The 72,089-nt window shown below is 39.5% G+C and overlaps 2 protein-coding genes across 2 annotated transcripts in view; one reads left to right on the plus strand and one right to left on the minus strand.

The window, feature by feature from the left end:
- Nucleotides 1-592: 592 nt before the first annotated feature.
- On the minus strand, nucleotides 593-23,648 carry cntnap1 (contactin associated protein 1). Its single transcript, XM_072442997.1, has 24 exons — nucleotides 23,205-23,648; nucleotides 17,017-17,118; nucleotides 16,155-16,348; nucleotides 14,853-15,006; nucleotides 13,694-13,897; nucleotides 12,729-12,913; nucleotides 12,013-12,162; nucleotides 11,039-11,300; nucleotides 10,821-10,970; nucleotides 10,577-10,751; nucleotides 9,550-9,656; nucleotides 9,339-9,461; nucleotides 8,887-9,090; nucleotides 7,479-7,635; nucleotides 6,540-6,667; nucleotides 5,763-5,936; nucleotides 5,456-5,674; nucleotides 4,682-4,921; nucleotides 3,797-4,036; nucleotides 3,603-3,730; nucleotides 3,307-3,400; nucleotides 2,983-3,213; nucleotides 2,851-2,895; nucleotides 593-1,593 (listed from the first exon to the last, which is right to left on the minus strand). The coding sequence occupies exons 1-24, from the start codon at nucleotides 23,263-23,265 to the stop codon at nucleotides 1,391-1,393; spliced, it is 3,930 nt and encodes a 1,309-aa protein (XP_072299098.1). The 5' UTR covers nucleotides 23,266-23,648; the 3' UTR covers nucleotides 593-1,390.
- Nucleotides 23,649-48,601: 24,953 nt separating this feature from the next.
- Nucleotides 48,602-72,089, plus strand: part of plekhh3 (pleckstrin homology, MyTH4 and FERM domain containing H3) — a 47,523-nt gene continuing 24,035 nt past the window's right edge. Inside the window, exons 1-2 of the mRNA XM_072442980.1 lie at nucleotides 48,602-48,840; nucleotides 59,210-59,265. Of these exons, the coding sequence (XP_072299081.1) occupies nucleotides 48,706-48,840; nucleotides 59,210-59,265 (191 nt within the window). The 5' untranslated portion in view covers nucleotides 48,602-48,705. The remainder of the gene's footprint in view (nucleotides 48,841-59,209; nucleotides 59,266-72,089) is intronic.

Here is a 72,089-nt window from a genome sequence, read left to right on the forward strand (position 1 = left end):
AATCTTAAACCTCCATTTCGGTTTAAAGAAGGATTCTCTTTTTTAACAAAGATTGCCTCCTTAACTCCTCTTTCAAACCATCTTTTCTCCTGCTTAGAATCTTAAAAGAAAAGTGAAGTGGCTGTTTAGTCTCACCTATGCACCGCCCTTTACAACTCTCTTCATTGCGTTGGATGAAAAATAAAACAGAGTCCAGACGATACGACTAGAATATCTTCTACCACGGAGCACTCCTGGACGAATGAGGGATTACAACGGCTTGTTAGTTAAGGGGCAAAGCTGCGTTCTACTGCAATCTATGGAGCCGCCCTGACAAGACACTGCACTGTTGTAAGCGGCAATGCAACTAGGAGAAGCGTAAATCTTTATCAGTCTCAAAGCTGAACACATATGAGCTCCACGTGGGTTTTCAAACTATCAGGCATAACATTATGACCACCAGACTATTATTGGCTATGCTTTAGTTGCAACAAGTTAATTAATGAATCGCAACTGATCAACTAATTAGTACTCGAATAGTGCTTATCGTGTCTATACATACAAAACATGTCAGTAGAAAATAAGTGACATGAATATGATGAAAACACATTTTTATCCATATATATTTGTAGGACTGTTTTTCGTAATTTTGTTTGTGCAATTGACCAAAACAATAATAAATACATTGATTTGGGGACATTTTAGATTGCGTACTTTCCTGTCAGACCAGAAACATTTTGATAACACAAGTACATGCACAGCCTTTGTTTTTTTAATTCAGATTTAATTTATTTGTGACGTGGTCAATGTTTCTTTATATTTCTTCAAGTTTGAGTAACTAATATTACCTTGCTGCCCATAAATCCCATCCTATAACTTGTTTCACATTGAAGAGAGTATGTATATTACTGTCAGTGGTCATAATGCTATGGCTGATATATATTTCCACTGACTTAGTAGAAAAGCTTCACACATTTTTTTTGAATCTGTGGTTTTAAATGGCTCCAAGAAAGATTGTCTGCAATACACATCCTTCAAATTATAGTCAATCTTTTTTTCTTTTGAGAGACAAAAACAAAAAAATCTTACCAATCAAAATTTAAATAATACTAAAATAAACCAGACAACCCATGAAGTCATATGCCCACAGTTTTACCTCAATCTGATAACCATTTATGTATTTATTTCAGATCAAGTTGACTCCTAACAGGCACTTTATTATTTCACCCTGCTAAACTGTACAGTGTGAGAATCACGCAACATGGGGCTCCAACGCAAAACACCGGGTGTCAAATCCCACTTCAAATCAATAGAAACAGAACAAAAATACAAAAACAAAACAAATTCAGTGTTTACCTTGAGTGCTATTTCCCTGCCCCGCCCCACCCACTGTACCATAGTCCGCTCGTTGCTAGCCCGTTCTGAACTCCTCTTCAATCTCGGGCAGGGACTTCTTGAGGTCTCGGCGCAGCGTTTCGGTCAGTGGTCTGGAGCTGCTCGGAGACTCTAGGTTTTTGGGTTCGTTGGTGTGGTAGCTGCCCTTTTGCTGATAGGCGTACACGTAGATGCTGTAGAAACCAGCTAAGAGCAGCAGGAACGCCAGAACGGCAATGACTGTGAGAAAATGAAAGGTCTGTCAGCAATGATGGAAATGAATCACCTTAAAGGGTAAATATTATACTTTTTTTCATCTCTACTGTTTCCCATGGCACTAACTGAGTTTTCACACCATCTACTGATTACAGAGGGAATTGCACAGATTCAAAAACAACCGGCAAGTTTTCTCTGAGTTGCTAGGTAGTCACGCAATTGTACTGATCGCAATTCGACGGAGAAATACACAGAGCGATTATTTATGGGCTTAAAAACAACAGAGAAGATTCTCAGAGCCGCGTCACAGATCAAGAAAACGTCACACATCGGAGTGTTTCTGACTGTCGGAGACAACGAGGGAACAATGTCAAAACATGGTTAAAATCTTCCAAAATCTTCTTATAATCTTAAAAGTCAATTCAGCATAATATGTGTCCTTTAACTGGAACGTGCATTGGCAAAATTAGGCTCATACTGTAAGAAGTACTATAGTGTTTGAAATGTTGTTTAATGATCAAATATGGTTGGCTGTATTTCTCAAAAATCTATGTATTATTTGCACACAAGCAAAAACGGGACATATAAAGGCTGAAACGTTACAGTACTTATGTCTGATTCTCAAATCCATGCAAAATACAGGGAATAAAACAGAAGCTTTGCAATAATGTCTATGTATCAGTAAAGGATTACCAAAGCTATACATGCAATAAGTATTAAAGAAAAGACGAGCAACAGGGCTTTTACAAACAATCTGATTAAAAAACCAAAAGAATAAGCGGTATTTCAATTTGTGTTTTAAAAAATGCATTATTTGTTGGCAATTTACATTACAAAAGGTGACGAGTGCCTTCCTGCCTTCTGTACTGAGCAGTTTGGTGTGACGGCGGATAAGCGCGAGGGTCATTGTTGGGACGCCTGAACGCTTCACTGATCTCTAATGACACGCTGATGTTCTGCATTTGCATAATACCTCACAATCTCCCCAGTCGGTAAAGCCAAATCATCCATCACCGCGAGAAGGGCCCTGGCTGAACAACACAGGCGCTAAATACCCACTTTGTATTTTATAATCCTGCCATATTTTGTTGTAGCCGTGTGTTTAAACAATCTATTTTCTACCCAGGGCTGCAACGTCTAAAAGGTTCACAAGTTCAGCATATTTAAAAAAAACAGTCTAAACAACTGCCTAAAATTACAAAATAGACTTGACACATACTGTATCTCAAAATGTTCAGTTCTAAATTCCTTATTTAGGAACAACCATTAGTGTGTGCTCACCCAGTATCCAGAACAATCCTAGGTCATCATGGATATAGATGTATTCTAAGAGACAGAAGTAAAATGTCAATAAAAAACATTTCAATAACGTTTGAGTGTATTCAGTGTGATAGGTAAAAACCTTGATGTTACCTATAGTGGTGAACCAGGGGTCCACCTCCCACGGCACGTAGCCCAGGACGGGAGGGAACGCGCCGCATATGGACTCTGTGACAATGCCCTGCGTCGTCACCGGAGGCTCGGTCACGTTTGGTCTGAAATACGCCTTCAGAGGAGCGTGAACGTTGTACCTCACTCCAGATATACAGCCAATAAACCCAGGAGCGTTGTGTTTCTGGATTTCATAGTCGATGTCTCCAACCTCTGCGAGTAAAAAAGTAAAAACATCCATGTAGTATTTGAGACGCTTACATTTTTCTGTACATATTTCTGATGATCTGAACAAGTTTTTTTTACCCATAACTCTGCCCAGGAACATCGATTTGGGAGAGTCAAATCGGGCATCTTCAACTAAAGTGATCTTTTCCACAATGGGCTCCATGTAGTCCACCTGAGGATAGAGCAACATCCAATAAAATACTACAGAAAATGTCTTCAAACTAATGAATTTAAGTGTATAATGCTGTGTTGTAGACATTTTGGCTTAGAATGCATTAAGTATCGATAATAAAACTCCTAAAACAGTCACATTTTCCTGTTCAAATGCATGTGTGGCAAACTTAGGTACAAAGTTAGTAACTGGGATCACTCACCTGTGTTTTAATAGTCCTGTTGTGTCTGGTTAAGTTGATATAGTGAGGGAATCCGTCCGCAAGGTTCCTCCGCGTGAGTTCATATTTGTGAGTAATAAGACCCAACTTGTACCTCAAGTCAACGCTGCCTGTAAAACAAAATGAACAGTACGGATCAGACCACTTCGACGTCATGACTCAGGCGCATAACTTACCGTCCATTTTGAGGATAATAGCTATGTAGTCCTGCACAAAGGAGCTGATGTAGAGCAACACGGCCGGAGTGTGCACGGTGCTGAAGCTGAACTCGATGTCGTCTGCCGTGTCGTTGTAGCCCAGGCTGAAGTTGTCGTAGTGCGGGTCGATCCAGTTGGCCCACGCCGCTTCGTCGGTTATCGGCTTTTTCAGAATGTTGTACTTCAGCCAGGAGCCCACCTCGAAATATGCGCCAATGTCTGAAATTGAGAACAAAAATGTATATTACGGGTGCGTTCTGTCGTTGTTTGTTCGTCTAATTCTGTTTGGTCCCCATTCTAGTCCTTGTTTTGTTTTAATTTCAGGTTTAGTCTAAGTTTAGTCCAAATTTTGATGTGGTTATTGTGTAAATGTGAACGCACCCAAACACCTTGACATTAAAATGTTGGGAAACTATCAAATTGCGTGTATTATTACAGAAAATTAAGGATTTCACTACTGTTTTGGCCATCAATAATCGTGACTGATCATTGTTTTTGTCAAGTTTCTTCTCACACAAATGGCAAAACAAAATTTTGATATTGTGACGTTCCTATTTACAGTTGTATTTCTGTATATTTCAGATTACTTGCCGTATTATTTCCTGCATATTGACATCGAAAGAGTAGAAAAACATCAAGAAATGTGCCTATTTTTTGTCAAAATCGCCAACCTCTAGTTGCAAATATATTTAGTTTCTTTTGTTTACACTGTGGATCAATGTGCATTCATAAATTAAGTTTGCAGTTTAGTTTATTTGTTTATTTATCAGGGTTAATCCACATAAAAAACATTAATCTACACAAAAGAGGATATATGTTTGTTCCGGGTTATAGCAAAATGCAAAAACAAGTATCTGAAGGCACCTTTGTGACAGTAGAAACCGTCGTATGCCGTGTTGTTGCAGTCACACCAATAGGAAGCATAGCCCTCGATGCACTGGCCGGCGTTTCGGCACGGTATGGTGGCATTGACACACTGTCCGCTGCAGTTTCTCCGGATCCCTTGTTCTTCATTGACTTTTCCCTCCAAATCATACGGAACTCCATTCAGCCGTAGCCCTCGGAGACAGCCCAAGAACGGCCTGTGCGTTTTATTGGCTGCACCTGAAATGGACGCAGATGGTTTAATCCATAGTTATCGACAAAGCAGTTGATCAGACAAATCCAATGTATGACGGTAAATTGACGAGCACTTCTATATTTAAACTAAACTGTTTTCAAGCTAAAGCGTACACATGGTTGCTCCAGTGATAGTGATGGGCGGATTGATACCAAAATATCTACATATCGATACTCACTGAGGTTGCAAGGGCTTCTGAAAGTTGTGAAAGCGCTTAGAAACGTGAGAAAGGGAGGAAAAGTTCTGTTTTAGATAGTGAAAATCAGGTTCAGCTCCTTTAAGATTTAAAGCTGAGGGGGACTGGAGGTCATGATAACCTCTTTACGCCAAGTTAAAGGTCTAGTAAAATAGTTTCAAGGCATTTTAAAAACAAATCACAACCCAATATCACTGAAACATGGGTCAAAAGCTGAGGAAAAACTAACCTAAAATCCAACAATGAATCTTTTTACCTTTATTCTACCTGTCAGAGGCCCGAACGATTTGCTGGTACAGAAAATAAAGCGACCCAGACGTACCAACAAGAAGAGGCTGCGTGAACTGCATGGTGACGAAGGTTTGACCCGGAAGTCGTCGGACGGTCCAGGGCTGCCAGTCCACTTTGATCCGAGCGACTTTCACATTGAGCTCGGCCTGAACAAAGTGCCACTCGTTGTCGTCGAGGGGAACCGGGGACCTGTGAGTAACATTGAGGATGCCGTCGCCGACCATGAACATGAAGAGCAGGTTACGGGTGGCTATAAAGAAACAAAATAACAACAGACACATTATAAAACACATGTTGTGGCCTCATCGTGTAAGATGGAGTAGATCGCAAAGACTTACTGTTGAGCTCAACCCGTATGAAGTTGCGGAGGTGATCGTCGGAGCTCTCGAGAAAGGCGCAGTTCGCTCGGTAGGTTTTGAAGTGGAAAGAGACGTCCACGCTCGAGCCAGGTTTGAAAGGGGGGAAGGTTATGTACGTGGGCTTGGTGAACGAGACGGTGTTCCAGATGTTTCCTGTAAACAAAGTATGTGTTATTGCATTATCCCAAAAATGTTGAACCTTTCTTCGATTGATGAAAAAATAATACCTCATTGCATATTGGCTTTTGCCCAGTCGCTGTCTATAAATAGGTTACAAAAAATAACCACACCAATAGCTATTGTTATTCTGGTAACAATTTATTTTAGGATCCACTTATAAACATTAAACTGCCTGTTAATTTGCATATACAAAAGTAGTTAATTCTATGTTAATTTGTATGTATTCGGCTTTCTAACATCAGACATTTACTACCACTCTCATATTGCCTTATTAGTAAGATATTTATATAGATATAGACATTTTTGTATAGGCCAGCTGAAAGACATAGTCCCTCCAGTGTGTCCAGGGTCGTCCCCAGGGCCTCTACCCGGGGACATGCCCGAAACACCTCCATGACATCTTGTGTTATTGTTATTTTTAAGCACTATTTTGAGACGTACATATACTGTATTGCATTCTTTTTCATATATAACATTGACTTTCAAATGTTGGTGCGTGCCCGTGTTTGTACCCAACAACGTAACTGGGGACAAGACAAGCATTTGGGAGGCACAGATTTAGCCCAAAGTACTCACTGTCTCCATGGCAACGGAGCGGTCCGACTCTGAACTGCGCCTCTGAGTTGGTGCGGTTTGTGTCCCCCACCACGACCCTCCTCACGGGCAGGTGGTCTCTGAAGTCCAAGTAGCCTTTGTCGGAATACCTGGAAAATACATGTGTTTTCTGATTCATAACTCTTGAAGATCAATACATTATTCTGATTTTCACAAGTTGGAATGGTACAACAGGGGGACGTCTTTGCTTATTTTGTGATGCCGAATGTAATCAAAGCAGCCTATAATGTTCACTGTTAACTTTTTAAACATTATATGCGGACTATAAAAATCGATCAACGAAAATTATTTATTAAAGGATTTTTCCATGCAACCATAGTCGATAGCTTTATTTACATGCACGCTAAAAATCTGATCATTTCTGGAGTTATCAGATCATTCAAACATCATGTAACCTGTTAAATCTGATTTATTTATGATGGTTCACACCGGTGCATGTGAGAATAAGGAAAAGCATGTAAAAAAAGATGAAAACTAATGTGGAAAAGACAAAAAATGAAAGAGAAAATGTTCAAATTCATCATTCTTTGTCATCCAAATACATAAGTCACTCTAAAAACCCACTTATTGACTGATGTGGTTTGATGATTGGTCTTGGGCATGTAAACACCACAACTAAAATCAGATCTAATGATTGGGTAACTGAATAACTGATTCTCGATTTATTTTACAACACAGTACAGTCCACTAAACCCCAAACCTTGTGTGTTAAATCCTAATAAATAATAAAATGCAGGTCATCAATCTGCTGGAGAGACATTTTCTGTGGTTTAGAATCTCAACAAATAAGCAAACTGAAAAATAAACTACTTTAATTCAACGATGTGAAACAGTAGGCCTTTTGCTTTCTCACTATTAAAAAATACCTTTCGAATAAAGCGCGGTTAAACAGTCTCTTACCACTGTCTGTAGTCGGCGTCACAGTTGCATTGGAACCTGGGATCCACGCAGGTTTGGTTGATGGCACATCCACATTTCTGTATTTCTCTGAATGTGCCTCCCCAGTAATAATGGCTCTCATTGTTGCGGCCGATCCAGTAGCCAAAGGGTCGTCCACCTGTTACAGCATTCAAATATTAGGGTTGACACAATGTGATTTGGAGGTTTGTGTACATTTTACCATATTTATAAAATGCCTTGATGGAAACATTTTGTGGAATTATTGTCAAAATGTTATAACCAAATAACAACTGAATCGAAACAAAATGTCGAGCTCTAGATACACTCATTTCTTATCATCAAAGAAAAAGATCAGCTTTGTCACTGAGAGGTTAAAAGAGCAAACCCTCTGTCAGTAAAAGTAGTTTGGAGCAGAGTTAAGACATTTTTTTGTTAAATGGCACTCATTTTAAAACAAAAATATTGTGTTTATGTTATGTTTATATTATGTTGTGAAATTAAGGCAAAGCAAGTTTATTTGTAGAGCACAATGTGTACACAAAGTACTTCAAAGTGATTTACATAACAGGGGAAATCACCATACAAACAGATAAAACAAAAATAATTGTTTTGAAATATACTATAAAAGATGAAGAGAGTGCAGATAAAACATTTTCAGTCAAATGCACAGCTAAAAAGAGTTTTGAGCCAGGATTTGAACAGTGTCAGTGTAGAGGCCTGTCTCACATCTCAAGTAATTTTGCAAACAAAAAAAATTATGCAAAATCCAATCAAATATCAAGCTCGATCAAAATTAGAAAAAAAAAAGAAAAGAAAAAAAAACGTATTGATTATATTGTGTCTAAATCAATAAATAATGCATTAATTTAACTTTTGACATCACTATAATAGGGTTAGGGTCGATTAATCGGTCTTAGTTGAGCATTTTTGCTAATCGATGAATTATTCTAATTAGATTAAAAGGACGTCTATGGGACAACAGCAAAAAGGAAAAGATATGGAGTGAGTTAGCTGAAGATTTTTGAAGTGAATCATGAGTTTAATCTAACATGTATAATATCTTCCACATAAAAAATACACTCTTTACTAGTACTTTTCTTTATAAATTGTTGTTCTTGCATGAACACCTGAGCAGCTGTATTCTTTTGAGTGCAGTTTGGATCAGATAAGATAAGATAAGATATTCCTTTATTGTCCCACATGGGGAAATTTCATTGGTGCAACGCAGGTAGATCCAGAGGTAGATACAGAAGAACAGATCACTTATAGGAAGTCTGAAAAACACTTTCATGGACAGATGCATGGACCGTATAGTTTAGATCGCCCCCTTTTAGTCCATAGAGCATGTCTTTAGTTGTCTTCAGTCGACCACAGGCCCACACTACACCTCAATATCGCGAGCACATACCGGCGGTGTTGAGAAGGCGGGACTTGTAGCAGGAGTAATCGATCCATTGTTCACAGTAAATAGACGCGTTGGCCAGAGCGGACACTTCATCCCAGGACGCGTTCCAGTAGTTCACATTTCCTATGTAAGGTCGCTCCACTGTGCTCCCGGTCACTTTTGTACCATCCACGCGGTCATGCAGGATGACTGTCCACGCTTTGTAGGCTGTGAGAATGCAGAAGACACATTTAGTTCAGTGTCAGGAGTTCACACACATCAATGTTGCTTAAAACACTTAATTCAGAGTGATGAAAAGCCTCAGTAGTGGATATTACTTTATAAGCCAGCAGCTGCCGTGGGGCAGAGCTGTCTTTATTTCCCAGGAAATGTAACTCACATCTCTATCGTTATTAAAAAAAACATGGGAGGGCACATTCCTCCTAAAATAATCCGGTCTTTTCCACATTACTCACACTTCATTTTGCAGTACACCTCAAAAGGCTTCAAGGGCCCGCTCAGGTCTGGATCAATCGTGTAGTTTCCGGACCAAAACTTGCCGCTGAGTCGATAGGCCTCGCAAGATTCTTTATAAACAGCTGAAAAGAAGGAGTTGATCAGTGATTACGAGGAACTATAACATGTTCTAGGCTGAATCATTGAAATGTTGTGAAGCGCTGCACTTACACATATGGCAGACTTCTCCTTTGTAACCGGTGTTTTCGCACAAACAGATGAAGTCGTCCCATGATTGGATGCATCTGCCCTCGTGTTCGCAGGGATTCGGAGAGCATCTGTCACCAAAGTAAGGGTTAATGGAAATTGGGGAAAAAAACATTGTAAAAAGCGATCCATTGTTGCATGTTTGAGTCCTGTAACAAAAGGTAATAACTGTAAAATCTTAACAGTACTTAACTTAACTTAAATGGGGTTCTATTGGTTTAACAATGGCAATACAATCAGAACTGAACCTTGGATGCTTTTTGCTGTGAAATAATAAATACACAATATTATCATAGAGTGCATTTTGGGGTTTAATACAACTGCTTTTAGTCTTTTAGTCTTTTAGTCTTTTAATCTGACAAGCTGAAATGAGGAGCTACCTGTAATTTTACTTTCTGATCAGATAAGCAGATTGAGCTAAAAAAAACAATGAGAGGACATTTTAAAGAAACAACTGCAAAATAAATAATTGTGAATAATTCAGTACAATTGTTGTCCCATATATGATTTGAACATGTTTTTCTTTGAATCTGAGGACACAGGTCTATAAAATATTCTACTTTTACAAACTTTGAACTGGAATATGTCCCGGTATTGGCCATGAGGAAAAAATAGATTAAATTGTGGATGTGTTTTATTGATAATTACCAAATTGGCAAATAAATGAATGCATAACAATCGTCTGGCACAGTTCTGGTCACTCAATCCACTTTGTCTGTGGCATCAGTGTATGAATGTGGAGGGAATGAATAATGGACTAATGCAAAGTGCTTTGAGTGCCTATAAAAGCACTGTATAAATCCAATCCTTTATTGGCTTTGTGAGGAAAGTGGGGCTGGAACCATTTTCTCCTGATGACGACGCCCTTGCTTGCAAATGCAGCTAATGCAATAATATCCAAATGTGTCAGCACAAAAATACTCTTATTTTTCATCATTATTCTTCATTATTTTTCAATGTTATTACTGGAAAGGATGTGAGTCTTCTTTACCTGTCCGTGATCCCGCAGGTGCCCAACAGCAGCTCCGCATAGCGCCCCCACTGTCTCTGCAGGACAATGTCAATATCCAGCTGCTCGTTGTCTATAAAAATGTGCTGCATGCAACCGTGGAAACGATTCAACTTGGTTTCGCATTTTCGTATTGTGTTGTTGGTCTGCGGACAACCTGCACATAAGACCGATGTTTATAACGATTCTTACAATAAAACTGAAAGGATTTTTTTTAAGTTCTGACCTCCAAAAAAGTAGCGGTCGCCGGTTCGAATTGTAAAAGGGTTTGTTATTCTCAGCGGCGATGCTTCTTCTTCATCGATGGTCAGTGTTAAAAGGTTATCTCTGGCTGCCAAATCCACCGTGTGCCAGTAGCCGTCGTTCAGCCTGTATCCTGTAGATCAGTAAAGTTAATTTTTCATCAACGTTAAACACAAATGCGCAATACAGTCTTAAACGCACCTGCGGCAAACTGTATTTTTTTCTTGTCCGGCTGAAATATGGTGACGTTTATTTGTCCTTCGCTGAGGCCCAACTCCAGAGCTCCGAGGTCGTCGGCGAATCGAGTGAACATGAGCAGCCCGGTGTAGTCCCAAGATCGAAACTTGAATTTGACAAACATCTTGGGCCTCCTGAAAAAACCCGGCACTTGGAGGTAGTTGTTGGGCCCGGCAAAGGTCATCGGTTTGAGCAGAATGTCGCGGCAGGTAAAGTGCATCTTTTTCTGGTGAGATGAAGAGAAAGGGTTAGATCTTATGCATTAGAGTGTATTAAAGTGCGTAGGTTTTGACAATGTTCTCATTTTGACTTCAAAAACTTTGAAAAATCTGTAGAAAATGACAGGAAGTGACATCACACTACTCATTCCAGTCAAAGTTTATGCATAAATTGTATAAAGAAACAACTTTTTGACCCTCCAAACAATTAGTTCAACAAAATAAAGTTACTCTCACATATTTGTTTTGTCAAATTAAAAAAATTGTGACATTAGAGGAGTTTTTGCCCAGTGTTTGCAGGGGTAATTTCCTAGTGTGATATCATAAATTACAAACAGTCAAAATATCTTTATCTTAATTGCATTTTAGTTCAGTGAGTTGTCCAACCTGTCAGAGATACTTTAAAACACTCCACTCAAAAGTAATGTGTAAATGAGAGATGTATTGTATATAATAACTATCTGCAAAAGAACTTCCCTTATTATGCAATTGGTTTTCTCAAAATGGAGAAGACAAAACAACCAAAACTAATTATGGACTAAATGAAACACTAGTTACTACCTAAATGTGGATAGATTTGCAGGTTGAACACTTTCACAAGCCACTTTCAATAATTAAATGTCTTATTTATTTGTCCTGGTGCCACGATTCCATTTTCTATGAAGTGATTCAGCAAGATTTGAACTTAATTAGTGCTATTCCACATGAAAAGAGACTTGCCCTTCTTGGTATGCGGATATCGGTCTCTTCACGTTTGGCTTTGTCGATGATATTGACATCGTTAATGAAGACGTTTTCAAGGCATCCTCTGAAGTTCGGAGTCGAGGGAAGATGAGGCATGTTTGGCTCGATGACTCCGCCAACATACAACTGCAAGAAACAGGATATTACTACTTTTATCTGACATTATTTGTACTTAATTCGTACTTCCCCATTAGCCAACCTCTGTTTATTGTAGTTTAATACATTTACTAACAATCTCCTTGTATTATACTTATGCAAATGATGTATTTTTGTACGTATTTACTATTACTTTAATTCTTTAACCGTTATTTATCCATGTAGGTCAATTGGGAACTCATTTTCATTTACAACTAAGACCTGGTTATTGTATTTATATTGTATCACTACTACTGCTAATTATTACTATTTCAAATATGTATTTTGTCCCAGATTCTAACATCATATTTGAAAATGCATTTATAAATACATTTCACATTCACTTCAATACATGCAAATGATAAATCAAGAGTGTGGTTTATAGCTGCGAGTCACAAAAAATGCATAATTTTGCTTACATTTGGTGAAAGAAGACTAAGAGGAAAACCAAAGTAAAAGAGGAAATGGTGTTGATTGATGTGACAGAAGGGAAAAGGTGGGGGAATATGTTCTGTTTAGTGGAGGCATCTTAAAACACAAACTGATGCTGCTTGTACCTGTTTGTCCAGATCCAGGTGAGTGAAGTCTCCGCCGCAGTAGCCAGTGACAGTGTGAGCGTCCACGGTGAAGTTCACCTGTCGACCCTGTCTCTTTACCGTGACGTAATGCCAGTGCAGATTATCTAAAAGGCTGCCGACAGTCAACGTGGTCCTCCCGTTAAGATTGTGGACAATACTGCTGCCTAAAATACAAGTTATAACGTTAAAAACAGACATATAACGCACAATGCATATAATATAATGTATCTCAGGGTGTTTTTAATTTCAATATGACGCTTCCAAATTCAAGCTATTTTGTAATGATTAACAGGGAAAGAAAATTTACCCTGGCAGATTTATTTCTTAATACAAATTTAATTATCTTGAAATCGCATCGTGAAAATGATACAGATTTTATGAATTCCAGTAATTTGAACACAATACATCTTACAAATTACGATAGTTGAGACACTGCATAAAATATAACATGTCTCAGGATGTTTTCAAATCATTATCATGACCCTAATTATTATCATTATTATGTAAGAAAACATAAGATTAATTTCTTAATCTTAAACTAAATTGTCTTAAATCCACTATGTAACTTTTCTGCTCGTGTTTGCTTGCCTCTATGGAGATTTCATTGCTTTGCCTGGAATGTTCCACAGCATGGCATTAAACTTATAGATCTCCATGGAGACTAGCAGGTGACTTCACAAGTTACAGGTCAGATCTGCGGAGAGGTGATCTGCTCGCAGTGAGAATGCTTGTTTTTCAAGGTACTTTTGAGCAATAACAACACCAGAACACCACAAATGCGAGACAGATACATTTAATGCCATAATGTGGAATGTTTCAGGGAAAGCAATTATATTTCTTTGGAGGCAAGTATTTTAAACTATTTTAAGGTCGTATAGACATGGTCGTATAGGTTTGCCTTTAAATTCCAGTCATTCAAAGGCAAACCCTGCAGCGTCATTTACCAAGGCTGATGTGAAGATAGAGTCGCCCCTTCTTGAGTTCCAGAGTGACCACGTCTCCCTGGACGCCCTCGCTGTGCAGCAGCAGCCCGTCCTGCTCCAGCGTCTTGAAGTTGAGAGCGTAATGATCAGACAGAGTACGCGACTTCCTCCCCGGATACATGTACACCACCGAGTCATCCCCATTGTACTGCAGAACGTAGGAATCTGAACGCATGGAAAAGCAACAGGACAACGGGTATTGTTACGAGATATTGTACGAGAGATTATTGTTGTATCAACTAATTTCAACCATGGCTTTCAATTTCCTGTACAATTCGGAGCAATTTTCACCATCAAGATACACTATTTAGCTTTAACAATGTTTAAATCTAAGCTAAAAACATCTCTTTCATAAGATATAAGACTGTGAGAATTTTATCTGTATATTAATAGTTTTAATATATTTGAATGTGACTATTTTTGTTTTTATTTTCTTATTTTGTACTTAGTTTTGTTTTTGTTTTTTTATTAAAGCACTCTGGGTTACGTTTTGTATGAATAGTGCTGTACAAATAAGTCTTAATTGATTGATTTTAAATTCTGAATGGCAGCAGTGCCATTCTATCACTCTGAAACCCATGGCTTGTGTGAACTGTATAAATGATCATTACAATTATTGGGTTTTAGTTTAAAAGAATATTTCTGTAGCGTCAAGAAACACAGACATATATCTCTTATTGCTAATCTTCTGTGATATTTTCTTTAGTAATAGGAGCTCCCATTAAATTCATATATATTCTAATTACACAATTTCTGTAATTGAATGTAACAATGCTATTTATATTTTTTAGGCCTGTATGGCTTTAAGTCATAAAACAGTTTACTATTTCTACAAATCTCCTGCTTGAATGTGGGTTCTGTCATTTTTATATATGTTTTCTTCTGAAAGTCTCTAATCACAGCCAGTACTAAGCCTCTCTACCAAGCAAAACAGGCCAACTATATTAGGAAGCACAGTCCTTGTATAAATCAGGTTGAAATAGGGTCTTACAGGTATTATAAATGGCTGAATATTTATAGCCTTTCGTGGCATAAATCAGATATGATTTAGCACAGCGTTTGGTAAGACTCTCTATCATCCAAAGACAGTTAATCCTGCTTATCACAGCTATTCTATTACCATAAGGGCAGCCAAACAGCTCCAGCCTCACGCCAATTTTGCCTCCATTCTCTGTGTTCCAGGCCAAAGGAAGCAGACGGACGTGTTTGGCGGTGAAGGCGTAATGAAAGACGTTCCTCTTGACTTGATAATAATTCCAGTTCCCCGGCATCGTCTGCAAACAAGACACGAGCGACGGCGAAGATGAGGGTTATTAAGTCAGAGCAACAGCGTTAGTGCCTTATTAACAAGCCGGAGATGAACGGATGATGGGATTAGATTTGTCACAGCGTCACAGGGAGATAAAAGGCACGGCGGTCACTGTTTTGAAGTGTTTTCCAATATAACGGTACATGAAATAGCACAAAAATTGACAGTAGAATATAAATGAATAGAATATGCATGAAGGATGTGGGTGTTCTGGTACAAATTATGCAAGGTGGAAGTGAAAGTGAAGTCTGTAAAATGTGCTTATTTTATATCAAATGAAATAAGCTTGCTTTAGTATGCTGATAGACTTTGATAGAAATATAAAGATAAATGGAAAACATAAATATACTTTGCATTTTTAGACAAAAGATCAAACAAAAACAAGTAGAAGTGTGTCTGTCTGTCTATCTGTCAATCCATCTATCTTCAAAGGCATTGTATTCCCATTAAAAGAACGGTGTGGCCTGTATTCTTGCTCATTTAAAAAAGTTTTACAATTACAACGAAACCTGTGATGCCAGTAGGGATGTCATAATTTCATATTTTTGTGTAGCGACCAAAACACTACGATACATTAAATGACCAAAACAACAATAAAATCCTACATTTTCTTTCCTTCTTGTTTTCTTAACACGTTACCGCTCCTCAATATGTGACCTACTTTGTGAAATCAAACTTTCTGAATTAAAAAAATTGACATTTAGATTTACACTTTACATTTATAGTAACTTTTTTGAGGAAAATGTGAACAGAAAGGACTTAATTTTGCTTCTAAAATTGTCACATTTCTTTTAATTGAACAAAAAAATAACTTAATTTGGTTCAAAAAGTTTACTTTCCTATAAATTGAATTAAAAAAACTCTAAAAATGGTCTTCTAAAAATGTAGTGATTATAATATTTTAGTCTTTACGATTATATATATATATTTTGGTATGTCAAACTATTGGCCAAAATGAGATTAGGGATTAGCTTTGTCAATGCTCAGTCCACGTTTTGATGCCAGCAATAACAAATATGATGGACCAGAATTGAAGTAGATAAACCCATTACAAATCTCTAATCCAAACCTAAATCTCGTTACACAAAACGCATCTTCACAAATGGTACCTACCGAGTTCCCTCCGTTCATGATGTAGGGCGTCCACGAGTCGGGCCGGTCCCCGTACAGGAGGGTGTACTTGGTGACCCAGTCGTAGGAGTTGAACGTCCCCTGTGTAGCGATGGCCACCAGTCTGTATTTCCTGAGCAGATCGAGCTGAAGCCAGGGCTGTCTGTCCCGGGGCGACGGCGACCAGCCACTGCTGCCTGAGAGACGAAAGACAACTCCATTACTACAAAAAAAACATTTGACAAACATCTATACAGCCTATATAGCCTTTTTTGACACTAATCTGTTGATTTCTTTTGCTACTTTAATTATTTTTCATACTTATTTTGTATACTTGAATACAATTATTGTTATTATTATATTGTAATGTATGAGCGGCTGTGTCTTTTTTTTTCTTTGACCTCTGTAAGTTTTCAATTATTATTCCCTATATTTACTGTTTTGTTCGTTGCACCAATGAAATTTCCCCATGTGGGACAATAAAGGAATATCTTATCTTATCTTATCTTATCAGGGCCATGGCTAATTAGGCTGTTTTATGCATTTGTCATTTCAACTCAAACGTATTGGAAAAAAAGCTTGAGAAAAGCTAATTTACAGAAGATTGCTATAATATTTACAACAAAACAAAAGGCAGAAATGAAGGATGTTCTTGTGCATGTGAATTGTTATTGTATGGATTGTAGACAAAACAACTATAGCATCATTCTAACAAATTTCCTTCACATGCGTTTGTCATTGTTGTCATGTGTCAGCCATCTTGGATATATGTATTATTGTGATTTTCCAAGCAGTGGTAATGTAAGGGCTAAATTATGATGTCACTACTGCATTACTGTGTGTTTTACTCATGCGTGATACTTACCATATAATTTTGCAAAGTTGGCAGAGTACAGGAAGTTGTATCTGGACGAGGCCAAAAAAGATGAGGCGTAGAGGTTGGAGATAAGTGGATCAACACAATCATCTGCAACAACACAGAAAAGAGTAACTACTTTTAGCTTTCTCCTTCTTTTTTTACACACGCGTATGCAGCAGAAAACATGATTAAATATCGTAATAGCTGGCCTTGAATATTGTTTCTGTGTGTGTTTGCCACAATAAAGCGATGCAAAACACTCAAACTAGACTCGGTTCCTATAGTTTTGACTCACACAATTGCCATTCCATTCATATTGCAATCAACTTCAGAGCAAAGATAATCCCGTTTGAACGACAATGTTTGCCCACACTCTTTTTAAAGTGCTGCGCAATTATGTAGCCTATTGATTAAATGTTCTTAAATCTCCTTGCAAGCTCATTTGTATGCTCCGTACATCGTGTATGTGGAGGAATGCAGAGTCATGCTCGTACATAATGGGCTTTAGTGCTCTATGGCCAAAGATGATATCACTGTCCGTCTGCTCTGACTCACCGGTTTTAAAACTGGTCGTAATTCTGCCTAATCTAAACGGTTCCAGCGCCGCAATCAAACCCCAGCGGAGGCATAGAACAATAACCTGCATGCTCTGATATGACCCTTTAATGTCTACCTTTTACAGCCTCGAGGTATGATAAAACGGTACGGTAAAAAACATCGATGTTGTATGTAACATGTGACCAGATGCCACACAATTCTGATCTGATTGATGATGTTTGAATTTATAATAAGGAGTTTGAGTTTAATAATCCACTATGTGATTGCTATGTCTGCTAACGGAATAAGAGCTACTTTGAATGAGAAAAAGTTGTTCTTCTCTGTCATATTTCTCAATAGGTTATTTAAAGGTTGTGTGGTCATTTATGTAAGGTCACAACCAAAAGTATTAACAAAATGAATCCTAATACATCTTCTTTCAGGTCTTCTGCTTCTTACAGTGTTTGATATTACACCAACACACAAATACGGCAATTTGATACTTGTTTACAGGCTTCTGTTGAACAAATACTCATTACAATGTCTCCCTTGTACGTCCAGTGACACAACTAAAAGGGCAATTAACCAAATATGACATCATGCAAGTCAGAGGAACAAAATGTGCTAAAACTGATTGATTAAGATTGCCTCGTTCACATTAACTGCTGCCTCCTTTCTTCACAGGGAACATGCAGCGGCCAAGATGAATCTGGTGTGCATCTCCGGCCGTATCGGGTGAGATTGTGTTGGTCATATGATCCCGTGCTCTGTCACCCACTGGACAAGGACACGCCGTACGATTCTGTGCAGGAACATGCTGAGGCAGGGAAATGTGACCTTGACTCTGTCTCCTTCAATGCTCTGACATGCTTTCCTCTCTCGGCTCTCATTAATGAATAACATGCCACATCCACATGGCTTCACAGTCCGGCAAAATTCATCAATATTTGAGGAAAATACAGAAAGGCAGATGTGCTACTTCATATCGACTTCAAATCTGTATTCACATAAACAAGTATTACAATAGTGCACTGTGTTAATAGAAATAACTCCCATACTACTAGGATAATTCTGTAAAAAGTACAACTACTACTAGAAAAAATACTATTATTACTACTGCTACACAAGGTCAGAAATTTGACTTTCACTTTGTCTCACTCAATTCACAGAGATTACTCATCTCGCATCTCTAAATAATGAATGACATGCCACATCCACATTGTTTCACAGTTATAGTTATATATATAATATTTATATATGAGATATTTGATGAAATACCGTACTCAAAGATAGGCAACTTCAAATCCCAAATTTGTACTCACAAAACAAGCCTTTTAATAGTGTCTAGGCTGCCACAACTAATACTAATGCTGGCTTTGAGGATAATTCAGGAAAAAGGTACACTACTATCATTACTTACAATAAAGATTACTACAACTACTACTACTATACAAGGTCAATTTTGGACATATTGATAGAAATGGATACTGAGACAGACATTTGTGTTATAATGACCCAGAAACAGCAAAAAGCACATGGAATAGCTGATGAAAAACTGCAGATGCGCTACTTCAAATATGTCTACAATCTGTTTACAGTATTACTATAGTGTCAAGTGTGTCACTAGAAATCACTCCCATACTGCCACAACTATTATTATTCCTACTTTTAGGATAATTCTGCAAAAAGTGCTCCTATGCTACTGTTTTTCAACAATACTACACAAAGTCACATTTGTATATTGCTGGAATTAGATAGATAGAAATGTAACTTTAACTTTGTCTCACTTTATTCATTGAGATATGTTACTCTCTCATCTCTTAATTATAAATAACAACCCTGCAAAGTCACTGTTGAGCATACAAACAGGAATATACATGGAATATTTAAAGAAATACTCAAAGGCAGATGTGCAACTTCAAATCCCAAATTGTACTGTATTTAAACAGTGTCAAGTCTGTTACTAGAAATCACACCCACACTGCTCCCACAATCACTACTATCACAGCTTTGAGCATAATTCTTGTAAAAGTATACTACTATTAATACTAGAAAGACGGCTGATGATGATGCTGCTGCTGCTGCTGCTGCTAGTACTACTGCTACTACTACTACTACTACTACTACTACTACTACTACTACTACTACTACTACTACTACTACTACTACTACTACTGCTACTACAATACAAGGGCAGGTTTTTAATTAATTACCTAGAAACAGCTTAAAGCACATAAAAGATTTGATGAAAAACTCAATGCAGATGTGCTACTTCAAATCTACTCCAAATATGTACTCCTACGCTACTAATACTTCAACAAAAACTACTATTCAAGGTCAGGTTTACATATATTGCTGGAAATAGTTGCTGAGACACAGAACAATGACTTTCACTTTTCCTCTCTCATCCCTTAATTATAAATAGCGCGTCACAACCACATTGCGTAACAGTCCTCAGTACACAGTAAAGAAGCAGTCGTAATTATAAATAAATCACAAAAAAGTATGTGCTCCACCTGATCTCCTTTCAAGATACTCAAAGTGGTGTGCATTGCATACATGTAATTCAATGACTTCTGAAGCCACAGCTGCCCTGATGTAGAAGCAAAACTGCGCCATCGGCTTGGGGAAGGTGGGTGTCTTGTCCAAGGACACATCCAAAGCGTGCACTGACCTTTGGCTTGGAGGCTTTGATCCAAGTATACTCTTTTTAGTACCACTTTATAACAGCTACACCTGAATTAGCCTTAAAGCTGTGGTACCTTATATATGAAAATTCATATAAATATTAACAACATGCCAAAGGGTTTGTGTGAGCTAGGGACTAATTCAATTTACTTTTTCCTTTCACCATTTGAAAATCAGGATCTCCGGCTTTAATAAAGCATGAACAAAAACTCCATTGTTTATTGAGAATGATTCAGGCTTTGTAACTACAGAGCTAAATGCTTCGGGTAAGTGATTTGGGTAAGGGTATTATTTAAGACTGAATTATTTTAAAGACACTTTTTGTTGATTATGAATTAAGATTTTATTCATGCTTAATTAAGGCTACTAAAAGTGTAGTTATTATAAAATGTTACCGTATTTTTCTTTTATTTATCTCAGTTCGCTTCACTACCACTACAATAACAACTGTTACAGCTTCTAGTACTGCTCTTACTACTACTACTATACTACTACTACTACTATAATACTACTACTACTACTACTACTACTACTACTACTACTACTACTACTACTGCTACTGCTGCTACTGCTGCTAGGTTAATATGACCTTGACTTTATTTTCCATGCCACATCTGCTGAACTGCTGTTACCCATTGATCTGCTCCTCAAAGAAAAAATATTTAGCAGCTCTGTGGAATTACTCTAAAGGTAAAACTAATTTGCAGCACCGAGCTAAAGGGGACCATTGATTTGCTTGAGTTGTTTAATTATTGAAAGGACTGGATAGACTGAGGCAGGTAAACTCAGGCCGAGTTGATACCGGTTGTGGGCATGTTATAATTGCTACATGGGCTACCACTATTGATTCAGTATGCCACTTATATTGTAGTTCATCTTATTTGCGTATGGACTTTCGCAGTAAAATGATTATAAGTTTGTAATGTGTTCAAACTAAATGCACAGCTTGTCTTGTGTTAAATACCCAGGCATCGGAAAATCGTACTTCAAATCAAAGTAAAACATGAAAAAATAGCATAAATAAGTTACAGCCTATGTGCATATTGTACAACATTATTGATTAAATGTTTTTTAACCTTCAAAAATATATGTATTGTTGATTTTGCCACATGCATTTGCTTTGAAGGGGCACTGAAACTTTTCTATTGTCACTTGTCACTAAGGGCATGTTATTGCTTTGTCTGAAACGTTCCATAGTATGGATTAAATGTATCTATTTCCATGGTGACAAGCAAGTGAGGAACAAAAATGATGCATTCATAATGAATGCAAGATAGACAGGTTTAATGTCGTACTATAGAACATTCCTGGCAAAGCAATAACCCCTCCCTGTGACAAGCCGCCTGTACTCAAACATTGTCCACATTATGTTTCTTTGCAACATTGCTTTCCGCCCTCCTTCACTGCGCCACTTGAAAAAGTCTCTTTCATTCATCGTCTGAGGGGAACTGTGTGGCTGAGGAGCTTAGCCTGCTGCTGCTGCTGAATCATCAGTGTGCTGCTGCTGCTGCTGCTGCAGACACATCATTACTGCCGGTTACACGCAAGACGCAGAGCCATCTCCTGCTGCTGTATGCAAGGATGAGTGAATGGTGTGGCAACCATATGGGCTAAAGATAGGCCAATAAGCTCACAAAAGACATCAAATAACACTAAAAGGATGTCCACTGCATTCAATTATTCATTATGAAGCCTCACAGGAGTAATGGGTAGAAAAAACTACACCAGATTAAAAAGTGTTTCTCAGCCAGGTCAGAATGTAGAGTTGGATAACAGAGTAAATATTTTCACTGCTATCCAAATGTCACTTTGTAGCTCTGGCCCCAAACACAGTCTGAAACAGACACCTTACAGAGAGCCCCACCCATAGCCCGGGTCAGTGTGTGCCCTGGGATCTGAGAACTATTTTAATCTGTCTCTCAGCGCAAAGGAGGATGCTCTGGAGATGTGCAATCTTCATATCTTCATAGCAGTTTTTACACCATGAATTGTGTCATGCTCAACAAAAGAATAATACATTATGTTTCTTATTATGTTTAAGAAACCGTCTTATCAGTAATAGACCTAAACTTTTCAGTGTTTGTTATTAATATTATTATAAACCTTGTGGCACATAATAAACCTTGTGGCACATAATTCATAAGATTAATTCACGATGACATTTGATTGTAATATCGATACTAAATTGGAAGTAGCGCACGTAAACGCTTGACGTGAGGAAACGACTGAGTCATGTTTGTCCAGTGTTAACAGATTCAGAGGACGTCCCGAAGTGACATCATCACCTCAAATTTTTACTGCAGTAACTTCAGGTAACCTAGACGCCCCTTTTCAAAGCAGTTTAGCGCTGAAACGTCTCTTGACAGGTCCTTTGATCTGCAGGCTGAGATCACACATTGCTAGTTGGGACCAGTGTTTAATGCATGACTTTAATTTTAATGACCAGGTGACTGGAGCACGCGCGCTTCCCAAAAAGTACTGCAGTGGGCTTGTCACGCGGGACACTGCGTGCGATTTAGACATTTGAGCAACGTTTGCGGTGCAAGATCTGACTATTCAGAAATAAAAGGAGCCCGGTGCTGAGCAGCATCACGCCTCGCTCAGAAGTGCAGAGTTGCGAACACGCTGCAGGAACTTGGATGAGAGCAAGCACTGCAATGCAGACAGTCCTGCAATGGGGCGCACCATGCGCACCTTGAGGTGCACCAGCACCCTCCAGCGCCACACGGTTTCACCCACAAACACCAACAAACTGCACTAACCATACGCTGTATGCTTGGATTAACCCGAAGACTAGTGTCTGATTCAATCAGAGCGTGTTGTCCTTCAACTCTCCCCGTCACCTTAAGGCTGTGCCCGCGGCTGCCATTATTATGTCAAATGTTAATTTTGCATTAATGCGTAATCATATTATGCAAAGAGATTCACAGTTATTATAACACAAGTAAGTGCTGCTTGACAAGACTTACGTGATGAGGAATGTTGAAAACCCAAAAACAAGAGGGATATGCTCAGTATATTGCGCGCCATCCTTCATTCGGGACACGCTCCCCGCTGGTATTGGGAGTCAATACAGTCCTTTAATGTTCTGCAGCATCCTCTCACTCCCTTTGGCCCAACTTTAACTCGCGCAGCTCCAACTCCTGTTCCCGGGATGTAGGCAGCCTCTGCCGTAGCGGGGACGCGCATCGGATGGTGCTGCTGATGCTGCTCCTGGCCGAGAACGCGCTCTCCTTTTCTACACTTTCATTTGTTTTATTTACATGACCATCGTGGAGCGTTCTGACGTGATTCCTGTGCGTCTTATGGGTACATTGAATCGAGCAGGACGCAGGCCCCTTCTGAAGTCTGGAGAAGAGAATTAGATCTGAAAAAGTTTTACTTCATTGCGTCCGTGCGGGCAAAAATAAATAAATCATTTCATCCCTTTAAATGTGTCCTCTTGACGAAACATTGTTGTGTCCCAAGCCAGGGATAAACTACAGACTGATCCTCTGGTCTTCTCTTCTGTCTGTTGTTTAGATCCTCGAGCCCAGTTTTCATCCCTGACAGTGAACAGTGCAGTGTTGTGAGGAGGCTGCAGTTACTTCTTCCAAAAATAGTCCCCAAAGCCCAGCCTGCTCAGTCCTGCTCTTTGACCTTCTCCAGGAGACCACTTCAAGCCAGTACCTCCCAAAATGCCCCCAGAACGGCCATAGTCCAGGATGCTGCGGCCAGTTGTCTCTCTCTGTGCAGGAGGCGGGATGAAGCTCAGGCTGAGGGGATTTAGCAGTGAGTGGCACACTGACCACGAAATAAAAAGGCTTTGGGATTAAAAAGTGGGTTTATGGGCCGCCAGTGCAGTGATGATGATGATGTGTGATTGAATGCCCTGGGATTTAGTTCTCAATCAAATCAGATTTTCAGATTGTAAGCTTCCCTTGCACCAATGGCTGCTTTTACTATTACAACAGCAGCAGCAGAGGACAATGGCAAAACAAAAAGAGAAGACAATGACGAGTAAAATAACTATTATTTTTTTATCACATATATATATATATATATATATATATATATATATATATATATATATATATATATTTTAGTTTATTTTATTAATATATTTGTATCTATAGCCATTTTTTTTAAATTAAAATGTTATGTCTTAATATCCGCATAGCCTAATATTATCATAATTTTGGGGTACGTTTATATTGATTATATGGATGTTGTTTATGTCTTCTCTATTTTAAAAACCCACATTAATGGTGTAAAAGTTAAGATCGCTAACCATCTGTTGCCCATTTGACCTTTAACCTGTGCCCTTATACATGTGTAACTATAGCGACCAGTACTGATTCAAACTGGTTCGATTGGTTTATAGCAGCCAGCTAGAGATTTAGGGCAGAGAAAGGCTTAGTCGCCACAACTATTACACATACCAGTAAATATCATCAAACGTTCACATATGGAGAAATATCATGAATTTTGCTACAATTAAGTATTAAAAAAAGAATAATCTAAATATTTGTTTTGTAGAGTTAAGGATATTAGGGTCTCGTTTAAAAATAATGGTCCACCCCAAAATCAGCTTTATACAAATCATATGAATGACACTATAATAACAATATCATATGCAGTACAAATGATTCAAGCGTAGTAACTATGTAATTATAATACCCGTAGTCTAATTCCAGACCCTAACTCCTTAATTAAGTATTCACTACGCCTTTCAAATCAGGAATCATTTTTTAATAAAGTATTTGTTTATTATAAATGAAGTCTTTGCTTATGCTTTATTAAGGCTAATGACTCTATAGGCCTTGTTTTTATTGTGACCTTCTGGAGATGAATCACAATCAGAAATCAGAAAATGTTTATTGCCATCGTCAATGAACATAATTCACAAACTCACAAAAGAATTCACAAAAGATTAAGAATAGCCAAACTGTCACTAACTTCACATCGTTGCATGTATTTGTGAATTCTTAAACATCTTTCATTATGCCATGTGTCAGAATAAATACATTGTAAATATTGATAGCACCACTTTACTTGAAACAATTCCTGGCCAATGGTGGACAAACCTGGACTAATAAAAGGTTTAAATGCAGAGTGCAACAACTGACCACGAGAGGTCAGGATAAACCAGCACACAATGTCTCTGTCCTGAGGTTGGATGGGCTTGCAGTGGTTCCCAAAGTGAAGCATGAGCTGGGGGTTGCAAATTTAATTGGAAGATGTTGATTTTATGGTTAGGACACTGTATTTAATGTGTGTTTTAATTAAATACATATTAATAGACAGAAATTAAGTCAGATTAGGGACTCAAATCACAATTAAACCTGATTTTAAATTATTTGCAACTTGAAATTATCAAAGACAATCATTCAATTTAGCTGTGAGGGTCCTGGGTCGGTTGCACGTTTATTGGGGATCTGGAAAGTTTAGGGATGTCATGAGGAGCAAGCTTTGATTCAAGCTTTACCAGACAGTCGAACAGTCTTCAGTTGAATAAAACAATGAAACAAAACAAACTAACTGAAGTTACTTTTCCTTTTTGCCATCTATAAATCTTTGTATAGTAATATAAGTGAATATGAGTTTTACAGTACAGATTATTTTATTAATTTGGTCATTTTTGCACATTTTTATTTTCATTACCAGTAATTAGGCCAACTTGATTCCTGGTTTACGAGACTGGTCCATTAACAATCCATAAAATCATAAACAAATAAAACTATTTCCTTAAAGATACTGCTGGGACTGTGTGGTAACTTTCAGTTTTCAGGATTCCCCATGCAGACGACGTTCCATAATATATATAATTCTTTTGGATATACAGATTTAACCAGCCGTAAACTTGCATAATATAAACGGACACGTAAGACTTTATCTGAGCTGCAAGCTTTAAAATATGGCACGGCATTCAGTCAAGTTCTATTTGTCTCTGAGCATGCGTTAACTCAAAGTGCATTGTCCAATTGTTTCTGAATGACTTCTGTTCAGATCTCACAAACAAAAACAAGCGCCCTGGAGTCTGACAACAGCTGCGTTTCTCACAGGCATTCATATTTTTTTTGGATCAGATTGTGCCTCGCTCAGCCCCCATCACCAATGCAGACCTTCCATAGGGGTGCCTTTGTACGCTTACAGAGGACACGAGTGCAAAAACATACAAATATTCTCACGTTGGCTCGTAAAACAACTATTTCACTCACTGAGTGAGCTTCTCGAGAAGGATGGAGCAAAATGTGCTTTGATTTACCAAAACTTGTGAAGGGAATAAACAATTAGACGCACATGTAGAGCTTAGATGATAAACTTTATTGACCTGGGAAATGGGGAATTTCTTGGACCCATTGGCTGAAATAACTTCTGAAACATTGTTAGAATAAAGGGCAATTATAAAAGAAATTATAAAGAATTTAATAATAGAAATATGCGTGAATGTAAAATCCTTGGAAGCCTTTTTATCTTTAAATGTCTTCTCTTAAAACACAGATTGCTCGAGACTCCAAACTGTGAACAAAATGAATAAATCAAATGACTCTTTCTTAAATGATCCAACACAACATTTTTGAACCCGTGTATTGCGTTTGGATCTTCTTTCTCCTGCCCCATGGGAACCCCCTGTCCTGTGCCAGTATTAAAACACGCTGCCCTCAGGTGTCCCATGCCCCCTGCTGCTCCCCGGGCTAATAAAAGCTGCTATGTATATGGTACATGTATACACAGAACACAGCCACCGACGCAGTGTTAGCTCAACTGTTACATCCAGACAGCTGCCACAACCTGTTCAGCCACAGGTGGAAACGGTGCACTTGCTGTTCAGCTGTGGGTTGATTTACATGCAGCGGCTGAAAAAGCTAACGTTTTCTATGTTTGTACCAATTAACTCATAGGAGGCTTTTTGGTGATGAAGTAGTCAGTTGTTGTTGTTGTTGTTGTTGTTGTTGTTGTTGTTGTTGTTGTTGTTGTTGTTGTTGTTGTTGTTGTTGGTTGTTGATTTTGAGAATTTGTTTAGCTTTTCTTTGTTCTTTGACTTAAGGGACATTAGAGAGAATATTAGAAAGAATAATGTATATGACAGTTTTCTTCTTCTACTTTTCTACACGTACTGCTGTGCATAATTTATCAATTTCCAGATGTAAACTATGCACAGAAAACATAACTTTAACATGTATTTCAAAGTAATTGCTAAATATTATTTATTGACACTTGACCTGAACTCTACTTTCAATTATTGTTATTATTTTAATAACATATCACTAACATATTATTTTAATATGTTAGTATTCGAGTGAAGGGTCTGCTACCTGCTTGTCTCCATGAAGAGGTTATTGACTCCCCTAAAATGTTTCACAATACGTCATTAAGTATTTACAAGGTTTCCAGATTTTAAAGGTATTTTTTTTTAGCAAGAAAAACACAGGATGTCAGACTTTATAATAAACACTGCTAGCCCTGAACATGTGTAATACTTACTGACTTAATCATGTGCAATACCGTCATATTCATGTGCAATTACTGTCGTACTCACACGCAATTAATGTCATATCCATGTGCATATAACTGATGTAAGGCAAGGCAAGGCAAGGCAAGTTTATTTGTAGAGCACATTTCATACACAAGGCAATTCAAAGTGCTTCACAGCAGGAAAAATGCATTCAAATCACAAAGAAATTACAGAAATACAATAAAATTAACTAAATTAAAAATTATCAATCCAACTGATTTTCTAAACTAATAAAATCACAAACAAAAGAGAAGAGTGCAAAGATAAAAATTAACTACAATAAAATTAACTAAATTAAAAATTATCAATCCAACTGATTTTCTAAACTAATAAAATCACAAACAAAAGAGAAGAGTGCAAAGAAAAAATCCTTTCAGTCATATGCGCAGCTAAACAAAATTGTTTTTAGCTTAGATTTGAACATTGTCAGAGTAGAAGCCTGTCTCACATCTTCAGGAAGACTGTTCCAGATTTTAGCTGCATAAAACTGAAACGCAGATTCCCCATGTTTTGTCCTGACTCTGGGCACCAGCAGGAGGCCGGTCCCTGAGGTCCTCAGAGTCCGAGATGGTTCATATGGCACTAACATATCCAAGATGTACTCTGGTGCTAGGCCATGGAGAGACTTGTACACAAGCAGAGCTGCTTTAAAGTCTATTCTCTGAGCAACAGGAGCCAGTGCAGAGACCTGAGAACAGGACTAATGTGCTCATACTTCCTGGTTCTGGTCAGGACCCGAGCAGCAGCGTTCTGGATGTACTGCAGCTGTTTTACAACTCGTTTGGAGAGACCAGTGAGCAGGCCGTTACAGTAGTCTAATCTACTGGAGACAAACGCGTGGATAAGTCTCTCTAAATCTGGTTTTGACAGTATATTTTTGATTTTGGCAATGTTTTTTAGATGGTAAAACGCTGCTGATGTTATTGATTTGACGTGGCTATTAAAGTTCAAGTCTGAGTCCATTATTACCCCCAGATTTCTAATTTGGTTTGTAGGTTTTAGAGCGAGACTCTGGAGGTGACCGCTAACACTTTCTCTTTGTTTCTGTGGGCCAAAAACGATTATTTCAGTCTTGTCTGAGTTCAGCTGGAGAAAGTTGTTTTGCATCCACACTCTGATCTGTTGGATGCAGTGACAGAGTGAATCTACTGGTCCATAGTCACCTGCCGACAGTGAAACAGAGATCTGAGTGTCGTCTGCATAATTGTGATAGGACACATTTTCACTGCGTATCAACTGACCCAACGGCAGCATGTAGAGGTTGAACAGAAGGGGACCCAGGACTGACCCTTGGGGCACTCCACAGGTCAGGGTCATGTGGTCTGAGACACAGCTACCAATTTCAACAAAGTACTTCCTGTCTTCCAGATAGGACCTTAACCAGTTTAGGGCAGTGCCAGTGATGCCCACCCAGTCCTCTAGTCTCTGTAAGAGGATCCCATGATCGACAGTGTCAAAAGCAGCACTCAGATCTAACAGAATTAAGACTGAGGCTTTGCCCGTGTCAGTGTTCAGGCGGATGTCATTTGTCACCTTGACAAGAGCAGTCTCAGTGCTGTGATGAGGTCTAAAACCTGACTGAAAAACATCAAATGAGTTGTTTATTAAGAGGAAATCTGTGAGCTGTTGGTAAACAACCTTTTCAAGGACTTTGCCCCAAAATGGTAGATTAGAGATGGGCCAGTAATGACTCAGTACTGCGGCATCAAGACTGCTCTTCTTTAGGAGAGGCTTTATGACCGCAGTTTTCAAAGACATTGGGAATGTTCCAGATTGAAGCGACATGTTAACTATGTGAGTGAATGGTGCTAACAAACTGTTCAGCACAGACTTTAGAAATTTGGTGGGTAACACATCAAGGCAGCATGTAGATGAACTCAGACTGGTGATGATCTCATGGACAGTTTTGTCAGTTACTGGTGCAAAGTGAGTTAGCTCTAAGTGTCTTGGTGGTTTTAGGGTAATTTTTTGCATTGTGGGATTTATAGCATTTTTAATGCCCTGAACTTTGTCATTAAAGAATAATGCAAACTCATTACACTTGGATGTGGAAATGAGTTCTAACGGCAGCTGAGCTGGAGGGTTTGTTAATCTGTTTACTGTGGCAAACAGGACACGCGAGTTGTTACTGCAGCTTCCAATTATTTCAGAAAAATATCTTTCCCTAGTTCTACATAAGATTAGGTTGTACATGTTCAGCTTTTCTTTGTAAATCTCTTTTTGAACCTGGAGCTTTGACTTGCGCCATTTCCGTTCGGCCCTGCAGCACTCCCTTTTCTGTGCCCTGACCGAATCATCATTTCTCCATGGCGCCTTCTGCTTATTTTTAACCATTTTAGCCTTTATAGGGGCGATGGTGTCCAGAACATTCAAAACACTAGATGTAACAGAGTTCAACAAATCATTTACATTAGAACATGAGACATTTTCAAAGTTTATCATTTCCATAAACAGTGCACCTGTGCCATCACTTATGTGTCTCCTCTGAACAACTGCAGGACCAACCGGAGGTTTGGGAGAAACAGACAGGTCAAAGAAGACACAGAAATGATCAGACAGAGCAACATCGATCACATTAACATTTGAAATATTTACCCCCTTTGTAATTATGAGATCTAGAGTGTGTCCTTTGCTGTGGGTGGGGCCTCTCACATGCTGAGTAAGACTGAAGGTTTCAAGGACAGCATCAAGCTCTTTAGCGTTTCTGTCACAAATATTATCAACATGCACATTGAAATCACCTGTAATGACCAAACCATCAAAGTCTGTGCATATGACTGAAAGAATCTCAGTAAAATCATCAATAAAACTTTGGCAGTGCTGGGGAGGCTTGTATAAAACAATGAAGAGAATGGATGGAGACCGTTTTAGCTCCATTTTAAAGGATACATACTCAAATGATGAAAACACCCCAAAAGACAACCTGCGGGTAATTATTTCATCTCTAAAGACAGCACAGACTCCACCCCCTTTTTTGTTTTCTCGTGTTTCAGATTCAAACTTAAAGTTGGGTGGAGAAGATTCTATCAGAACTACATTTCCTGTGTTTTTGTCAAGCCATGTTTCAGTTAAAAACATAAAATTAAGATTATAAGAAGAAATAAAATTATTAATTAAGAGAGATTTGTTACATAAGGATCTGACATTTAGCACAGCAAGTTTCAGACTAGTTTCAGTGAGACTGGGCTTTATCTTTTCACAGGGAATATGAATCACATTTCTCAGATTGGGCCTGACTCGCATTTTGTTTTTCCATCTCTGTGATGATGTGACTACAGAAATAGCACTAGGGGGGGCTCTTTTTACATAGGGCCCCGGGTTTGTTTGATTTTTAATGTGACAATAAGTCCCGGCAACGCTGAGACCCAGTGCATCCTAGCTATGGGAGATACCAGGTGAAAGGCGAGGTTGGATGGGTGGTGGGGCTTTTGTAGCCAAGGAGAGTTTGGGACCAGGTGAGAGGCGAGGGGGGATGGGTGGTGGGGCTTTTGTTGGTGTAGTCGGCTTGTGCAGGGAAGACATAGCCCTTGCTATATTGGGCGTGAGTGGAGCCATCTTAATGCCTGATTTGATCAGACTTTCAAAATGGCTGGGAAGGCCCATGGGTGAGAGTGGAGATGAGAAGGAGAATGATGAATCTTTAATGGGAGTAGATGTTGCAGGGGGAACCCAGGGCTGGTATGAAGGCAGGGGCGATGACAGGGATGTTGTTGGGCTTGTCACAGATGGGTCCAAGGCCTTTGAAGATTGTTCCTTTGCTGGAGGCGGTGGAGGTGAATGCGGAGCAGCTGGAGCTGAATCCTTTGCTGGTGGTGGTGGAGCAGCTGCTGATGAATCCTTTGGTGGAGGCTGAGGTTGTGGTGCTTTTGATGTTGAAACATTGGCTCGGTCTCTGGCTGATGGAGCAGGAATTCTTCTCTCATTCCTCTCTTCTCTAACTATCTGCTCAGGACCCTGTCCAGGCCCCGTCCAATGCCTCAGAGCGTGGAGCAGGTTCTCTGTCAGCACCCTCACTCCACCTCTGCATAGGTGGGGGCCATTTCTCTTAAACAGGTCCTCTCGTTTCCAGAATAGATAGAAGTTCTCAATGTAGTGTAGTCCTCTCGGGGAACACTCTTTGGACAGCCATGTGTTCAGCTGAAGAAGCCGGCTAAACTTGTTTATCCTCCTGTCGATGTTTGGAAGAGGTCCACTTATGAATGTAAATAAGAGAGTTTACTTTACCATTATTATTAGTATTATTTGTCTTATGTCTTATTTTTCCTCCATTCCCTAATAAGATATGAGAGGTCCTGTCTACAGGAGTTGTGTTAATAAGAGTCTTTGTTTTTGTTTATAAGAGTTCTTCTATTAAGAGTGTTTAAAAAAAAAAAAACTTCTTATAAGTTATATGTCCTTTCCCTCTGTATCTACTGCGTTGTAACACCAAAATTTCCCCACGTGTGGACAATAAAGGATTATCTTATCTTATCTTAAATGCAAGATCGATACGTTTAATGGCAACATTCATCCCAGGTAAAGTATCAAAATGAAGACAAAGCAGGAAGCGGGCCACCCACCTGAAAAGTGACATACTGTACCTTTAATTATTGCTTTGTTGCCACATTCAGGCCGGGAGGTCGTATGGTACTGGATCTGTTAGATTAGGACATTTATGTCCTAATCGTAAACGGTCCCCTATTAAAACAAATGCATGATAAATAAATAATAAATGCACACACTGACAAGTCCACAAAGCCCACTGCGTCGACACCTGCATTACATTAAACAGCAATAACAGCTGTGGCCTCCTGACGGTGCGTTCTGCCAAGACACTTTTGTTCCCTGTGTTTGCTGCTAACAACAGCTCACAAACACTCGTATAGAGGAGCCATGGAAACACACCACCGGCCCATAATGCAACAGTTGGGTGGCTGTTATTTAGTCTGCCTCCAGTTTGTTTACCCGCGGTCTTTTATCTTTTGTCGCTGCGCCTTCGCCTTTGTTTAGTGTAATCTGCTGACTGTAGCAAATGACAGTTGCAGCTTGGAGGACGATGAGTGACAATGAAAAGGCCCAAGTCAGAGCGATAAAGTGTGTGTGGCTCATTCAGATGTTAAAAGAAAGAGGTGAAAGAAAATACAGGGGATGCAAACAGCTGCCCTCAAAGTATGACACTAAAATATTTAAAGTATTTGTTTAAATAGAATGTACACTTCAAAGTACTGTTTTGACAGCATTAGAACCATTACTAATACTGTGATACTTTTACCAGAAAAACTGCTGCTGATACTTTGACCCTCTGACTACTGTTACTGCTCCTTCTACTGCCGTTACTACTATTATTATAATACTGGGACTATTACCAAATAGTGCTGCCAGTGGTCAGCAAATTATGCAAGAGTGAAAAAATATTGGGGGAAACTCCAACCAAAGTACTGAGCACTTTGGATGTAAAATGTATTTATGAGTTAATGTAATCTGACAGACAAACTTTAAATATTGCACAGATTCTGCTATTTCCAAAGAATAAACACAAAAATGACCAAAACAAAAGTGTTATGTTTCTCACACACAAAAGCTTTTGTCACTATAGAATTACTCATAGTGGGAAGAGTAACCAACACTTTTACTCATATAAGAGTACTTCAAAGAAAATATTGCTTAAGTAGAAGTAAAAGTGGGGTGTGTGAAAACTCCACAGAAAAGTACAATTCCTTAAAAAGGTCACTCAAATAAGGTGTAACTGAGTATATGCACCATAGTGTGTTTGCGATAGTCATTTTCGACACAAAATAAAAATGCTACTCCGATAAATTACAAAAAACGTTTTTAACGATACTTGTTGAAATGAGTATCCAGTTTCGATACTTGCTTTTGTACCAATTAGTATGTGATTTTTTTATACTTTTGACAAACAACATAAATGACATCGTTCTCCCACCTTTAATTGGCCTCAAACAAGTTTACCCAGTGACACAATTTTAAAACAGTGCATTTCATTCCTTAAATGAGGAAAAATACTTTAGATTTGAACTGTTCCTAAAGGGGACACATACGTTTTGTCTGCTCGGCTACAGAACAGCCTGTCCTCTCCACTCACAGAGGCGGGGATGAGGGATGAGGGGTGAGGGGTGAGGGGTGAGGGGGGTGAGGGGGGTGAGGTGGTAGCTGTGTGGGACAGGGTTCGGGGCAATCCAAGTACATCCAGCTCGGTGTAACTGGGGTAATGGCTCTGAGACGTGGTTTGATGGAGTTGGGAGACAGACCTTGTGTTGAAATGATGCATGATGATGGGCGAATAATGACTGCTGCTCTAAGCCAGGCCTGGGGGGTTGAGGTTTGCACTGTGTGAGCTCAAGTGTGTGTTTTTACAGTAGGGGGAGGGGAAGGAAATCAAATACAGCTTCAGTTATGGTAAGGGCTTCAGTCTTGTGCTCAGGGGTGACTAATATTTGGAAATTACTGGTAAGAGAAGTTTGCTAATGCCATACTTTTAATTGTTCTTGAGTAATATCCTTAATTTGTATGCAGTGCAGGAAGCAGTACTCAAAACAGACCCAGAAAACGTACTCAAGTCAAAGTGTCACATGGAAAAATCTACTTTAGTCAAATTATTGAAGACAAATATTAAAGTATTTCTCGCAGATTTTTGGTGATTTTGATAAATATTTTTAGTCAATCACTTCGATGTTTCTAGACTTTTTAAATGTATATTTTTGTTTGAAATTCCGTGTCAACATGTATGTGCAAAAATATAATCTCTCTTTAGACTTTTCAGTCCAGTTTAAGAATGTAGTGGAGTAGACAGTACAGATACTTTCTTTATAATGTAGAGAAGTAAAAGTAAATAGCATCCACTGTAAAAAATGTTACTTAAGTAAAGTCCTTACTTTCCACCGCTGTTTAGAGTAACTGTACATGCTAAAGCCAAAATTTGAGTTTAAAAAACAAAGAGTAAAAAGTATTTGGAGACACTACATTTCAGAAAGAGTAATTTCGTAAACAAGAACATTTTCCAAAGTCCTGTGCAACACAAACACTTGCTAATAATATTTTTTGTCCTATTTTTTCTGGAATGTTCTCTGGATTTCCTGGAATACATGTTTTATCTGTCAAAAATTAGCTCTAAATCGTAAATCAAATGTTGATGCGTTGAAACGGTTTTACTTTAGTTTATTTAGACACTTTAACGTTAGACTGAGCAGTTACACTTTCTTCATGGCTACGCCTCTGCTTGTCTCTCGAGATGTTTTGGGCCACAGTTCCTAGAGTCAGCGCATGGATTAAGCCCAAATAGAAACAGGAGAAGTAGCATGCAGACACGGATATGCACACAGTTTATGTAGCCTTCTAACGCAAACATAATATTACTCTCTGCCATTTAGTGCCACAAAGTTCCTGGAAAAAATATATAGACAATGGTGAATTATTGGACTGCAGCATGACCACAGGATTTTTGTAAAGCCAAAGTATTGAAACTGAAGCATACAGAGATGGTTATTTAAACGTAATGGGGAAGAAAAGATTGTTTCATGCCCAAAACATCGTGGAAGAATCATGTGAGATGTTGCATGTAATTTATTTCTCACCAATGTTATTATGACCTCAGATTACTCGTATTGATACCATTACATGAGGGGAAACAAGGCAGTGTGTCAATGGAGTGATGGCACGCTGGGTAACTGCTTTACAACCAGAAGGTCCAGGTTCAAGTCCCGAAGTGGGTCCCCCTTTCAAACTACATCATCCTAAATAAGGTTATACTCCAGCCTAAAGGTCCCTCACGTTTTGTGTGAGGGTTTGCCAGCTGCTTGACCAGTTCAATGTTTTCACTGTGCCACAGATGTTCCACAGTATGGCATTAAACTGATATTTCTTACTTATTTGTGGTGCTTTCTATTCCTTGACCTGTAATTTGGCCTGATGGTGTGCTTGTTTGCTTTGTTTAATTCCCATTGAGGAACATTCTAGGTTAGGGGATACCAACCTTGAGTAATCCCTAAGCCAGGCATGTCCAAACTAGGGCCCGGAGGCCAAATGCGGCCCTCAGACCAATTTCTGTTGGCCCTCCAGCTTCCTGCTATGTTGGGCCAAACAACAAAAAGTAGTACTTTTTATTGTGAAATTGGGAAAATTCAGGCATATGGATGTTACACCAACCTAACATTAATGTTCCAAGTCTAATTAAAGGTGTGGAGGCTCATCGCAATTACGTCAAATGCAAAATTTCAAATGATTCACTTTGTCATTCAACAAATTCGACATGGTCAAGTTGTTTGTGGCCCTCTGCTCCGTTTAAGTGTCAAAATGTGGCCCTTGGTGAAAAAAGTTTGGACGTCCCTGCCCTAAGCTTTGTCTCACACTCCAAGAAGCCCTTAACTTAGTCTTCGAGCTAATAAATGGGTTTACTAGTGGTGTAGTGTCAATTTGTACAATTATTTGATTTTGTTTTAATGCAAAATGTAATTTAATTTCAAAATTTCATCTTCTTTTAAACCCTGAAACCATTCCCCTACCCCCAGTTCCAAGTTCCCAACCAGGTGTGCGGGGATCACTGTTCTAGGTAATCAATGACATCTCCATGGAGACAAGCAGGTGGCAGCCTCTCCACTTGAAAAGTTACAGGAAATAGACCTTTTTTTAAAGCTATAGCCTAATGTTTGGAGAGCTGGAATGTTTCACATTATGGCATTCTCTATCTTGCTGTGCTTTTGGAGATGTTATTTTGCTCAAATTAATTTTATACAGCAAAATGTAAACTGAAAGTAGTTTTCCTGTTGTTGCTCCGACTGTGTTGAGTGTAGCTAGCTTGTTTGCTAGCGGCAGATAGCAAGTCAGGATACTTCGCATTAATAATAGTTAATGTCCTCAACAAATGGACTCAGAAACATCTTATTTGAAGACAGAAAGTTAATTAGTGCAACTATGTTTGATTACAAAGTCTGCATCAGTGATAAATGAGCCTAGCGGCAGTTTATCTAGTTTTCCTCAACTGTTTAACTGTTACTTGTTTATCTTGAAGTTGCATACTTTTATACTTGTTATTAGACTGTAGCAGAAAACTTCATAGCCCACCATTGACTCATAAACTAATGGCAAACTCTCCACCAGAAAAGTCACATTGTGCACCTTTAAGCTACTGCATAGCATCTTAAATCACACTCAATTTACACAATGCCCTTATCCAGCAATGCTTATCCACTTCTCCTCTCAATGCTGCAAAACTGAGTGCAAAACTGAAGTGCAAAACTATAAACATTGGGAACAGGCACCATGGAGCTATGATTGCACGGAGCTCTGCAAATGTCTTTTACCGCCGTACCCATGCTCATTCGCCACACTATCTCCATTACGCCAGATGTATTCTTTCACATATTTGCTCAGACAGACACTAATCCAGCACAGGTTGTCATTCTGGCAGAGTTTTGTAGCGAGCATACTTTCACACAGTCAGCACACTAAAAATAGCTGAAGGACTCTGGGTGCCTCCCGGGACCAGGGCCGTCTCTGTCAATAATACCCAACCTGGACAGTAACCGTTTAATCACGCCATAGATGAGGGGTAGATCTGGTTCCATTGTGTTGCTGCTGTTCCAGGAACTTCTTTGGTTCCTCTCATGAATCAACTAAACACCTTTAGCTGATATCGTGAGCTTCCAGACTCAAGCTGCGTTAAAGCAAATCTACAGTTTACACAGAGGTCAGATGTCTGCAAAATGGAGCTTTCGACACACATGTTGTCTGAGGATCCTTCTACATGTCGATTACAGATTTGAATTGGTGAATGCAGAAAAGTGAAAGAGTGGATGGTTCCGCGAGGTGGTTTTAGTTCCCAAAAGAGGTAGAAAAGAACTTAAAAATGTATTTAGATAATTTTACTACTGCAATATGAAGTGATTTGCATATGATGATTTTGCTTTAGATGCCCTAATAATGTCATTTCAATGCACCATTTTCGTCTTCGCACTGTATCTCTGTATTTTGTACTTTTACCTTTTGTATTTTTTTGTTGCCACTTATTCTTTGTTGGTTAATATATTGTAAAGTGTGAGCTAATGTGTCCAAGAAATTTTCCTTGTTGTCCAAAAGGTTTGTCTCTGTCTAAGTTCTATTATTAAATATAGGTTAATTTTTTTCTTAATATATTAACAAACACAAAACAAGGAACACAACCAGAGCACAAGACCAAAAAAATAACAAGTAATACATTATCATAATAATCATGAATAAAAACGGCACAACGTGACAACAGAAACAAAATGACAACACAACATGTCCTGCATACAAGTCCCCGTCTGTCCAAAGTCTATCAAATATGTCCATTTTCAAATTCAGTATGAATGTCATTTTTTTCCATTTGTCTAATGTTCCAATACAATACAGTCCCTGATCGTTGGTGAGGTTTGGGTCATCCATTTCTTTGTGACGGCCTTGTTTTCTTCTGCCAACAGTGCGTTCCAAAGGTATCCATTTATTGTGTCCATGGCAGGAGTTTTGAAGCCCAAGTCTCTTGTTCTGAAATTGAGTGGGGAAGCAATGTCAAAACAGATTGCAGTGCGTTGTTATTTCCAGTCCAATATTTTTGAGCGACAGGACAGTCCCAGAACACGTGATAATGGTTTGCTTCCTGGCTACCACACTTTCTCCAGCAGTTAGCATTTCCTCATGAATGATGGATACTGGACATTTTTACACAATTTAGAACAAAAACAGAACAAACCAACAAAAAACAATGAGGGATAACATTTAGGAAAATAAGATAAACCCACAATCCCAGAGTAATTTCTTATAATTTATCCATTATTGAAACCATCAAAACAACACAAAAAAGATCCTCCATGTATTTGTACCATATCCTACCATGGCGAGATAGTGCTAATCTGTTCATTTTCCCAAAACAATTTACAGTCTCCTTGCTGACTTTGCGATACAGTTGCAGTCGTTTTGTCTCCGTGCAAGTCATTTCTGCTTGACTTGAACCCCCTTGAACATTATCAGTCTCCCTCGCTCTCACTCCCCCCTGTTATTTCAGCTGATTTTTACATTTAAAGATCGACAATTGCACTTTATCGAGGATCGCACAACGTACCCATAGCCGTGCGCGGAGACCGGAGATTGCCGTCTACAACCGAGTCATATCAGTTGTACCTGAGATGTATTCATGGAAGTACTATTGAAAATGTGTGTCCTTTTTCCAACCATGTTAAACACAAGACCGCTTCCTCATATAGATTTTCCACATGTCGCGGAGGATCCATGTCTCCACTGTTGGCCCGAACAGACTGGCTGTATTTTTGGTTGAGGTCTATCATCGTGAAGTCTGATGGGGACGTGAACCTTGTTTTGATACGAAGGCTAAATCAAGGCTGAACCGAAAAGCAGAAGTCGTTAGGAAATCCTGCAACTTCACATGTAAAATGACTCAAATGAAAGATCGGCCTACTTGCTACATGCAGACAGTAACAGGAACAACTGGTATGTTTTAAACTTCTCTAGTGCAACTGTTAATTAGGCTGCTGCCGAAACTAAACCAGGATGAACAGGAAGGTGAAGGTGAGTTTTGTCGAGACATGTCCAACTAAATCAAACACAGGACCCAGCGAAGACAAAGATCGATATTACACACTTAAATCCTAGTCGTGAAGACATTTGCGCACAGTTGGGTTGAGGAGTAATGGAAAAACTAGCAGGACACACTAATCTCCCCTGACAAGTTTCGGAGTTTCAATTCTTGGCTTTTGGGCGTCTCAGTGAGGAGTTCTTGTTCCTCATTCAACCCAAAACCTGCACATTTGGCAAATCCTTCTGCTGCTCTTGGCCCGGATCCTGACTCCCAGAGTGTGTTATGTATTAGGGGTTGAGCATTTGGCATGAATGTAAGACTATATAACCAGGAATTTTTAAGAATTCTGGATCATTGCGAGATAGAGGCAAAGATACTTAACTGAGCCACCAGGGGTCAGTAAAAGAACAAACATATCGAGAGGTGCAGATATATTTAAAAATGTATATTGCATTTGGTTTGGAGATATTCAACATGAGAATCTGGAGTATATTGTACATAATAAAAACTGTAAAAAATTACCCATAAAAACGAGGGTGTACATTTAGTTTTCTGTTTGTGTGATACTTGATAGGCCTGTCACAATAATCACCACATCGGTGAACCTTTCAATGGATGGAACCATATTCTTTATCGTGATTACTTTTTGTTTAGGGAACTTTGTGGGGATTTTTCTACAGTATACGATCACATTTGAGCTGCAGATGGTCGAAAAAGTTACCTCTGTAAGTTAGTTACTACGACTGAAGAGTTTAATTCATTTATTTATTGTACGTTAATTAATGTTTTACACAGCATTGGGAAGTATGACTGAATACGTGTCCCAAAAATGTGCATTCAGAGTACTTATTTTGAGTAAATATATGCCAGAAAAGTTCTTGTAGTAAGGGGGCGTGCGATTTTTCCTTCTCTAATTAGTAATAATGGTTCCCTTATCTTATAAATAAATGCAGAACAAACTGTGAATCAAAAACAAATAGCAGTTTTATGTCGTGTATTTCATACTATAATATAATGCAACTCAACATGAAAGTATTCAAAATATTCAGAATACAGTACTACAGTGTTGATTGAACCATGTAATGAATGCATTACAAAATACATTTTATAGCAGGTATTCCATATTCTATAACTAAGTATATGATTTTCCAAGTATTCTTCCCATCACTGGTTGTACCAGACATGAAGCAGTTTCAATATTATCTGTGGCTAAATATCACACTCAATACTTGAATCTGAACCAAGACATTTTTCTTCTGAATGGTGTTATAGAGTAATCATTCTTTGTCAATATCACCCACACCCCTAAACCTATGTTAAAGTGCTGTCTTAATTCAATAGAGATGCGTCTGTATGTGTGATAGAGCCTAGAGCACAGGGGGTTACTGTATCGGAGCAGGAAAGGGAGTTAACTGGGGCGAAAGGGTCAGGAGTTGACTCTGGGAATGTCCCCTTGGCCTCCCCCCTCCACTCGCCCTGCTCTCTGTCCTGTTCCGTTGGCCTGGTCCTGACACAAGGCTCTGTGCCATAGCGCTGAAGAACAGATGTGTCCAGAAGCAGCTCCCTTCCTGCAGTGTCACTAATACTGTGGTAATACTGTTCCTGGAGCGTGTCAGGACCAGACAGGAACACAGAGGGAACTGGACATGCTATTGATGCACAGCCAACCAACTCAGAGATCAACAAAATACCTCCGTCTCGAGTGTAAGCCAGAGAGCATCGTGGGACAATATTTTCAATGGGAGAAGTACAGTAAGCCTCAGATGTATCGATGACTAAATATATTAGTAGCTCACATGTATATTAGTGAATTTTTTATCCATATTTTATCACTATTTGCTATTAAGTGCTGGGCGGAGTCCTTTAAAATAATATTACTCAGGTAGAAGTACAAAGTAATGGTCCAAAAACTTATTCAAGTGAAAGTCAAAACAATTTTGTGAAAGTGCTTCAGTAGCATGGCCAAAGAAACTCTCAAACCTTTGTCCAGTTCACAGAATTTCATTAGTAAGTCTTAAGTAAGCCTGATTTATACTGTCATATTTAATGCAATTGGAAGGATAAAACATTAACAAAACAAAACAAAATCAGGCATTTTCAAAAGACAGCCAACAAATCTTATCTTAAGTGCAAGAAATAGGCATAAAATATGTTAAAATAGTTTCATATTGACAACCATTGTAAACTGACACTGTAGAAATGAACTGTTACACTATAAAATAAATTACTCAAGAAGGAAAAGTGTGTTGTCTGTAAAAGTAACAGAAATAATTCCAGTAAAAATATATTGTGAAGAAATCCAGATCTGATCATTAAATCTTTGCATATTCCTTTTGAGATTGGAAAGTTATTTCACATTTCACAAAATTAGATCTGTTGCCATGCCAACACTTCAAAACCAAATATCTGGTGAAAAGTGTAAACAGAAAGCTGAAACCCATGAAGAAGTTTATTCTGACAGTTTTTCTTCTTTATTAAAATAATGATAAAAGTGTAGAAGTGTTCTTTCTTGCAGCCCTGAACAGATTTAGGAATAAAAACAATTTTGCTGGTCAGTCATGCTTTATGGACCATTCTGAAACCGTTCAAATCTGCCAAACCATTTGCTAACAACATGTTACATTGTGGCGAGGTTTGGCAAAAGAAAGGTTGTATTTTGTTTACATTCCACCACTTCCATTTTTCTTGAGAACAACATGTCACGCTCTCTGTCACAAATGATCCACGCGCACAGCTGGATGTTTCGCAGTGGGGACTCGGGGTCAAGTGCTGCAGCGGTTACAAGGGCACCGCAGCAGCCCTATCCCGTTACAGGCACCAACAGCCGTCAAACAACGCCGCTCTGTTTGCCTAACGCCAAAATACTCATGCTCAGTGGGTAAGAGCAATGATAGGGTTGGGGCACACGGGTTAGGTCAGCGGTGGACACAGCAGGGAGGAAATCTTGTCTGGGGGTCAGGGCCGTTCCTAAATCCTAACCTGGGGTCAGATCAACTTTGACCTTGAACTGCTTTGAGGAGAAGCTGGTGTGGAGAGCCAAATAACAGAGATGGGGGAAATTCTCCAATTTTACACGCAATGTTTGACAAAAATGTACATGCTTAATCTGAAATTCATTGGCCAAATCACGTCTTTGCGAGCTCTATTGTCTATGTAGGCAATTGGTTGTCTGCTTTTGATCAATCAATGTTGACTAATTTTATTGATCCACAAGGAAGCAGTGGGGGATCTCCAGGATCGGACTCTTTTCCAGACCAGAGACAATATTCTGATTAAAAATGTCTGGCTGAAGGATTGTCCCACTGTGCATGTTTCAGAATTTGGCGGCAACAGGAATGTGCATGTAAAACCCAGGATAACTATTGATACTGAGACCTCCACGGTTGCTCAGAAATATTGGATTGAGATCAACAATCGTCCGACTGAGAAAAATAAACTTTGTCATATTTTAATCATCTTTATTGTCATCGGGACTATACAGACATTAAAACACATACGAAAAATACATTTTTATAACAAAGACAGTGGCATTACTAAATAAAAAGTTAAAACAGAATAAACAATGTCTGATGTCCATCAAAAATACACTTTATTTGTAAATATTTATCTATAAGCCTCTTATTGGAAGTCTACTCAACAAATCAAAAACAATATTGGCTATAGTCATCTTCTAAAAGAATTGATAGTTGCAGTTGTTTATATTTCCCCAGCCAACATTGTATGTGGACCTCAGATGGGTTTTGTCTGAGCAGGGTGGGATTCACATGGGCATGCATTGTGAGTGGGTAAACCCAAGCGGATCCCACTATTGGCTGACCCAATTGGGCTTGTAAGCATGGGCCTCACATGGGATATAAGTGGGGTACGTGGGCATGGGATATAAGAGGGTAAATGTACAGTATGTGGGCCCCACTTGGGTTGGCCAAATTGACCCCCATGTGGGTAGTGCAGGATTGGCCCCATGTGAAAAGTAATTGAGGTATGTGGACATGGGTTACATTTGGGCAAATGTATGTGGGCCTCATTATGTTTGCCAACTTTGGCCCCACTATTTGTATTTTGCCTGGGTTTCCCAGATGGGGCCCACATAAACCCCAACTTAGATTTAATGTGGACCCCATATGGGCAAACCCATGTAGGGCCTACATGGAACCCACTTAGGGCCGTGGAAGCCCACGTAAGCCCATACAGAACCCACATGGGGCCCACTATGTAATGTTGGCGGGGAGAACCTCAACAATTACTACAATCATAAATATTTGTGCTTGCTCCAACTACTATAGCTGCATTCAAATTACTTAAGTTTGAAAAAGTACATACTAACTTTTTAGCATTTCCAAATATCATTTCCATGTCCACTTTATTTTTCAAGCAAAGCCTCAAAAGCAAACCCCATGCACATATCAAAGGGCTCAATAAATCATCGCCTAGAAAGCAGAAAAACACAACATTGCGCCAATACCAAATGTGAAGCATGCAAGTGGCTCTTCTGGCAGACAACTTGTCCTCTCTCTCCACAATAAGTCCGCTCCCCAGCATCAGACTCTGGTTAGGATGCGGGCGGTGGTGAAACTCGATACTGGCAGCACACAACTCAAAAAGGAAAACAGAACGGATTGAAGAAACAAAAAGAAGAAAATGCAATTTATCTTTGTCAATATGTGTCCACTGAGGTTGAAGCTCACAAGCCAGTTAGTAGGGTCACGCAAACATGAGCAGCACCGGGCGGGAAGTTGGACGGCCCGGGAGAAACACGGAGGGAAATGAAGTTTGCATCAATGCCAGAGTGCAACACAACACTGACCTTAGCACCAGGGACTCTTCAATGAACTACTTTCAAACTTTATTTGGAAAACCTTATACTTTATACTGTTTTTCATATGGGAAAAGTCCAACTAAACAGCATTATCTAATTACTTCAGGATTGATACCTGCTCAAATGACTATCAGTATCAGTTAATATATGTGGGTCATTTGATTTATTTGATTTGATATGTTTTGGAGCAAAGAGTATGGGTTGACATTTTATTTTTTATGATTTTTGTGCATGTGTGAATTGGTATAGCTGCCTTGTTTACAATCATACACATCATGAGCAGGTTGATTTTATAGAAATAAATAAGATACATAATTTGAAGGTGGATAAAAAGACCATTCAGAAGTTACATGTTTACTTTCAGGGTCACATTGTTTGCAGTCTGTGCAACATTTATCAAAGAAAAAGTGGGTTTACTCAAAGTTTAGCCTGTGCTTATTCCCAGTTGAAGGGCCTGCACTCGATTTTGAACCATAAATTGAGAACATGCTTGTAAAAAACTGTTAGCGCCAAAGTCTCTTCTCCGACGCCGACGATTATTGAACCATGTCAGAAAAACAACTGTCTGGAAGAGTAACAAGCTGCTGTTTCCACTTCTCATTCAACACGAGCATCTCTGATTGGATAAAGTTGTCTGCAGTTTATTTCTTACTGTTCTTGTCAACCAAAGTGCTTTTATTTCATTTTTTTATAAGATTTTTGTAGGTTTTTATGAGACAGCTCGAGTGTGAAGTGGGGATGAGAGAGAAGGAAGGACATGCAGTAAACTGTTAGAGCCGGGATTCAAACTCACGATACTGTGGCTGGCTGTTCATGGAGCCTGGCATATGTGCTGTCACCTTAACCTCTGGACCACCGATTAGCACCCAAATCCTTTTTAAAATGTATCCATGGGTTTCTGGCAAGCAGTAGTAGATTTTTTTAGGCTTCTGCATCTTCAGAGGAAACAGTTTTAACAGATTTTGGGCAAATATTGTTCAAGAAAAAGTGAACATAAGAAGTATAAGTTCCATGCTATAAAATTGTTAAGGTGACCGGGCCGGACTGTTACCATTGAAACCCAGTTAGTTTCATGCTTTTTTGCCTTTTACAATATTCTTTATGAAGCATTTTTCTGAACATTCAGGTGCCTTAAAGATTTATTAGTCCAGCTTTAACTCCTGATGTGTGATTTTGTATGTATTAAGTCTACTTTCTACTCGCATTTGTTATTTGCCTGTTCTCTGCCTTGTTCCTTCTCTCTCTGTATCAGGTTTGGTGGTAGTGTGTCTCTGAATGTGCGTGTGTGTGTGCGACTCGGTGCCTGTGTGTTAATGGAGACTCATGTGTCATCTCCTGGAAAGACGGAACAGACCGGACAGGGGGAGGAAGACACTGGAAAGCCCTGAATAGCCTTGTCAAGAGCTGCAGTACATTGTAGATTTACAGCGAGAAAGCACTATTTTGGTGCCATGATGCTTTGGTAACAGTATATTTCAGATTTAGAAGGAAATGTATAGATTTTTAGTATTTTGTGCTGAAAAGACATATGATAATTTACTACTATCCCATTTTCTGTTGCCTTTTCTATTGTTTCAGAAACTTTAGCTATTTTCTTATTCTGTTCTTTTCCTGGTTTAGACATGTATTATGTCATCAGTTAAAACTTACCAGATTTACTCCGTTTGCAACTTTCATCAAGACCTTGTTGAGTCCGGTTTTAGTCTGGTTTTAGTCTTCATTTTTTGACTGAATTGATTTATTAGTTTTTTAGTTTTAATTAACTAATTATTTTTGTTTTAGCCAACAACAAAAAAACATGCTGATTTAGTTGATTAAATTGTTCTAGTCAAACAATATATATATTATAGGCGATATATATATTTAATTTAAACTACTAGTGCTGTGCTGCATTATTGTCTATTGTCTTATGTAAAGACAAGTTCGTTGGACATTTAGTTTGGGGCTCTGGGATTGGAAAGTGAAATAATTCCATTCATTCAGTTTTTTTTAGTATCTATTAGTCAACTAAAATATTTGTATTTTTAGTCGAAAGATATATCAAGGTTAGGACATAGTTTTAGTCATCATGCTTTCTATTAATTTAGGTTTTATTTACTTTTATTACCTAAACTATGATGAACTATGGTTTTAGTCGACTAAATGAACACTGGTTAAGTCCTGGTTTAGAACTGGTATCATCTGGTCTTTCTGCCCGGTGTTGGAGGGATTTCTTTCCCTTCTTTTTTCCTGGCGTGGGTTGAGTGAGTGAGCTCTAAAAATAAAACATATGTTGGTTCAGGTCTGTGGGAGAAGGGGCCCCAGCTCATTGTTTTGGGATCTGGGGGAGGACAAGAAAAGCCTCTAGTGAGAGACAGAGTTAAAATGTTATACTTCGTAGATAAATAGCTATTCTTTACTAGGGGTGATTATAAGAGAGTAAGTTATGTAACAAGGCAAGGTCTAGTAGTAGGCAAATAGTCCCTTTCTGATTTTAAGTCTTTAAAACATACATTTTCTCTCTGTTTTCTAACACCTTTTGAAATGCTGTCATTAGTTTGAAAAAATAAATATATATATATGTTTATTGTTCTGTTTTGTCATTGGTGTGTTCAGCACTTTGGTCATCTTTGTTGTTGTTCTCTACAAATAAAGTTGGATTGGAATAGAGTAGAAGTATTAAGATTCTTTTGATGTGTAATAGCAAAAGCCAGTTGAGTGGAATAGAAGAAATATCACTCCTAACTGAAAGTATTAGCATTGTAGTAGTAGTAGTTGTTGTAGTAGTTGTCGTAGGGGGTCATTTACTTCCTTGAATAAACATCAATTCCATTACTTTTTGACAATAATATACAATCATTCATATTGTTTAACATTAAGATAGTCGTGGAAGACAATCTTTAGTCTTATTTAGACTATCTTTTTTTCTTATCCTACGGTGCTCGTTGGTGAGGAACTGGTTAACTCCAGCTGACTCTGGGAGAAGTGTGTGGGGGGATTTGGCCCAGAGCAGAGCAGGGGAAATGAAGGGATATTAAGACAGAAATCAGCCAGAGCGCCGAGGAGGCTGGCTGCATCACGTGTGTGGATTTAGCACCCGCACCTCCTCTCCTATGGGCCTACCTCCTACTGCCTCATCACTGTCCACTAGTCTGCAAAGTGGAGGAGGAAGAGGAGTGGGGGAGGAGAAGAGTGTGTGAGTAGGAGCGAGGAGACAGGCAAGTGAGATAAACCAATATATGCTGGTTATTAGCAGGGCCATATATCATGCCTGTTACAAAAGCACTCCTGACCCAAAGTACACAACATTGTGGAAAACCAGATACAAGATCTGTTCTAAAAGCTCCTCGCTGTAACTTTGAGTAGATTAAAGCCTTTTATTTCTTCATTTTAGTTGTCTTTATTGCACTGGAAAACGTAGAAAAGCATGGGCCCTTACTGTGAGCTGGCTTGCATCTCCACAAACCTGACTCTTACATGGCCTGGAGCAGCCTCGTCCTCCGTGTTTCTATGGAAATGCTGTTTCTTTGGCTGTATGTAATAGTCTTCAGTATGGCATAAAAAATGATCACTCGCTATGTTTTTATCTTCCTATTTCTCTGGAATCATGAGAGTGACGTTCTCCCCAAACCTGCGCACTAAAGTAAAAGTAGCAAATTAGAATACTAATGCTCTCACAAGTATCACTATTAATAGTAATACACACTGTACTACCAATTCTACTACTACTGCTACACTGAAACTACATTAATCACTTCCTTTACAATTCTGCTCTCTTGTGTTATTTGCACAAAGAGGTGGCGTTTTCCCCACAAATGCCAAACTCATTCAACAACCACGACCTGTCATTTGTGCAAGAAAAAGCAAGCCAGACCAACACACATTGAACTGATGAAACGTCAACTTTTGTGCAGCTGACAGAGTTCAAATATCTGTCATTGGATTACGGATATTGTGCGTGAAGATTTGTGAGAGAAAAGCATGTTCCAGGTCCAGACAGGGGGGGAAAGGCTGGAGGAAAGTCAGCCACAGCCCGCAGATATGGATGATTTAATTACTCACATCTCAAAGGGGCATGTGATGAGCTGTGGGCGGAGTTCCCCGGGGAGTGTCACTTCGCGGCCAATGGGAGCGCGTATGCTAATGACGCGGGGCGGGGCGTCGATCCCGTACACCGTCCGCGCGCGCCGTGTGTCCCCCCTCAGCCGCAGCACGCTTTGTTCAAACTCTCCCGGTCAGTCACAGCGTGAAGACAAGCGCTGGAGCTCACCCTTTCCACAACTCCAAATGACGCACGATCGAACGGCCCGGCGCGCGTAAAAAACCCGCCCGCGCGTAAGTTGACGCCGCGTCGGAACTCTTTTCTTTTATTGAACTTTTTGCCCGGTTCCCTTGGAGTACAACCAGCAGCTATGAGCAGCTAGACGCCCGCGTCCACGTCTCTGGCACTGGCTTGAACGTGCCTCTTTTTTATGGTCTCCGAACGGTTTGACGCGCGGTCCATGGAGAGGCAGACGCGCAGCTCCCGGAGTCACGCACCGCCACAGCCGAGGCAGCGCCACGAGTGTTGACCGCCGCCGCTACTTCCCAAACCTGGACAGCGCAACAAGGAACGCTCTTCACCTCATTTGAATGCCTATGCCAGGGGTGTGCTGGTTTCTGTGCTGCAGGCAGGGCTTCAGTTTGCTGCGAAGGGAATATGGGGAGAAAGAAGAGGAAGAGTCGATTGAATTGCGCAATAAAGACGACTTGACTCCCAATGGACGGGTAAATACTCTCTCCACCTGCGACATGCGACGACTGCTGCTCCTGCATGTGCAACAAACGCGCAATGTAGAGGCAGAAACAAAGCTTTAGACAAATCATCAAACTTGGAATGTGCTTTGGCCACTTTAAGCATTGGGTAGTTACAGTAAAATATGAAATAAGTTCAAATGAAAGTGATGCATACAGTCAGAGCTTAGACATCAAATAAACTGTATAAATATCAATATTAATATCCGATATGAACAGAACAACAGTGCAAAACTGTTAATACTAGTGTAAATAATATACAACTTACATGTGCACATGTTATTAGCATGTGGTACAGTACATGGTAGTGACGTATCAGTAGCCTACTTTGCACTTGCTCCCATTTCGAATAGCAGTGCCCATACACTGTGCTTAGTTGGCATTTTTTGATGGAACTCCAGAGTCAGCTTGAAGTGTGGTCAGTTTTTAATTGGTGTAAAATTGTATCCTGGTTGTTTTAAGTTTCACAATTAGGCAATTTAGTGGTTGGATTTTATTTTTTTATTTTTATTTTTTGCGTTATTTGATTCCCTTCAGTCTTTATCCAGCAATCTAACTCCTGATTCTAAAACTAAAATCAATTAAAAGACAAATATTGTGTTGTCAGTTTTGTACCGTAGAGCTATTGATTAAAAACCTTTTATTTTGGAACATGCTGGTCAAGTGCCATCAGTGTTTGCCTTCACATTTGTCCTCGCCAACACCACACCATGTTGTCAGTGCACCCTGTGTCCCGTATCTTTGTGGTTGAACGTTGGGGTTAGCGTGCACTTATTGGCTTGGGAAACATTGAGCAATCCCCAACCGATTCTGATGCAAGCTGTAAACCCAACGAGCTGTACTGATCTTGTGTGTTTGGCCTTCGCTTTTGGCTCACTTGTAAATAAAGACTGTGGCCTTGTCTCCTCTGTAATGTTAGTCATCTGATCAGGCACAGAGAGTTCACTATTGTCCACCCACTTGTGAGGGGGCTTTGTTGCTTTCCAGTGGCTCCTCTCTGTTTGACCCAACATACAACTGTTCACACATTAATACTTCAACATAAAAGTTGGCTGCCAATTCCACTATAGTTTAGGGCTGCCAAACCCCATGCAATATTTCATCATTACTGTCGTATTAGCTGGTGCAATATCCCTTATGTAGTTGTTGCAAGTATTGCGTGTTTCCTTTTGGCTGTACCTTCAAAAATTGCTGTATTGAATTACCACAAATATGTTCTTGACTTAAATGCATATAGATTTGGCATTGTTTTTTAGTCCAGATGCCCTAACAGACACGATATTTTCAATTTTGCAGGCTTTGGACTAGTGCACGGGCCACACTGGCTAAATTAACATGGCAAATATGAATTAAACATTGTGACGTTTTGTCGGTGTAATCCCTCATTCGTCCAGGCGTGTTCCATAGTAGAAAAAGCTTCAGTTGTAGTCATCTGGACTCAGTTTGAAAAAGTAGACGTTTCGACTCTCATCCAAGAGTCATTGTCAATAACAGAATTTAGGTCGAGAACTCCGATATTAATACTGTTCTGTGGTAAGACCCGCCCATTGGGAGGAGCCTTCCTGAAGTAGAAAGAGTTGTTTGTTTCAACAGAAACTCCCCCCTTGTATCTACCGAGCTAGCCTATTCAGAATCTTAATGGGCTGTTAAAACCTCTTTGTCTTTGTGAGACCCTGGCTCAACCACCCTGAGTACCTGATTAGCATCTGAATGTCCTGGTCCTTTACCTTTCCAGGGGTTCAGTAACCCATTATAGATAACAGGAAGATTAAACCTAAGCCCTCCATTTCTGTTTAAAGAAGGTCTTTCTTTTTTAACAAAAATAGCTTCCTTGACTCCTCTTTCAAACCATCTTTTCTCCCTGCTTAAAACCTTCACCTCACCGTCTTCAAACGAGTGATTAGAGGCTTCAAGATGGAGATGCACGGCACTCTGTGGACCTGAACTAGTATTTCTTCTGTGCTGATAAAGCCTCTTGTGTAGAGGCTGTTTCGTCTCACCTATGTAACGTTCTTTACAGCTTTCTTCACTGCATTGGATCGAATAAACTACATTGCTCTGTTTTTGAGTCGGCAATTTGTCCTTTGGGTGAACCAGTTTTTGTCTTAAAGTGTTGCCTGGTTTAAAATAAACAGGGACTTCGTGTTGTCTAAAAATTCTCTGCAGTTTTTCCGACAGGCCAGACACATAAGGGATAGAGACACCCTTCCTTCTCTGTTCAGTTTCCCTTTTGTCCCTTTTAGACGCTAAGGAGAATCGCTTGGCCTTTCTTGATTGTTCCACGATCAGAGGAGAGGACGGGAAACTCCAAATAGAAGTATATAGGAAACCTACACACACGGACCAGTATCTGCTCTTTGGTTCCAACCACCCACTACAGCACAAGCTGGGGGTGATCAGAACCTTACAACACAGAGCTCAAGGTGTGCCCACCAGCTCAGAGGGCAAGAAGAAAGAGGAAAAACATGTCCGTAATGCCCTCTCAGCCTGTGGTTACCCCGCTTGGGCTCTCAACAGAGTGAAGAGAACCAAGAAGCAGGACAAAAGGGAAACTGAACAGAGAAGGAAGGGTGTTTCTATCCCTTATGTGTCTGGCCTGTCCGAAAAACTGCAGAGAATTTTTAGACAACACAAAGTCCCTGTTTATTTTAAACCAGGAAACACTTTAAGACAAAAACTGGTTCACCCTAAGGACAAGTTGCCGACTCAAAAACACAGCAATGTAGTTTATTCGATCCAATGCAGTGAAGAAAGTTGTAAAGAACGGTACATAGGTGAGACGAAACAGCCTCTACACAAGAGGCTTTATCAGCACAGAAGAAATACTAGTTCAGGACCTCAGAGTGCCGTGCATCTCCATCTTGAAGCCTCTAATCACTCGTTTGAAGACGGTGAGGTGAAGGTTTTAAGCAGGGAGAAAAGATGGTTTGAAAGAGGAGTCAAGGAAGCTATTTTTGTTAAAAAAGAAAGACCTTCTTTAAACAGAAATGGAGGGCTAAGGTTTCATCTTCCTGTTATTTATAATGGGATTCTGAACCCCTGGAAAGGTAAAGGACATTCAGATGCTAATCAGGTACTCAGGGTGGTTGAGCCAGGGTCTCACAAAGACAAAGAGGATTCTAATAGCCCATTAAGATTCTGAATAGGCTAGCTCGGTAGATACAAGGGGGGAGTTTCTGTTGAAACAAACAACTCTTTCTACTTCAGGAAGGCTCCTCCCAATGGGCGGGTCTTACCACAGAACAGTATTAATATCGGAGTTCTCGACCTAAATTCTGTTATTGACAATGACTCTTGGATGAGAGTCGAAACGTCTACTTTTTCAAACTGAGTCCAGATGACTACAACTGAAGCTTTTTCTACTATTGTGACGTTTTGTGACAAATTAATAATTATGATTTAGTAATATGTTTAGATCTTGGATTTTTGGATTTATGTCTTGTTTTGCCTTCACAATCTTAAGTCTTTCCTCAGAAATTCTTTTATTGTCTATGTTTGTATTATGTCATTGCAGAATTCATTGTGAATGTAGTTGAAGTTACGCAAAATGTGATTATCAAGCACATTATTGTATTAAAAAATGCTTCAAAAAGAGTTGATTGAAATGAAAAAGCTATATTGTTAACTTTAAGGTGATATTTCTGCACTTTTGTGATTAGTTTCACAGACGTTTCACATTTGTCTGATAATGAAACCTCAAGATATTCATTTCTCCCAGTATAATATTCAAACTAGTTAAGATATTGCTTGTTGTAATGTTGAATATCCTTTACTTTGCACTCTACTCTCACTGACTCCTAATATGTTTGCAGCCAACCAGTGCTTTGACAATTTGCATGAGCGACAGATAAGCTTTACAGTTATTGCTCCAACAGTCCTCTATCACCAGATAAGAGGCAACATCTGCTTATAGGGCCATGCAGTGACTGAAATATAGCTTTGCTCATCTGCTATGTGGTGGTTTCTTTGGTTCACACCATCTTGGTCAAACAGTACCATCTGCCTAATCTTTCTTGGTTAAAGGAATGAACTGTCTACAATCAATACGAGGTCGCACTTACTGGTCCCAGTGGAAATGTCTAAAGGGCCTTAAAAGCAAGACACACACATATCTCATATCTTTGGCCCTTTGGGGGATGGTGTCATGATTGGTTGCAGAAGGCACTGTTTGACCCTTAAGTAATAAATGGATGGATTTATGAATGCCATACCCAATGAGGCGCAGTATTGTGTAATACATAAAGAAGAAAATACCTACTGTATATCAGGGAATAGCCTATTTTTTACTTGCAGATAGGTTCATTTGAATTGATACTGCAATGGAGCTCAACAGTGACCACCGACTGCTTGGTTCCGGAAGTTAATTTTCCATTAATTTTCCAAATCGAAATTCTGAGAAAAAAAAAGTTTAAAAGCTTTCTTGGGGCTAATCAACTATGTGCTAAGTAATGAGCGTAAAACCTAATGATTTAAAAAAACAAGACAAACAAATCATAGGTTTAAAAAGTTTCGGAACTCGTTGCTACATATCTGCTCAAACAGCATCTGTCTTCCCCCCCGTATATATATATATATATATATATATATATATATATTACATTTCTGGCAAAATTGTATGGTATATAACATATTATGCCAATATAAGGCAGTTCTTGACAGCGTTTCTATTGAAATTCGTTATAGTGGCCTTTTTATTGCCATACATTTGCATTCTTTGTTTCAAATATGTCTCAGTGTTGGGTTTTGTTGCGCTTTAGAATATGGAAATCTTGGTGCTTTATTGTGTGTCATTGAACACAGCCTATGCTTTATGAAGTCTGACTCATAAATATTTATAAATGTTTCTTCACTTGAACTGTGTCATAAAAACATAAACCAGCCTTTATACAATCCTATCTTCTAAGAACTTTTCTGTGCATTTGTCATGTGCTTTTGCCTAATCCTTGAATACCAAATGTGGAATATAAATTTGATGTTTATATTATTATTCTATAGAGCTTCCCCTTGGGCATAATGTAAGATATGTTGTCATTAATCCAATGTTCCTCTGAGTAGATTTTACGTCTTTGTTTTAGTCAATTATAAAAAGAAATATATTGGTGTTATTGGTATTACATCATTGTGTACAACTGGATTAAACCTTATACTATTTCTCTATGTACTTTACCTCTACCAAATACCTTTTAGCCAAGACTATTGATCTACTACAACCCCCCTTCAATAATAACAGTTTTTACCCGCCTATAGGCCCAGCCCTCTAAATATACAGATCAGCCTAATAGTATTTGGCAGTGCATGGTGTCAGCTGGGGGTGGGGACGTGGTGATTTTCAAAGAAAGCCCCTGTGGCCAAAATACCAGGGTTTACACATAGAGCATCATTGACTCCAGTTCTGGACAGGCAGACAGCACTCAGACCTCCCTCAGTGTTTGTGTATGTGCTCCTCTCTGGGACTTTTGAATCGTGTCCAGTCCCGGCCAAAGGATGACCACTTAAACCCGCTCTGAAGCTGTGGTTTCTCAATGGTGGGATCTGTGAGCTACTATCATTCGCAAGTTCTTTTTTTTTTTTTTTATCTGTCTTGGGAGACTCAACACGACTGTGCCAAAAAAAGTCCCATTACCCAACTGACACATTTATTCAATTATTTTTCAAGCTAAATCATCAGGAGCTCTGTCCCTTTTTAATATTGTTGGAATATTAATGCTGGGGCCTACCTGTCCTGAACAGTACTTTTTTGGTGCCTTTTTTGATTAATTCATTGATATAACTGAATCATAATCAAGAATCAGAATGTTTAGGATCAATCTTTTGTGCTTTCATGACCCTTCAAACTTTTTGGTCCCCACATTCTTTTGGCACCACTACTACTGCATCCTATTTTTCTAACCTACTGGTATCTTTTATCAGTGGAACAAGCCAAAGTAAACAATCTTGGGCCCTTTTAATAAATATAAATAAGATATAATGTAGTATAGACTGTTATTGTCCTACAGACCTAGGTTAGTTTTAGTGGGGTTTCTTGGTCATGAGAATCATTCTATTTATTAGTTGTTTATGATCTGATTTTGTCCTGTATTTGTCCCAATTTGACCTGTTCTAGATTTGTTCCAAATCAATTGGTTTGGACTGACTGAGCACTGGATTTCGTTATGCCATTTATACTTGGTTTATGCGTCACTGAGTTCATTTTAGTCCTTAAGCTTTCACTTTAGATTTTTATGATTAAAACTAAAGCAGTTTTGTTTGGATACTTACCTTTCAAACTTGTTTTTTAGACAATGAAATGTTATGTCAAAACAAAAAAAAGATTATGTGGTAAAGAGTCAAAATAGGAAATGCCTAAACTTCCTATTTATGTGATTTCTTTTCAGTATCGATGCTTGTTCAAATCCATTATCTAAACATTGTCTCGCATTTGGCATGAAAAAATGAGCATCACGGCACTCAAAGCATTGCCACAATCATCGATATTGTTTTCTAACATGATGACGTCGTCCGCAGTATCCACAAACAGACAACAGAAACCTCCTCTCTTCAGCCAAGACTTTGGTTGGAAGCATGAGTCAGAGAGAGCTGACACTTAGGCCTGGCCCAAAGAGCGCGGGGACATGTCAAAAGCCCTTTTCCTTTTAGATGTTTACTGTCCCCATTCAAAGTAACTGCCTCCCAACAGCTGCCCAAACAGTCCAGCGAGCTGAATGCCTCCAGTGTGTGGGACAGCCAGGCTCATTTTAAGACAGGACATCCGTCATTCTCCCTTTCAGCCCCGTTTCCAGTGAAGTTTTATTCAAGTTTTATGTCAAGCGAAATCCAGTGACAACATGAAATAAAAACACAAGGCAAGTTTGAGCAAAAAATACTTAACCAAAGGCGTAGCATATTATTGTGCAAATACAAGACTCCTGAAGTAGTTTTAATGAATAGATACAGCAATTAAAGTTGCTAACAAGTAGTATAAGTATTTTACTGTAGTTGCATATGGTTTCCACAAATTTTTGGTACGATTATTTTGAGAAAGAAACATCACGATTAACTGTAAAATCATTCATATTGTCTAATAGATCACAATTCCTCTAGTATGTCACCAGCTTTATTTAATCAAATGTTCTGAATGCCAAAGTAAAGTTCATAAGTTCATGAAACACTTATAATAATTTGCACGTTAACATAAATAGTCTTATTTTCAATCAGGTTCAGAGAATAGATTGAACTGAATTTATAACTTATTTTTGCATCTAATTTCAGTTGGTTAAGCTAATTGTGTAGATTACATGATTCCCTTGATCCAGGTTGAAGATAGTGGTAGAAGACCTTATAGAACCTATTTAAACTTTTAATTTCGTATAAACTCAGACCAACGTTGCCAATAATGGATAATTGATGACTCGTGATCTCATTTAAGCTGTTTTATGCTTCATCCCCTCATGTGAGCTTTGCGAGTAGAGGTGATATTGGAAGCGGGTCCCATTAACCACCACAACTGCCCCGACTTGAGAGGTGTCACGGTTCGCCGGTTTATATTTGGTTTCCGTTGCCTCTGCCCCACCACCTCCGCTGCCACACATCTGGTCTTCGGGCCGACGCTGGCTCAGCCCGAGCATTTCCTCCTGGTTACTCAACCTCCCAGGGGAGCCCCGGGGAGAGAGGAGCAGACCGAGAGCCCGGAAGTCCAGCACTGCATCCACACATCCCAGCGTTTCGCCCTGCGCTCCCCCCCCCTTCGTGTTTCGGATCTAGTTTGGTGTGATTCATCCATGGCTCGCCCGTCCAAAAGGCAGAGCGGTGGGTGCCAGGGCCCTCCGTCGCACGCAATCCTCGTTCCCCATTCCACAGCCCATTAACTCCACTGGAAAATTCGTTGGGCTTGTACAGTATATTTGAATTGGAGGGGAATTATTGCGAGAAGAGCCGACTCCACCTGACCCATTAGTTTATCGATAATCTGATGAGTTTATTTAATTCGATTGCAGCTGTTTCAGACGCTGATTGGATTAGTATTGATTTGCCATTTTCTGTTCTGTCTGGCTGTTTGAATGATCTTTTGAGGCTTCGAGGTTTGGGATAAAATGGTTTTCAGTAAAGTTAGAGAGCTTGCAGTGTACAGACAGTATCGGCAGTGCCAGTCACCACTCTCGACATTTACAGTACTTCCCCATAGTCAAACATTAATCTGAACCCAATACTCAAAGCTTGCTCTAGTTCAGAGTACACATGATTCTGAACAGGTCTGTTTTGTATTAGGTTCAAAATGTTCACTTGTTAAGTTCTATTTGAGCCTTTCTTTAAGATTAATATTTTAGTTTAGTTATGTTTTAGAATGGGTTTAGTTCTGGTGTAGACCCGAGTAAGCCCCCAAATGTACCCTGTTAATTCCCATTTGAAACTGGTTTAGAACTGGCTTTGTTCAAGTTTAGTCCTAAGTGACCTATTTTAGGCCTACTGCATTTATTTTTCCTGGTCGATCCCTAAAGAATCAGTCCCCTTTTTGAATAGACGGGTTATGAATAAGGCCCCTTTTGTCCATTAGATGACACACAGAAAGACCAATATTTTTTGAGGTGATACTTGGTGTGAAAACATTTAAAGCACTGCATTAAACTTTTGCTTTCATTCTATTTCGGTGCCATCCAGATGAGAAGGCAGTTATTGCAGGGCGAGGGCTATACTTAGTCTAGTTTGCCTAGTAGTAAAGTGTGGTGTGTGAAGTGCTCTGGGCCCTCGCTCTGACCTGGATAGTGTTTCAGGTACCCTTCTGGGCTGGGGCCACCACGGTCGCTGGCTCAAGGCTGCGGCTTGTAGAGACAACATGTAGACACCCACTGCTGTCCCGCTCACCATGGGGGCAAATGCACACAGGGAAAGCTCTCATGTCCGCCGGTGTTTTCCAAGGTCGCAATCTGGAGACTCAAAGGACCACTATGTACCACCTTTTTTCTGGTGGAGGGTACGACCACCTGCTTGTCAGGCCAGGCTACAAGTCAGATCAGCGGAAAGGCGACTCCACTCATAGTACGAATGCATATTTTTTAGTGTTTGCATTTTTAAAGGAAAACACAAAACACAGAACATGAAAGAAAAAGCATAAAACTTATATTAATGGCACAAGAAAAACACACCTAAAAAGGAGGAAAAACGCCTAAAATTATCCAGCATTTATGTCCCATTTTGTCTGTCAAACTGTCAGTTATAATTTGGGTCCAGTCTTTCATTGTTGGTTCAGTTTGTGCCATTTTTTGTGATTGCCTTCATCCCTGTTGCCAAAAGTACTGTATGCCCCAAGGTATTTATTTATGTGTCCGTTGCAGGAGTTTTGTGGCCCAAATTTATAGTTCTGAAGAGGGATGCCAATGCCGAAAACTCTGAAAGCAAATGCATATTGTTCAATGCATTAAAACGTGTAATCGAATAAATTAAAGACGGGTTACTTTAATGTCAGACTGTGGAACATTTCATCCAAAGCAATGAGATTTTCATTGACAAGCAGGTGGCGTAATGTCCACCAGAAAAGTAAAAAAATGCAATATTTAGTACTGTAAAAAGACTATCCTTTCACTTTCCATGGACTTTGGTGGAGGCCTGGCAGTGTGTTTGATCCATAAAATTAGCTTTTATATGTTGAAAAGATATGGGTTTTCTTTTTGGGTCTGGAGCTTCACTGCGTGGCCAATGTGAATAAAAGTGTGGGTGCTTTTTCAGGGTGCCGCACAAAAGAGGCCTCTGTTCCCCATTTCTATATTAAATAGCAGTGTTTTGGATGCTATATTTCACTCCACCAGAACAACCCGTAAAGTGAAAGCCAAACATTACAAAAACAGCGGCTCTGCACGGACACAGGGACTTTCAGGAACAGCCACATACATGCAAGGCAGCTGAAAACGGACCGCTGAGAGGTCGCTCACCTGAGGATACAATCTTATAAACGGATTAAGTCCGTCTATTAATGGGGGTCTTATTGTAATGCAAGACCACCTGCCATTGTGCACTTTCTATTTCTATCTGTTAAGCTTAGTAGTCTTTTAATTGGGTCTGACCATAGTGAATCTTGAGCAATATTAATGTTTTTGAGAGTGACAAAGTAAGAATCATTCCAGCAATACACATTATGTTACTTAAATCATCATTGGAGGCTTTGCAATAAGAAGTTTGGGATTCAAATCCAAATGTAATTAATCTTGCTGGTCTACCACTACAGTAATTATTTGACCACGTTGGGTTTATTCTGACAGCAACATCTTACAATAGAATAAATGAAGTTTGGAGATGCATCAACCCAGTCAAACATGTGTCGTTCAGGCTGAAATCTGTTCCCTAAATATATTTTTCATTTTTCTTTTCTCAGAGTCCAACCGAGGTGACCGTCACTCAGCCAACGCGCACGGCCAATGGGACTAATGGGTAAGAAAAGAGAAACGTCATTACAAAGCTTACATTTGGGAAGTTCTTGTTCCCTTTTCACCTCTCGTACTTCTCTAAGAGCTGGGGATTTCATGACTTCTACCCTGGCACGGTCGTGTGCAAGGAGCAGCCAAGCACTTGATTACTCAGTTCCTCTGAAAAAATGTGATTTGAGATCCGTGATTATTTGCGAACTTCCCCTTACACTTTGAAAGCCATGACAATGTTCATTACTTACTGTATATTGCCAGTTTTTGTAACACAGCCTTATCAATAACTTTTGAACTAGATTTGAGAATAATTTGCCATTGTTGACCAAAGATATTGGCATGATCATGACATCAGTTCATTTAAAGTTAAAAAGAAAAAAATAGAGAAAAAATTATGGTATAATTTTCTGTAAATATCCATAATACATTTTTGGCAGAACATTTCTTGCTACATATGGAGTTGTTATTGTATTGCTAGTTTCAAGCCTGAGTAAATGCAAAGTTGTGGAGGGGCATCTGCTATAATTTAGAACACAATTGGAGTAAAATATGTTGCTCCAGTGACCTCAAAAAGAAAAGTCGCCTGCAAACGATGAACTTTGATACAGTTAAGTCCAAATGTATTCACTGGCTTTTCCTGGCTCAGTGCAACAACTAAAAGTGGTTATGAAACTAGTTGGCAGTGAAGAGGAGCCAAGCCCAGACTTTAAATATAGAAAAGCAGTGACTAAGAATCCATCAAGCAAAGCATCATTAAACTTGCACCAAAAAATGTGAAATTGCAGGACAATATTGGGTAAGCTCACAATTTGACATCCATCCATCCATCCATCTTCTGCCGCTTTATCCGGGGCCGGGTCGCGGGGGCAGCAGTCTGAGCAGGGACTCCCAGACTTCCTTCTCCCCAGACACTTCCTCTAACTCCTCCGGGGGGATCCCGAGGCGTTCCCAGGCCAGCCGAGAGACATAGTCTCTCCAGCGTGTCCTGGGTCTTCCCCGGGGCCTCTTCCCGGTGGGACATGCCTGAAACACCTTCCGAGGGAGGCGCCCAGGAGGCATCCGGAACAAATGCCCGAGCCACCTCAGCTGGCTCCTCTCGACGTGGAGGAGCAGCGGCTCTACTCCGAGCTCCCCCCGTGTGGCCGAGCTCCTCACCTTATCTCTAAGGGAGCGCCCAGCTACACGGCGGAGGAAACTCATTTCGACCGCTTGTATCCGCGATCTTGTTCTTTCGGTCACTACCCAAAGCTCATGACCATAGGTGAGGTCAGAACGTAGACCGACCGGTAAATCGAGAGCTTTGCCTTTCGGCTCAGCTCCCTCTTCACCACAACGGTCCGATGCAGCGACTGCATCACTGCAGCCGCTGCACCGATCCGCCTGTCGATCTCACGCTCCATCCTTCCCTCACTCGTGAACAAGACCCCGAGATACAGTGCCTAATACATTATTATTCCCAATATATGTGACCAGATTAGTTTTTATATTGTGACATAAATCATTTTCACATCCCTAGTGCAATATGTGAGCCCACCAAACTCTATTATAGTTTGACATTTTTAATATACAACCACTGCAAATTCATGTTTAGCTTCATTGTCTCGCAGTTAAGTCTTTTATCAGATTTATAAGCATATCCTAAACTACTTATGGCGCTAATGTGGCTTGCGTCCGTAATAAAACTGAAATGTGCCGTGCTGCTGTTGATGAGTGCCGTGACAATGAAATGGCCCGTTTCAAAGAGGGCTTTATCTTTGCTTTCGTGCAGGCCCCTGATCTCAGACAGCGATGCCGTCAGACTGGCATCGTGCCCTGAGCTTCCCCTCCCCCCGCCCCCTTTTATCTCCCCCAAACCTGCGCTGTATAGTTTCTGCCGACTCATGCCCACCATCCCTGTATGAAAGACACTTCAGAACGAAAGTAGGATGAGTGGAAAAAAGCAGATGAATACAAAGATGTCTGGTGCACGAAAAGGCCTCGGGGAATATAGGTGGTTATATGTGATTCATGGGGAATCTTCATGTGTATTGCTGTTATTCATTTGGGAAGGGCATACAGAGTAGTTCAGAGTAAATTCTATTGTAGATGAGCAAGAAGGGAAGATAGGAGGTTATTTCACATATTATTGGTGTAGTACTTTAACATTTTTAACATAACCCTTCTTTTACTGTGTTTGACAAATTTAAACCTGCTGATAGGGATGTCACGATATCAAATGAGTTTTATGATTATTGTGCAAAAAAACATCACAATATAACAATTATTCACTATTATTGAAACTGTGATCAAACAACAGTGACATCTTTAATTTTCTTTGATTTCCGGAGTCATCTGTCGTGTTAATGTTCCTCAAGTTTGTAACCAGCTTTACCAAAACTGAACTTCCTGAAAGACAAAATAAAGTTGAACATGTCAAAAACTGTCAGATAAAAAAAGTTCTTTACATTCAGGTTGTTTTTGGCTATATATTGAGCAAAAATTAAAATGTAGCTTTGAAAATGGTCACAACTATTAAGTTCTTGTTCTTACGATTACATTGTGAATAATCACGATTATCGATTAACCTAATAATCTTGTCATCCCTAACTGCTGACGATAAAGTAAACTTAATGTGGAATGAACAGCCAGATTAAAAAAAAAAACACATTCAGTTTGACTCTTTTGAAATGCTTCTAAATTCTTACGATCATAATTGCAGTCATTGATTAACTGAATAATCATGACATCCATACGTGCATTATTTTTCTTGTTACATTTAGCCTTAATCCCTCATTATTATTATAACATTTCTTATCATAAAATGACATTACAGTTATTTTTGAGTCCATGGGGTGAAACAGTGGGTGGCCCAACTCGACAAAATGTGCTTTTCTGCTGTTGTTACGCGATGTTGCCTGGTTCTCTATAGGCAGTGCACATAAAGCAATAGAGGAAATTGGCCAAGTTGTATTCTGTGGTGACTCAGTTGTACCTCAACCGCAGCACTCCCTCCTGCTCGCTCTCTCAAAGGTGTGTCTGCCTGTGTCACTTCTGTTGTCGAGACGTTGGAGGTGGCCTAAAGCACATGGAATAATTACCCGAAGCTTTTGAAGGGAGTGTGTTAAGAGCCAGGCCATAATGTGACACACAGGGCTCAGATTAGAGGGTGCACACTGCGGTCAATACCTGCCCATGCTGGACACACCCACACATGGGAAGAAAGGCCTAACTCGATACTGATACGCCTGTGGATTCAAACTATATTGTCCCGGTGACCTACCTTTTTTCTGCTGTGGACCACCCCTGGACGAATGAAGGATTAGACACCGACTCATAAATGAAAAGAAAGTCACTTCTTTTGTGCTGCCAGGCTCCTAGTGCAGTGTTTTGAGTTTGAATCCCGACTCTGACAATTTACTGCATGTCCTGTCCTCCCTTCTCTCTCATCTCCCGTTTCACGCCGTCTTTCCTGTCTAATAAAACCTACGGCCAAAAAATCTCTAAGAAAAAAAGAAAAGAAGGACGCTTTTAACCACCCACTCACACTATTGGTCAGTTTCCTTCAGCAATTGTCTAAAATTCCTTTAAAGTAACCTTTTTTAAGTAGTTGGTAAAGTGCACCAACTCTGTATAATGTATGTCCATTCACTCAAGTTTAATGCTGGTGTTCTCTGTTCAAGCTTTGGTTATTATGTCTTTAAAGTTAATTTGTAATTAGTAAAACACAATGCTGTAATAATTATAGGAATTTCTCCCTGTAAGGCTCTGAGTGAGTGACCAATTGTGAAGTGAGAACTTTCAGAAGCAGCACATGGCGTTTGTTACCTGTTATTGGGAGATCCAAAGATACTGAAGAACATGAATCAAATCGAAACCGTGATCCAGGCTGTTTTTTTTTTTTTTTTGGCATATCGTCTGTCTTATTTTATGTGGAAAAAAATACTTTAAAGGAGTTCATAATTCAGTCTTCCATAACATGCCACTAACTCTGGTTGTAATGTGATCTTTAAAAAGAATCCTTCTATTATGACATAAATCACAATAGCTTGACCCATCTCCAGATCTTGAGCTCAGTTTGGTCGGGACTGTTGTAGCTGGAAGATTCCTTATGGTACATGTTTTGGGTTGAAGCCGAGCACCCGGAGGAAACTCACTCAGACACAAAGAGATACATGCAAACTCCACACAGAAAGGGCTGCTCCGGGAGTTAAACCCACACCTTCTTGCTGTGAGGCGAGTGCTAGCCCTGTGCTTTTATTTTTTAAGGGAACCAGCTATGCTTAAAATGGGGATTTATAATACCATATGAACCAATTGTAAAGTTGACCTGTTTTCTGTCATTTCCCTTATGGATCAATAATATTTGTCTACATTTGTCTGAATACCATTTCAAAAAAGGGCTACACACAAGAAATGGTTTTAATCTGTAATATATTCAGAGGACTGTCTCCAACAATCCATCATTTTCTTACAGTGTTATTTTTACCACAGCAACATCACCGCTGCAATGCTCAACTGCTTTTACTCCTGATTCCTTTTATTTCGAAGCTTGCACACATAATATAGTATCTGTCATCCATTTCTGCTTCCTTTGCAAACATTTAAAACTGTTTACAACCCAAACTACATACCTCTCCCGCCGCAGGGTGCCCCACATCAAATGGGGCGGTATGATTGACACCACCCAGCATGTGGTAATTGCATGTCTGGGTCTCTTGTCTGCCCATCGGTCGTCCGTTGCACCAGCACCATCGGACCTGTCCACGGGATGAACACGTGCATAAAATAGTGGCATACGTTCTTTGTATCACGCACCAAAAGCCACTTGACCTTGTGTTGACTTCTCCGGGCCTGATGATGCCGTCTGTCAGTCACACTCAGTCACACACTTTAACTTCCTGTCACACCGTCGCAGGCTCGAGACTCGCATGCCTCGCTCTTCTCCTTTTCCTTAAACATGCAACCCCCCCCGCTCCACCTCTCTGTTACATTCTCACCCTCTCTCATCCCCTTTCTCTACCCCCTTTCTCCCTCTCTACCTCTCTCCCCGCTGCCCCCTTCTCACGTTTCTCTTCTCTTCTTTTCTCGCCCTATCCCTCTCTTAATCGTCTCTTCCTGTCACTGCTGTTTCTCTCTTTCTATCCCGGTCACCCATATATTTCTCTCCCTCACTCCTTGTCACCCCCTTCTCTGTAACTTGTCTCTTTCTCTCACCTCTCATCGGTCACTCTCTTTCACTCTTTCCTTATCCCTCTCTTGCCCTCGCTCTCCCTGTACTCTTTCTCCCCTCTTCTCTCCATCTTCCATCTCTTTCTCCAAGCTTCCACCTTCTCTTAATTCTCTTGCCCCCTCTTTCTTTCTCTTTCTCTTTCTCTCTCTCTTTTCTTCTTTTCTTTCTCTCTTTCCCTCTCCCTTTCTCTTTCTCTTTCTTCTCTTCTCTCTTTCCCTCTCCCTTTCTCTCTCCCTCTCTCCCTGCTTCAGTCCAGAAGTTCTTGGCAGTGGTCTTGGGTAAACAGAGTATTTTTAGCCGGGAGGTCATATAGGCCCGGGTCTTAATCACCTCACTCCCATTTTCCCAGCAGCCCGAGCCAGAGGCCCTGCAGTGGACGCCTTCACCAGGAGGAGGGAGGGACATATAGAGGGATAGATTTCAGCAAAAAGAAGAAAAATCAAGCTTATTTATTCAACTCCACTTTTTAATAAAGCTAGTCCCATTTCAATGTATTTACCTTTGCTGCAGAGGAGGAGAACGGGAAGTGGGGTCATTTCAAGTACTTGTATAATAGTAACTTGATATAGCAATTATGTACAGTGAATAAGCCACGGACAATGCAATGATATTGTCAGAAATCCTTCACATACGGTCTATACAGGCTGTTCACTAATCAAATGACATGCAAGTATTTCTATGCCCTTTGTAAAAAGCAATTATGAGGTTGAATGTTTCCACTATATGTGAAATGTGCTGATTCTGTGATGGTCCTATAGTTAAATGGGTCATTGAGCATTGGAAGAATGCATAACTTAAAACATAAAGAAAGTCAGTCAGTAGCTTGCAAATATAATATAGTGCTATAAAATAAATGATGTGTGCATGATGACTCAGCAGTTCACTGTTAAATGCAGGTTTATGCTCATAGATACTTTGCTTGACAAAATAAAAAAAAAGCTCATAAATAAAACATATTTCGGAGCATGTTGCCCTTTCACTGTTGTGCAGTTAAACATGTACCAGCAACTCCCTGAGAATTTGTCAAAAAATCCATGAAAGTAACTTGACCTGTGAACTGTGCATACATTTCAGTCATGGTACACACTGTAACAGGGATGTTCAAACTATGGCCTGTGGGCCAAATGCAGCGTTCAGAACCTTTTTTTTTTTTGTGGCTCACATGCTGCAGAATTGGCCCATTCTTAAAAAGTATTGCATTTGAATTCACATTTTGAAACGTTCTGCTGTCATAATCTATGATGTGACACAGCGCATTGTTCCTTAATAAGCCTTATTAAAAGATCTTGTGGCTAGGCTACATCAAATGCTACATTTTCACTTTATTGTGCTCTAGTCTGTGTGTTTTAATATGGGCCAGTGGTGAAAAATAATATGAACACCCCTTCCCTGGTAGTGTTGTTCTCTACAGTTCCTCCTCTGCTGAACTACATATAGAGTTTCATGCAGTAGTCTTTCCTTCCGCTGCTAAACAAAGTTACTTCTCTATGGCATACTGTAGTCTTCTCTCTGATCTGGTGTAGAGTTGCAGCTGTTCAAGCTTTGGGCTGGAGGCTTGTCAAAGCTCATTTGTGATAAACTCACTGTAAAACACAAAGCTGTACTTTTTTATTTGTGATTTTGTCAAGCCTCTATATTCAGTGTTCTATTATTTTATACAGTGTTGCAATGTCATGACAATACTGTTGTCACAATACTAAAAACTCTTTCCCGATACTGAAGAAAAGGCTTGATACCAAGTTATGATTTTAGATGTGGGCTAAAATTATTCTGGAAAGGTTCCAATTCGTTGAGTATCTAGGTCGTTGGATCTTATAGTTTTAGTGTTGTTTATTAGTTGGGTGTGGACATGTATAATTCATATCTGCACTCCCTCTTGTCCCTGTTCACAGCAGTAGTCCATGTCTGCTCTGTGAGGTGGGACGCGCAGACAGAAGCGCACTCTTGAGATGTTCAGGGTCTTCTTTGTGCTTTCTAATCCCCCGTGTCAAATTGTTTCCTGCGCTCCACAGGAAGTGCCCGGTGAAGGCCCCAACATCGCAGTGTGTGCAGGGGATTGTGGGAAAGCGGGGGCGGCCCATAAGGTAGCCAGGAGTCTGCTGTAGTGATATGGAGAGAGACTGGACAGCTGCGCAGATTCAAAGCAGTAGTCCAGCCATCTTCAAACATATTTTATTTCTACTGGAAAGATCCAGTCCTGCATCATAAACATCATACGGTCCTTTTTGTTTGAATACAGTTTTATTACACAGTGAAATATTTGAAAAGACATACACAGAGAACATCAGACGGTACCATGGTACACTCATTTGTTCAACATTGATTGTATTTTAATTCTGAATACATGTACGTTTTCATGTGTTATAATATATAAATGATAATAAATATGATTTTATAATACATCAGCGTTATATCAATTTCAATCAAACTGCCAATGATGTCAAGATTCAGTGTTGCAATAATTGTGAGAAGGAATATCACGATTTAACGATTGTTCATGGATATTAACAGTAAATACTTTATTGTCTCTCATTCAAATTGTCTAATAGACCACAATTCCTGTAGTCTGTGACCAGCTTTATGAAATGATAGTCAAGTGAATGCTTTAATAATATGCTTATAATTATATGTAATTGAACACAGCCAGATATAAACCTTTTTACATTCAGCTATGGTCAAAATGATGTATGATTATTATTGTGACCTGAATACTGATGGTTATCAAACTAATCTTGACGTCCCCAACTGTCTCCTATCGTGTTAACATTCCAATAACAGACTTGTTCATACAATCCTTCAGGCACCACGCCAACATTTCATAGAAACTCAAAACACTTCTACATTATCTGTCACCTGTAATGATGACGGCTGCCTCTGGACATTTGACATGAAACGTATAATTCATTCACATTTTGCTGTCAAGTTTGTGAAAAGCCTTTACCAAATTTAATTTCCACATAGGAATGAACTCTGTAATGTGGGGTTGAAGAAGGTTGACAACAAAGTGTATTAATGATCCAAGATTCTCCAAAGAGTGTATAATATCTATAAACAGATTTACAAACAGCTACAAAACAGTGAGCAGCTACTTTGCCAGGTTTCATAATAACAACAAAACGAACATGCATTTTTCCAAACTCGGCTATTCCAATGATTCCACAGGCATTAGATATAAACAGCCTTACATTGCACTGGCGGCTCTATTCTCCTGTCAGGGCTAATCCATGCCCAGTCAGTCACTATATTAACCGACATACTGTCTGCCAGGGCCGGCCCAGCCTATAAGCGAACTAAGCAGCCGCGTAGGGCCCCGAGGCTTTAATAGGGCCCCCAATCTGGCAACCCGTCTTATGCGAAGTGCAAGCGCAGCGTGCACCACTAGTGTAGTAGTGCTGCTGGCGCGGCAGCGCACACAGCGGTAACATATAACGCACAAACCGCATTTATTTGTATGACAATCTGGCAACCAAGGCACCAAACCTGCGCCGATTGGTCAACTTCATTGTGCGCGAGCAGAACGAGAGCAAAACATAAACACAACAGAACGTGGTCCTCATGTCCAGAGGAATATATCCCCCCGATGCCGAAAAACGAAAGAAGAAACTTCTTGACAATGTAAAGAAACTGCAAACTCAACAACACTCTCCAGGTATTGAACTTATCTTACAAAGAGACGGTTAATGCTGCTGTTTGAAACAACATAAGTCTGTCACGTTAGTTCGCTCAGGCTGGAGGCGACGAGAGCTCTGCCCCGCGCATAATATGTGTCTGAATGAAAGATAATAAGCTTAACATTTACACCAGCCCGGGAGTGTCAGCTGCAGGTGAGGCCGGTGAGGCGGCGTCGGTCCGGACGAGCGCCGTCTCGTCCAGAACCTCTGATGTGAGACTTTGGAGTGTACAGTGTGCGGCCCCTGTCCCGGGCCCCTGTCCCGGGCCCCTGTGCAGCCTCAGTTAGAGATGAGCTGGTTTGAGTTTGCGTCCCTCTCTCTCACATCACCATGTGTGAGATCAATCGTGACTCGTGATGTCTGTTTTACTTTGACTTCTTAACGTGCAATAAGAGGAACGTAAAGGTTTATGCACGTAAGGTCCATCAGCCAATCACATCGCAGCATTGTTTCATGCAGGAGTCCAGTGTGTGATGTTCAGATCAGAACAAACATTTATATTGTAATTCACTTTTAATAGAGCAATAAAACATTTAAATTCATTTAAAAAGCATCATTAGACTATTTGTTATAAATTATAATAAATTGATTGTGAAAAATAACCAGACATATTAAAATTACATCTGTTATAGAATAATACTATATATTTTTATACAAAAGTGGCAAAGTTGAAGAAACGCAGTCTCTTCACTAAAGCTAGGTTTGGACCTTCACTTCTCGTTCTGTTCATTCTCTGGGAATAACATGTTTGCACTGTTTTATCAGTGTTAATTGTTAATCAAGCAATGCTTATGCCATTTGTTTAATTTAATATAACTTGCTTTGTCACTTTGGCAAGCAGGAACAGTTGGGAGCTGTAAAAGATAAATTAGTAAGGATAACTATTACTTTTACATTTTCAGTTAAAATGAATCAATTTGACCATAATTATTTTTCATAGCCAATATTGTATTGAGTAATTAAGTACACTAATGTATTAATAACTGGCTTTAGTCATTTTCTCCTGGCACAGTTTCATCACATCATCATTTTATAGCATTACAACCTCAACATTTTACTCTTACTTTAGCCGGCTGGACCACATTAAAATGCAGCAGAAGACCCAAAAAAGGTCTGAAAATTTCTGGGGGAGAGCCCCCAGACCCCCCTGTTTATTAATTTAAACTAATGTGCTAATGTGGCCGTCGACCCTTAACGCCCACAAATACGCCCAAAAACATATATGGGACGTGTGTTATTTGTAGAGGGAGTAGAGGTGATGTCAGCGGAATACCAAGTTGCATTGTGGGATTTAAGTTATCAATATTTGAGTTTGTGAGGTGTTAAGAATAAACTAACTGGCAAACGGATGCCCTGGAGTTTTGGTGCGCTTTGTTTGCGTTGAAGAAAGTTCCCATATGTGAATTGTTTACTGACAATGGCAATGAAACTGATTCTGATGACGTGGTGAGGGGCCCCCAAAAATGTTTTCGCTTAGGGCCCCCTGAAGGCTTGGGCCGGCCCCGCTGTCTGCGCACTTGTCTGTGTTATGCCACGGCCATTTCGGCAACGTCAGGAAGACATGTACGGTACACATATCTTTGTTTATTTTAGTGCTTTCGAGTGCTGTCTGGGATCGCAAAGTACTCATGGCTCCACTGATAGTTGGCAAGCAGGTTGGGTGAGATCCTATAGGCCTAATTATGGTGCATAGCTCTTCTACTTGATTTAATTTGTCTGTTTTTATCCATCACCAAATAGGTTTCCATTTCTTCAATCTTCAACCATTTTTTTTTACCCGCACTTTTGATCACAAATAAGACAGAATTAGGCTTTTCCTCAATAGTTTTTGGAAGGGTTTTGATCAGATCTAGAGCTTAAGAGCTTTTTTTTTGTCTTGAAAATTACGATATTGTCAAAAAAAAGGATTGTTTTATATCATTTTTTTAAAAGTTTGACATTTTTTCAAACATAAAAAAAAACAATTGTACAGGAACAGGACCAGAGAGAGAGCTGAAAACAATTGTATATTATAATTCTGTATCAAATCTGTATCCAGCTTTTCACTGGAATTTTAGTATCGTGACGAACACAAATAGCCGCAACTGATTAATGCACACCGCTGTCTTTTGTCAGTAACTAAATTGGCAGAAAACTATATGGAAATGTATACGGCTAAACATAGCGGCTTATAATTACATTAGCAAAGACTCTAAATCAAAAATAGCACAAGGAGGACAATAGATTGGATCAGGGAAGTGCTCATGAAAAGATATAGGAAATGGCCTCTGAAGTCTCGTAAGCTGAGCAGAAGCAGATAAAGCTATATCGGGACTCATCGATTAGTTCAGCCTTCTTCCGTGAGGAGAACCCATCTGGACTTATCAGATCAATACGGCATAAATCAAGCGGCGGAGGGTGACTACAGGACAGGGACCCCGGGGAGCAGGAGAGGTGTGTTTCCTGAGTTGTGATCCCAAAACGGCAGGAGGGAATGGGTGAAAAGATTTGTCACTTGTACTTTGTGCGCTCAGTACATCCAGGAAGCAGAACATAAACTGATGATTAGATAAATAAACAAGTGGAGCTACAGAACTTTATCTGATGGTGTGGAAATGAACCTTGACCTGCAGATAACGGAGGGGGAGGTGAAGGGACTGCCAAAATTTGAACTGCAAGTCAAAGGAGTTGGTTTTAAATAGTGGCACAGAAAAATGGTTGAAACAAAATCAAATTATTTTATGGCCAGCTTTACTTCTCAGTCCATTATTATTAGTATTTTTTTTCTACTTGATTTGGGATGAATCAAATCTTTAAAAATTGCGTGTAAAAACGTCCAATTCGAAAAAAGTCAAAGGTAGTGAAGTACAGTATGATCATAACAACCTAAAGCTGAACGTAGTTGTAACTTGTCTCTTATACATTTCTTACTTAATTGGTTTAGTGCAATGCAAGTTAAGCGGGTCTCACTTTGTGGATGAGTCTTAAGGCGTGTTCATACTAGATCCAATTGAAGCAAATCAGATGAGGTTTTGCTTGTGGAGATGTGAATGTGCAAGCAAACCACACCAGAGAAGTGCACGTGTCCATTTGAAAACAGACGACTTGCATGGGAAATGATAAAAACACAAATATACGCGTGCAACTAGAGCATGTGAGGGAAATTAGACTACAGACGAGCAGGCGGTTTACAAATATGCTTTTAGCGTATGTGGCGCTAAACAAATCAAAGAAATGTCTTGCCATTTTGACTTGCCGTAAATACATTTCCCAGTTTTCAAAGTTGCTGCTCTAAACCTCTGATTATTTATGATTATGCATCTGAAGTTTTTTGGTTTTCTTTTTAAAAATCTGCTAATAATTTCTTCTTGTTTCTCTCCAACACCCAGTACTCAGCAAGTTCAGTTTGTCACACAGCTGTTTGACAACATTCAAATGATAAGATGAACTATGACGTCATGAGCACTGGTGCAGATTTTCTCCCGAATACCACAGACCAAACAACATGTTCTAAAACAGGAGATACAGAATGTGTGGGTGTTTTTTAATACATTGACCCCTTGTCACTGTAACCCTCTTTATTTTCTGTCCAAACCAATAAAGAAATCCAATCCACTATAATAAAAAACATGTATTTTATGTAGTTTGCGTGCTGCTGGGAAACAAGAATTGAAGAGTATAGCAGGTTGTAAATAACAACCTTCATCATAAGGGAATCTGAAGTAGAAAATAACAACAAAACTATGAACCTTGGTTTTATAGGGATTAAAAGATAATTAAAAAGAGAACAAGTACACAACATGTTCAAACCTTAGCTGAGACTAACTAAGTGTATCTATTAAAGAACTCAACATAATTTTAGCTATATTTAACCTACTGGTATACTTTATAAAACTATGAATTTGATTAAACCAAGACTTCAGCAGCTGAAGACCTTGACAAAAGAACCGTGTATAATATGGGTCCCTCAGCTCT

The sequence above is a fragment of the Eucyclogobius newberryi genome, unplaced genomic scaffold (assembly GCF_026437365.1).
Source record: "Eucyclogobius newberryi isolate DKJ021-1_F unplaced genomic scaffold, fEucNew1.0.hap1 SCAF_13, whole genome shotgun sequence".
In the NCBI taxonomy this organism is placed as follows: Eukaryota; Metazoa; Chordata; class Actinopteri; order Gobiiformes; family Gobiidae; genus Eucyclogobius; species Eucyclogobius newberryi.

Bases quoted from the DNA above. Each gene is read 5' to 3' on its own strand.
- cntnap1 (XM_072442997.1), bottom strand. From the start codon at position 23,265: ATGGCGCGCAATATACTGAGCATATCCCTCTTGTTTTTGGGTTTTCAA. The intron at 3,731-3,796 runs GTAAGTTATGCG...TTTGTTTTACAG, and splicing joins TATTATCCTCAAAATGGACG to GCAGCGTTGACTTGAGGTAC. The intron at 1,594-2,850 runs GTGAGCACACAC...ATTTTCTCACAG, and splicing joins AGGATTGTTCTGGATACTGG to TCATTGCCGTTCTGGCGTTC.